Below are 72,089 nucleotides of genomic sequence, written 5' to 3' on the forward strand. Positions count from 1 at the left end.
CCCACAGGTCACTCACCTGCACAGCAGGAACGCTCATTTTCATTTTTCATCTCTTCCATCGCATGATGCTGACAGTTGGTTTTAAGGAAATTGAATCCAAAAAATATCTAGTTCATAGGGCATGTAGGTCAAAATAAAGTTGCATTATGGGTACTGGTGATCCAATTAATTAATATTTATAGCAACAAGTTGCATGTAGATATTATCTGAGTGCAAATTGTATTACTAATGTTTGGTTGGCTTTTTAAAATGATTTCTCTAACAAAGGTAGGAATAAAAGGTGTGGGGAAGATCACCTGTTAATACTATACTTTTTATTTTAGAGAGGATGAACAGTATCTGTGGTGTCTGCATGTGTGGTGGAGGGAGAAGCAGAAAGAGTATTATTGTTGATGGTCTTAAATACCTCCATGTTTCAGCTCATAAAGAACACAGTATCTCCAGTTGTCAGCTCACATTTTTATTTTAAAACTGGAATACTCTTATAATACTGCTACATCAGCTGCCACAGAAATAGACCTGCGCTCTGAGTGTGCTTTGCATGCTAAAGACTCTGCGGGAGCACAGCTCCACCCGATGTGATAATTTATACAAAAATTAAAAGTACCTAGAGAAGGATGCTGATGCTGCCAAAAGGAACATGTATTGAACTAGTATTTTTACAGGACAGGACATTCTTTCACTAATTAAAATAAAGAAAAATATTTGGGATTTAATCACCCTCCTCTGCCTCATGTCTTGGGAGTATGATTAATGTTTAAATTACAAGCTTTGGTTTGCCTTTCTGGAACCACTGCTACTGTTAGTAGCAACAGCTGCTGCATTCTGAAATTGGCATCTGATGTTTTTAAGGTGGATTAACTCTATCCCGTTCGGGGTCAGGAACAAACAGAATGTATGCAGCAGTTTTCTCTAGGTAACAAACATAGAAATTAGTCACTTCATATAGATCACTTACCATTTCAAGTACATCATTAACTTACTTGTAGAAAGCTATTAGGTTTAGTGGAGATGTCATGAAAACCAGAAGTACCAGGATCTGTTGTGAAAAAAGTTCATTTTTAAGGCAGTCTGTTATGTTTCAGCGCTTGCTGTTGCTTGTTTGTTTGGGGTTTGTTGTTTTGGTTTGGTTTTTAAGGGGATATAAAATAACAATATTTTGCTCTTGGGAAATCACAAGTTGTAAATATTCCATTTAACAATTTACAATTTTATAAGCAAAGCTGTGACCAGAGGCTGTAAGCATAATCTGCCAAATCACCAGGCAAAATTTTGATTTGTATGATGAGGGAAATGCATAAATTCTAAGCAAGGATATTTCAAAAATATATCTTTAAAAATACAAACATGGAATATTAAGCCATCTGGGAACTGAATGGCAATACTGTGTAGAGGGCCCTGCCTTGGGTCTTTGTTATGTGAACTGATGTTTCAGTTCAGGAGCCACACTGAAGAAACACTGTACTAAACAGATTGGTTCACACTAGTCTGAAATTTTCTGGGTTTTTTTATTGTGGATTTTCTGCTTGGATAAAGAGATGATCTCCTTTTTCTCCAGCTTATGAGAGTTGTCCATTTGATGCCTCATCTTAAACAAAAATAAATGTGAAGAGAAAGTGCACAGTGACTACAACACTCCTCTGACAAGTGGCATATGTGTGTTCAGCATAAGAGAAGGCTGGCACTCCACAACAGCTCTCTGAGGCAGGGGAAGGGACTTCACCTGTTGACTCCACTTTTGAATTGACAATACACATTCAGAGCATTAGGGATTCAGATGCAAACATTATCTGTTCCTAACCACCACACTTGTGTCATGTAAGGATTCCATACACAGGAGAAACACCTCGGCAGGCAGAGAAAGGGTTCAGAACACCCTGCCCCTTCGGGCACTGGTGTGAGCAGTGGGTCTGTCATGCTGGCTGACTTCCCAAACCAAGCATGTTGCACATTTCAACACTGCAGAGATACTGACACCACCATACTGTTTCCTCGTTCCAGTTGTACTGTGTCTTCTGACTTTCCCCAGCCAGACCTGTTAGTGAAATGCGGCATCAAATCATGCTCTTTTCTGGTGATCTGATTTAAATCTGGAGCTTGTGCAGAAGGTGGAGGGTGGTGTTGCCCACCATAAAGAGTCTCTAAACTTCACAAAAAACCAGTTGCAGCCCTGGCATGGCAGAATCCAGCAAAGCTAGACCTGATAGAGTTGTGATCATAAAACTGTGATCTGCCTGATACTGAACCAGAGCAGGAAACCTGTAACCTCTGCTATCCTTTCTTAGTCTGCAGTGTTCTGCCTCCAGTCTGCATTGGTGCTGGCAGTAGTTGCCAGTGTGCAAAGATTTCCCCCCCCCCCCGCCCCCATCTGTTATATGGTAGCAGCTCTCAGTTTATTCATTTCTAAAGAATCTCTTAAATGTTCTAGGGCTTGATACTGAAAGTGCTAAGCTTCTAATGAGGGTATTCCCCATTCCACAAGCTCAGGCCCTGCCCTGGAGAATGTGTCATCAGCTTTGCCTACGGAGCCAGACTTGAAACCAGACAATGTATTATTGTTACTGGGAAATTGTAGAATAATCCTAGGAGAAGTGTGATACTTACCTCATTGAGAAATTGTTCTGTGGTCCAGTGATAGAAAAGTTCTGTGTAATTAAATTCAAGTTATTCTCAAACAAGCAATGACCCTCTGAGCAAGTCAATAACTACTGGAAAAGCATCCATCCAGGGACTTTTCTATCCTCATAATTTTGTTATCTGTCTCAGATGTCCCTGCTGCTTATCCCAGTCTCTGGAACTCCAGTAATTTGGGCTTACCCTGAAATCAGGCCAGGTTTTCTGGATCTAGCTGAATGTAGCTTCCAAATTGAAAGCCTGCTTTCCACAATGTGGCAGCGGGGGCAAATGCAACCTCGGTGTTGGAAGGAGCTTTGGGAGTTGCTTCTTTCCAAGAAGGAGCTCCCAAAAGAACACCCCTGAAAAGTGCTCATGAGGGAAGGGAAATCTGGAACTTGGGGAATATTATCACTGGTGTTTCATCACTGAGCAGTTATGAATCTCTGCACGTTCCGAACATTGCTTTTCTTTTTAAGCTTTTGAAGGTAAACTAAATGCATCAGCTCAAATGTATTCCTTGAAACAAGATTTACTGGCATTTCAGCCAAGCTTTTGGGCCTTGGGGAAAGTGGGACTTTAATGTGGAATAGACAGTCCACACAAACTCCAGATGTATTTAGGAAACAACCCAAGAAGGACCCTAGAGGTGGTAGACCAAGCTCCAAGAGGACCCAAGATGCTTAAGAACAGGCTTTTGTTAATCCAATTCAGGTATCCTGGTGCTTAAAGAACAGCTCTCAAGAATCATGGCAGGAACCCTGGAAATTACAGAAGTTAAGATATTGCGTAGACACTGGGGTGTTTTGTTGAAAGCCACAATGTGAAACTGCAGCTCAAAACCAATGCCTTGTTTTCTCCTGCTTTTGAAATGAGGGCTAGACTAGATTCACTGGCACCTGCATCCAGTTTAATTTAAATAGTTTTAGGACATGCTAATACAAACCAGTTCCGTGCTCAATGAATATTTCAGCATTCTTTTTTTTAAGGGATGAAATTCCTTCACATCTGACTATCTTCCTGCAGCAGCATTTTAAAAATGTATAAGGTCTGTAGTTCTAGTCTTGAAGAACTTAACAAATGTATTTTCAGAATTTCTCAGAAAGTCTCACTTTATTACTTGGTATAGAATTCTACTTGGAGATTTATTAAGAATTAAATATGTTAATTATAAAATCCTTTCAGTGGCTCCAATTCATCCTGTTCATCTAGCCTTCATTCAGCTTTCATATGGCTCTTCTTGCAGTTATTGGATACTTTGTTTTCCTGTCCCACATTCTCAGCCTGCTTCCTGTTTTGTGTGAACCTCAAAAATATCAGGATACCTTCATACAACTCCAGCCATTGCTTTGAGCTTCTACTTCAGTAGAGTGAAAGATGTGAAGCTATTGATAGTGTTTATTTTTATATTTGAAAGGAGAGTTTTCAATTATCTGCCTAGTAATAGAAATAAACTGAAATAAAGGTGAATACATTTAGACACAGCACCAAGAAGCTTCATAATTTGGTTGTTTGCAGAAATGTTTGTGATTTGTCTCAGGGTGCCCCAAACAACTCTCAGGAAGGAAACCTGAGGAGACCTTTTCAAAAACTAGTTACAAGCATTGTTATGAAGGAGATCACTAGGGAGAAAGGGGGCAAAAAAAGCTTAAGTTCTGCCAGCATTTTTAGCAACCTTCCTTTGCATTCAGGGGGTGTGACCGCCTTTAGAAGAGATGACTTACAGCTGTCTATAATTTCCATGGAGAATGTCAGTGCTAATGGCACCTGTGAAGATTAGCTCTTGAGGCACAGACACATGAATATGGATAAATATATCTCACTTAGGCGACCACCCTGAAAACACTGGTGTTTTAAGTTCATTTTCTTGAGGTAGCAGTTCTAAACATGCTTTGGAAGTCTGCCCTTCACAAGCTGGCATCTTCGTAACTGGCTTTGGCCTAACCTATCTTTTACCATGTGAAAAAAAAAATAAGTAAAATAAATTAAAATGCAATTCCTGAGGCTTATTATAATTTATATTGTTTCCTTACAGGACTAAATTTACCAGGTTGGAGGAGGGAAACAAAAACCTAATGAGGAGGCCGACACCAGGAAGGAACCACGGCCTGTTTCCTTTCTGTCTCTATGGTGGATTTCATTCAAAAGAAAATTGAAGCTGGCAAGACCCTGTTTTTCCCTGCAATTTATTTAAAACCTTGCACGCATTTGGATACCTTGTGATTTCAGAGAACTATGTGAAGATTAAGCTTTTGCTTACTGATACATGGCATGTACTCTTTCAGTCTTTTGTGTTTGATTTTGTTTGATTTTCCACTGCAGTGCTGCATCTTTGTAAGGATTTTTATGCTTTCACCAGCAATGTCTTAAATACTTTCAGACAACACATTTGGTGTTCACACTTCTTCAACAACAACTGTACAGAGAGAGCCAGCAGTGGCATAAGGGACTGTGTGTTTTCATTGAGGGTTGTGCATAGTTTGCAAGCAATGGGAAGACTATTTCTTCCCAGGGCAAGCCCAACTTGTCTGATCAGCTGACAATTACAGCACCTTGCCACTCTTCCTCAAGTGTTGTTGGGTTATTTCTTTTTTCATTATCCCCTCAGACCATTCATATCCATTTAAAAACATGGCAATAATTGCATGTTTACTTCAGTATTCTAAATTTGGTTACTCTGCTTAGGCTATGTAGCATGCCAGTTTTCAAAATAGGCCTGTGAGAAGGACAAAGCAAAAATGATGAGATGTATGCAGCTGACAGATACACAGTGAATTCCTTATGGTTTTATTCCCTTCAAAAATATACCTTTTTTTTATGGATCTTGGCTAACATCTCTATGTTTTTCCTCATGCTAGTTACTTTTTGGAATATTTTCTTGAAAACAGATGATGAAACTGTTCTGTTTGATTGAAGGCAGATACTGAGGTACAGAAATACTTTCTTTGAATGAGCCATTAAATCTATCTGTGTTACTTTGCCACGTACAAAGCAAGGTGGAGAACTCTCCTCATCCCAGACTGTTTGCTGTTCCACACCAAAGCACCTTTTGAGTTATTTTCCTTAGGTATTCTGAGTTGATTGGAGGGCACTACATGACCCTTAGTCTTTAGATAGTTTTTCTGAATGAATCATTCAAATGCAAACTTTGCAAGAAACTAAGTTGTGTGCGTGATTTTAGAAAAGGAAGCCCCTGCTACATTTTGGATGGGGAGAGCATTGTGTTCAGGGGTGTGAAAAAACTGCCCTATCTACAACTTTGCATTCAGAGAGGGCAGGGTATGGTGCAAAAATCACTGTTGAGTTGTAGTCCTGCTTGGACAGAAGCACTTGCTAGGCAATATTATTCTACACATAATTTTGACATCCTTTGCTTGCTGGATGCATTGAATTACATTTTAAGGAAATGTGGTAACGCTTTGGTTAGCTTTCAGTGTTTAAAAGGAGGGGAAAAGGATTTGTGCTACTGCCATCTTATTAAACTCCAGCAGTGTTTAATAAGAAAAAGACACCCAATAAGGCAAATCCTTGAATGCACAAATAGCTACAAAAGGTCTTTTAATGAACTAGGACAGGAGTCTACACTTTCAAAGAACTGAACCATGGAAATATTCTCAATATTTGCACAGCCATTAAAAGACAATTTTCCCCAATGACATCTCTGTTTCAGGATCTGCTAAAAGCCATCTGAAAGCCACTTTCAGTCACAATCCTATTTAGAACTTATTACAGTTCTTCCCCTGTGTTTACAGGGAGAAAAGTGACCACTGAACTTTTGAATTTATCACACACTGAAACTGCCTTAGACGTGGTTTGTTTGGGTTTCATGTTTCTTTTTTTTTGTAAGAGAAAAGTCTTTTATACATTATCTTTGCTACTTAAATTGTGTGCAGTTTGATGATTAAAATTAGCTATTTTTAGAAAAAAAAATTGCTGCAAAATCTGAAGAATTTTTGAAAATGTAACAAAGATTTTGATTAGGAATATAAGGGTAGTTTCATAGATGCTTCTACTTGACAGCTTAAATTTGAAGGCAAGCAATTACACCGCTCAACTAACCATCTGAAGATTTAATATAGAGAGTAATTCCCCAACTGTTCCCACAAGCCTAGCACTTCCAATTACTATCCATAGTGACTCACATACAGTGTTTGCTTAAGGTATGTATGTGTGTGTATGTGTGTGAACACATGTGTGCGTGAGACTATCCTCTCTGCCTCATTCCCACTTTTAAGCAACCACTGAAATAAAGTTGATCCAAAAATACTAAAACTCAATTAATTGCCTGAATGAAAGTTCATAAATATCTAGGTTTCTAAATAGCAACTTCAGCAGTAATGAAATTATCTCATCTGCTGATCATTAAGGAGTGACCAGGGTCTCTTACTTCTGCACCTACTTTCCAGGCACCCCAACTGCCTGAGGTGATTTGGTTTTGCTGCTCTCCCATGGAGGCTCTGGGGGTCCTGGGGATATTCTCCCAGCACCAAGGCAACCTAGGCTTAGCAGGATGGTGCTTTTCACATGAAAATTTTTCACTGCAAATTAATCTGCTGTAACATCAAATCTGCTGGTAAATATCAAGGTTTTTTTGAGATAGTAGAAGCTCTTTTGGCCAGGGAACCAACAGTAACACAACAGCCTTATTTCCCTCTTCTCCCCTCCAGCAGAGCCCTTACCTGCATGGTGTTAGCCCAACACCCATCAATATGGATCCACAGACAGCTGCCCACCTCTCCAGCTGTTTTTACCACAGCTCTTCTCAGTGTTGCAGAATACACTGTTTATCAATGCTCTTGAGACAGCTTCAGCAAAGATCAGTAGTGTTACTCTCTTTTTCTCTCATCCTTCTGAAATCACTTGCCCAAAAAATCCTCAAAGAGACAAGTAGTAGCCCAACCTTCCATACATGCTGTGGGTGCCTGGAATGTGATGTTTCACATTGTCAACATTGTCACATTATTGAAGTCAAAAGTTGGCTTCAGCGACCAATAGTCTTTGGGGCACAGTCCTGGAGAAGCTGTAGAATTTGCTCAGAGTCAATAGCCAGCAGCAGCTTAACTTGCATTTTCCTACCACCTGGCTGAGATCCAGTAGATCTGTCCTGATGATGCTTGAGAGGATGTGGCTTTGCTTCGAGATGGGAGAGCAGCAACAGGGCAGCAGGTAGCAGGCAGATAAAAAGTGGGAGAGTATGTTCTAACTCTGTATGGGATCTAATATTAAGTGAATGAGGAAGATGGTGATATGGTTTGCATGATAGAGAGTCCATACAAGTTCAAGTTCACAGAACCTAAATTTCCAAGTCAACCAGCTGGAGATTGCTCATCTCCTGCTGAGTTCAGATGAACTCTAATCCACACCCAGCAGGCACCACCCCAGACAGGACACTCCAATAGTTCTGACATTACATTACTGTGTGGGGTCCTTTTAATTCTCATTCTTAATCAGAACCATGGCTTAGGACAAGTCATCAGTACAACAGTGAAAATTCAATCTGCAGTAGGCAGAGGCACAGGGGGTTTTGCTTTCTCTTTGGAGCGTAGGGGTTCTGCACTTCAGACTCCTGGGAAGAGAAGGTAAGATAAATAAATAAATACCCTGTGGGCTGGTGGGTTATGCACACCCCTGTGTCAGTGCACACAACCAAATGTGTAGTCAATGCTCTGATATGCTCATATACAAAATACTCATCTCTGAATATTACTGGGTTTGTAATCTTTGTTATATAAAAGGTTTAGGCTGTACAGACTAAGGAGCAAAATGCAGATACCCCATATAAACAAAATTTGGTTGCATTACTGAGCATAACAATACTGTCCCCTACCAGCATTTAGGTGGAGTGACTGTACGTTACTACCTTGCATTTTTCACATAAGCAAAAAAATCTAAAAGTAAAGGATGCACTAATAATTCCCATCCCCCAAAATGCATTTCAATGGTGCTGCATACAAAATTTCTGCTTGCCAGCTTCCATGCGGATTTTTGTATGGTGCACTAAGAGGTGTTCTTTTTTTAACAAATAAAAAAGGGGAGGGCTGGTACATGAAAACAATGTTAATGTAATTAAATATATATATACTTCAGAAGAACAGCATAGTAAGCAGTACAGTAAAATAAATGTCACATTATTTGTTACACCTTGTAATTTGTCTGTATTATGAAAGATGTAATGGTACGTCAGCTGTAACTGTTGTTTCCTTGTAACATCATATTGAATAAAGTGTAGCAGAATCTCTCTTCTCCTTTTTATATATTCCTAACCCAAGGAATAAAGCCTTTCTTTTCCTCTTTGTTCTCCAAAAATCGAACAAGGAAATGCTTGTAAACAAGAGATTTTTAAGGAATGAAAAGTCCTTGGGAGCAGGCAGACACTAGACAGTAATATGTTGAAAAGATTAGCACTGAGTCAATCAAATATGAGCTTCATCAAAACTTCAAGGCAGTGCTACACAGGACAAGATCCTTCACATTTCTGTCTGTAATTGTAAGTTAGTGAATTGGTGTCTCTTTCCATTTTGTTATATATGTGACAAGGGACATCTTTACAGCACACTGGAATTTAACCACAGTACTAGAAAAGCCAGTATTCTGAAAAAAAAGACTCAAAAAACCCCAACAGGTCTGATTTAAATATATCATCTTATAGAGGATGAAGTCTGGCTTATTGCAACTTCTCTTGAAATAGAAAACTGATAATTCCAGTAGAAAATCGGGCAAAACATAAAATCCACATTTTTCACAACTTTGATGTGGAAGCGTGATTTATCCTTGTGATAATGTGATTTATCCTTGTGATTTATTACTTGCTTATGTATTTCAATCGGTGAGCATATGCTGCCTTGACTCTTTGTCTATTTGTGCATCATAGCATTAGATAAGCAAGTGCTTGCTCACACTATATATTATCAATATGTATGTTCAGTATTTTCTCCTTCTCTCCATTGCTTCTAGCTTTTTTGGTACCAGCATCTGGCTAGGACCTATTTTTAGACAATGAATGCTAAATCAATGCAGTTTGCATAGACTTTGTTAGAATTTCTGCCTGAAATGTCAGAATATGTGTTTTAGCAAACACAAGAGTCTATAGGAGTCATTTTGATCTGGGATGGGGGATGGCTGGAGAGCAAGTGCTTGTACTGTGTGGGCTGATGGGGCAGCAGCCCTAGCCTAGAATATGAATAATGGAGGACCTAGATTATATCGGCTCCAGCTGATTAGAAATATTTGAAGATAAAAGGGTCTTCCTTGGAGCTAGCACAATATAAGCTTGAATGTGGGTCTTCAGTGTCTCAAGTTTTATCCAGCAGAATAATATTCTGGCCCTGTTCTGATCACAGAGCACTTCAGGAGAAGAATCCTCATTTTCAGTCTAGAAAGTTGCTGCAGAATGACATCAACTGCACCCAGAGGGCATTGCACAAAAACAAACTAAGAAAACACACACATGTTCATCTATTTATATTTTACCCTCAGTTCTCACTGGCTAGGGCAGGTTTAGGAAGGTGTTGCCTTTTTATAGTCTAGATGAATAATTTGTATTCCTGACTCACTACCTGTATGGCAGCTTTAACCTACAAATCCCTCTGATACAAATGAGGACCAAGAATTATTACCTAAAAAGGTTTGTACGTTTGAACACAGGATACCAGGAAGCATGTTCAGAGTCAGCCTTTAATTATGTAGTATAATCCTTAAAGCTGTCTCCTGACCCCTTTGGCTGCACTCCTAGCCTGTTTAGCCCCAAGGTTTTCTTCCTAAGCTAGCCTGGCTGCTACGGCAAAGCAAGAGATGCATTCAGCTAGAATAGCAGCCACCCCTCCCCCAAGAAAAGAAAAACCAGAGGGAAGTTGGAGCAAACCTGTGCCACTGGGTTGACAAATACATTTTCTCAATAATGCCTCTCCTTGTAAACCTCTGCAAAGTAAACCCTACAGCAGCGGAAGGGCTTGCTGCTACCAGTGGGGGGTGGTGTTATGGACATTAGATTTGAGAGGCTTATATAGCACATGGGCAAGGATAAAGGGATACAAATCAGAGAGAAAAAAAAAAAAAAAACACACAAAAAAAAGCCCACAAAACCCAAAAACCGAAGAGATTTTTTTAAAAAAATCCAGGGCCAAGTATTTACTGTTCATTTCCCTTGCGAGTGGTGTTATATATTGTCTGCAGTGAGTCATGCTGAGAGAAAGCCAGGCACAATAATAGCTGAGAGCAGTCCTGCAGCCCCTTCGTTATTGCTTCTGCCAGCTGATACTGAGTTGGGTGAAAGAAAGTGATTCCAGAAATGTTCCTTTTTATTTTTTTCCTTTTCTCTTGTTTCCCAAAGGACTAAGCAGTGATTGCTGGGGCTGTACTACCTTGAAAGAACTGCTAAATTAAAATCAAACATTTTAAAATTAATTTTTCAAGGACCCATATGGTGATTCACATAAAAGATGTAACAGTTCTAAGTGCTATACCGGATACTGCAGTGATGTATATAACAGTAAAGTCTTGAAGCCTAAGGAGGTTTATATATCATAGAAACATTTCAACCACACCTTTCAACTGGAATTAGAACTACAGTGTAGGTGTCACAAGGGTAGGTGTTAATCTTACAATCCAGCTAATTATACATTTGTCCCCAGCTTTCACCCAAGGAGCTCAGAGATACCCACACATCAAAGAAATGAGCTGTACACACATCTTGGGAATATATCATACAGATGCAAAGATCCATATTTTTGTAGAAGAAAAAGAAAGGAAAACCCACACCCCAACACCCAAGGTACATATTCAGGTTTTTTTAGAACAGTTTCTCACAATGACAAAGTATAACTTCTGTGTTCAAAACAAGTAATGTTTCACAGTACAGATAAAGTACAGGCCAAAGTCTTTTGCTCTAACAGGACTCTGAAGAGTTGTTCGTTGACCAAATGCCCAGCATTGTGTCAGTGTGGAGCAGAAGAAACTGCAGGTACCACCATTCACTGGGAAATACTGTAAACATGAACTGCCACTTGGTTGCACCAGGAGAAACAACTTCCAGAGACCATCTCAGATGTTCTTCTATAGTCTCATTTTTTTTCCATGACACACACTATAGACAGCAAAGGAGAAGTGAGTTTCTGCATGGAAGGTTGTAGTCTACACAGGACACAGGGCATTTTGGAACACAATTGCCTCCTTGGTGGGGATGTGAATCATGGAATCACTTCTGGTCTCCCACATCCACTAGGTTCTCAAACAGAAATGCCTGTTTGCATCTGGGATATGTATGTGTTTTCCCTGCTGGCTGTTCAGTTTGCACTCATGCATGCTGAGTGACTAATCTGGAATAGCAGGAACCTGTAATTTTGGGAGCAGCTCCTTTAGTGGAGGTACCCCACTCTTCTGCCAGTCCAGAGACAGCAGCGAGTGAGCAGAATGAGGGTTTGCTGCTCCATAGCTTCAGCCACTCGTCCAGGCTCTTTGGTTCTTCTTGGATACATCTGTCAGTGCAGCAGGACTGGAGGTGGAGGAAGCAGGAGAGAAGGCATGAGACAGATATGTGGCCATCTGGGGGCAAGGTCTTGAACCTGGCAGTTGTTAGGACTACTTTTATGACCCATACATGAGAAGGGGACATTTGGATATCATTTCCCCAAGCACTCGCGGTTTAGATTTAGGACAACTAATTGATCAAAGGAAAGGGGAGAATCTCAGAGGGTTTCAGATGAGCCCCTACAAGCCCCTAAATATGAGGAAGTGTGCTATACATTCACCACCTGGAATAACACAGAGTTTTGAACACCCCAGTGTGTTTCTGCAGTGTTAGTCAGCAGGGTTCCCTATGACAGTGCTGCTGAAGTAAACAATACCGTTTTTGGGAGAGGATGCTTGTGACAAACCCCAGTTTGGCAGCAGTGCCAGGTGGGCTGAAGGAGTCACCGGTTTAACCAGGGAAACAAAGGAGCCAGGGCCTGGGAATAACATCAGCTCTTACTGAAGGCGTGGTGACAGACTGAAGCTAAAGCAACTTTGTCTCCTGCTCCTTTTTAGTGCTGTGTCTAAAAAACACCAAACCATCAATGGCTCGCTCAGTGGGATCTCCCAGCCCCTCTCGGGGGGGCCCCACGGGGCCGTGTTAGCTCTACAGGAACTTCACGGTGAGAAACCGCAGCACCCTTCCAAACACTGGGCCCGGTGATTCCCGCACCTGCAACTCAGGCTGCTGAGCTGCTTTGCACCCGAAATGTTTTGACTGCAGGAATCTGTCTGGTAGGAGGGAGTGCCAGGAAGGAACAAGGAGCACATTCAGGTGTGCTGGCTGCGCTGACACCGCTGAGGTGCCCGGTGTGTGGAGACAAGCTTTCGCTCCCCACAGGCGCCGCGGCCACGGGCATGGGCAGGCCCGCTGGGAGGGCAGGGCCGCAGCCCGAAGCGCGGTTCGTGGGCAGCCCCACAGGGGTGAAGCTCCGTCCTGCCGGTGCCCGCTTCAGCCCGTGGGCCGAGGGACCGCCAGCGCGGGCCGGGAAGGGCCGGGCTGTGTCTGCGCCCGCTGGGAAACCGGGAACTCTGCCATCAACGTGAGCGAAAAACAGCCCCGGAGTGTCATTCAATGCCGAGCTGGGCATTCAGTGCTGAGCTGGGCAGGGTGCGGCCGCCGCTGGGCTTGGCGCGGCGGAGCAGCCGTGCTGCCATGGGATCAGGGAGGGTCAGGCTTCTGACAGAGATATTCCGAAGGCTGTAGGAAATGCCTCTGTGAATGCGGGGTCTCCTCACCGCTCTCTGCCACGGTTCCAGGCTGTCGGGCAGAGTGGGTGCGGGGTGCTGGGACGAGCCAGGCCCCTCGCTCCCCTCACGGCATCCTGAGCTGCCGTAGCCCGGCCCTCAGCGCTGCTCCCGCCGTCCCTGCGGCCACGGCACACACCAGCCCCGACCTCGCATCCGAACGCGGTCATCTGCAGGGTTTCACGGAATCACAGAATGCCTCGGCTGGAAAGGGCATTGAGATCATCCCCTAGCCGTGGGCAGGGACTTCCACTAGACCAGGTGGGTCAAAGCTCCATCCACCCTGGCCTCGGACACTTTCAGGGATGGAGCAGCTACGAAAACGCTTTGCTACATCCATCAGTTCATGTGCAGCACCTTCAATCTTGTGTACTGTATTGCCTTAAATCCCTAACCTGCCTTCAGATAGATCCATGCAGGAGCTGCTGCAGTAACTGGGCTTTGGACTGGTGTGTGAATACCTGAAGATGGAATTGGAATTGAAATTGTCATCAGTAAAACACTATATCAAACTCATACTTGTCCCAGATGCTGATCTTTTATTAATTTCTTCAATACAGAAAGATAAAAAAAATGCAGCCAAGTTCTTCAAGTTCTTTCCAAGTTCTTTTAAAGATATCTCTCGAGCCTGAGTTAGAGAAATGGCCTTAGGTGGATTTTTTTTCTTGTTTTCATTCTTTAACGTGGACATTTACTACAAAGAGAGAAATAAATTTGTTGTTTAATCTCTCTTGAATCTCCGCCTGGTTTATTTTCCACATATATGATCTCTTTCGTTCTCTGTTAGTAATCACCTGAACAACTGATTAACAGATGATCAGCCTGCACTGTTCCTGTCTGCAGGATGCAATGCAAGGGAAAAATGGGGAAATCCACACTGATTATTTCTCTTTCATAGCTCAGTACTACACTGTCCCAAGACAGAAATTGTGGTTGTAGCAGCACACACACTTCTTTATTTTTGAGGTGTCCCTCAGCTCTTACACAAATCCCCCAGAGCTCTCCCTGCACCTTCTTTTAATTAAATTGCTTTTCTTAACTTAATCTGGGACTGTTTGATTAGAGCTGGTTGGAAGTTTTTCCCAACAAAGCGAGGTTATTCAGCAGCTTTGAAACCCACTGATTTATCAGGAGAGAAAGACTTATCTTTCAATTAACTTCCTTCACCTGTAGAGTGCTAGGAGCTCAGGTTTCTCAGTCCAGTGACAGAATTCCATTTGAATGAATGTGGGGATGGAGACCTCAGGGATTTTTGGGGTTTTGCCACAGAGCCAGGAGCCAATGCAATTCTCCAGTGTGTGCAGCTATGGGACACTGCAGGTGCCAGAAATCATTGACTCCTTTAGTTTCAGACTGCACAGGCTTATGTCATGAAACTCTCCGAACTGCCATCTCCAGATATCTCAATATTTCAGTTTAGATATCATATTTCAATGTTCATGGTTTTGCTTTTAGTTGGGAATGAAGGGTTTCTAGAAAACATTTTCCTATGATGGAATGAATTACTGATCATCATTAGCAATGAAACCTACCAAGAGGGGATAACAAGCTTCACTGGTCAGAGGAGGCACTTGGTCAATTCGGACTACCACTAAGAAAATAATGACTTGATAGCTCATCCTACCATTTAGGCAGGGGAGATATGGTTTTAATATGGTTTGAAATCTGTTGGAATCCTGGAAACCCTTAAATAATCTCTTTTTCTTGTCTTTTTGCATTGCTTTCAGTAGCATTAGGACTTTGTCCAGGATGGCTTGCTAAGATAGACACAGCAGTTTAAACACAGATTGGAGCTGTGTCTAGATTCCACTTTGGGAATATTGATGGCTTATGCAAGTAGGAAGTCAACCTTGATAGCCTTATAATTTGTTAATTATATAAGTTGGTGGTTTGTAACCAGGTTTACCAGTGGAGAAATTTACATTTTGTCCTGTTGTAACATATTTACAAATTTTACTGGTACCATTGTTTCACAGTTCTCTGTTTTTACCTTGAGGTGACGACAGTTTTTTTGTCTGCTATGAATACAAATATATGCATTTCTGGGAAAAAGGAATGTGATTGTCTAAGTACTGCAGTTCAAAAAAAGGAATCCAAACTTTTCTTTACTCTTGGTATTACACCATTTGAAACAGCACACTATCTCAAGATCTTCTGAGGACACAAATTGCATCATAGTAGAACGATTGAAATCTTAACTTTCATTAGCATAAAGGTCCCATTTGTTGTCTTGGCAAAATCAACAGCTACTAGGCTCAAAACCTGTTCTCAAAGAGTAAAGGAGTAAGTGCTATCATGTGCAACTTCAGTACCACAGGAAAAAAATGCCATCTGTAAGAGGTCATTATTTAACAAAAATATATCTCCATTCTATTAATTGTTGTGCTAAGAAACCTTTAATGGCACTGAAGTAGGACATAGAGGTTAAAGTGAAGTCATCCACATTTTATTTTGTTTGTACTCAAAATTGGTTGCAGCCGTTGCTTTCTGCTGTGATTTATCTCTAATCAGCATTCCCACTGTTCTGAAAAATTGATTTGAATTCTAAGTTGATACAGGAGATGCATATAAACAGATCTCCGCTCTCCTCCTGTGAGGGAAATTTATGCAAAATAAGTTTAGGGGCTCTGGGATTTAAAGTTTACTGACTTTTGTCTGTGGGAACTGGAGTGCCACTTTACACATTGTGAACATTGTCTGTGAATTACCTGCCTTAAGGGGGATTGTTAGCACATGAATCAAAAGTGGCTGACTAATGTAGAACATCTCAAACAAAAGGATTAGACAATAGCTGAGATGCACCAAGATGCATTTTAAATCAGCTCAAGTTAAATTAGGTGCTTTTTAGTCTAATACTGCTCTTAAGTATAATGTTGAACACTGTCTGTGAGAATAAGATGATCTCTGTACCTTTGTTTTGCTGCAGAGAAGATGCCATCTATTTATCTTCTCCTTAAAAGCAGTCTTTACCCATGGAAATGGTACTTGCTCAGCTGTATGTTATTCATTCATAAAGGAAGAGCACTCTATTCCTCCCTGCCACGAAGTCCATAGTGATTCTCCTTTGATTATGTGCATAACACTCTGGGGAATGAGACAACTGTGCACACATATTTTCTTGTATTTTTATATTGAAAAGGAGTTGGTTTTTTTTCAGATGCTCCAGAGTTACATTCTGCTCCTACTTAGAAACATTTGCAGCAGCAGCCTCAATATGATGTTTGTCCTTGAGAATCCTGCTACAAGGGCACCCACACCTAAACTCAGATCCAGTCCTCTGGGATGTGAGATATTGCAAATTCTGTGTTGCATCACTTCAAAACTTTGCAGGAAAGTTTAGAGCATCAGTAGACTAAATGCTATTCAGCTTGGTGACAAATGAAAAAGATTGTTTCTGGTGTAAGGAAAAAACCAGGCAGGTCTGGCGGGTGCTACCTGCTGTGGCCTGACCTGGCACACTCATCTCGGTTTGCTGAATTCTCCCTTTGAGTGTAAAGAAGCCTAGCATGCTTTTTGTGTGAGGGCCTAAAGTGCTGCCTACCTCCATCTCCTGGAGTCTGAGAAAGAGAAAATTAAGTGGTTTGGACCTATTCTGATCCTACCGAAATGGGAGCTTGATCAGAATCTGGCCTTCGTAGTGAAGGTACAGTGTTTACTGCAAAGAGGGTGCCCCATGATGCCAGTTGCCCACCACACTCCCCTCCTCAGCAGCACTGGGAGAGGGGAAATTAGATGGAAAAAACTCATGGGTCAAGATAAAGGCAGCTTAATAAAGCAAAAACAAAGGCCATGCACAGAAGCAGAGGAAAAAATTATTTATTCTCTACTTCTCATCAGTGTTCAGACATTTCCCAGGAAGCAGGGCTTCAGTGCCTAGCAGCTCCTCTGGAAGACAAACATCATAATGACAAATATCCACCCTTTCTCTTGGCTTTTGTTGCTGAGCAGATGCCATATGGTATGGAATATCCCTTTGGTCAGTTGGGGTCAGCTGTCCTGACTGTGTCCCTCCCTACTTCTTGCCCACTCTGAGCCCACTCTAGCAGGCAGATTGTTGGAGAGGCAGTGCAGATGCTGTGCAAGTGCTGCTCTGCAGATGCCAAAACACGAGTGTTCATCAACACCTCACTAGCTACTGATACAAAGCACAGCACTATGGGGGCTGCTGTGGGGAAAATGGATTCCATCTCAGCCAGACTCAATACAACTGGGCAACAGTTTTAGTCTGGGAAACAGCTTTTGGAACTAGAAACCAGAATAATGTTCTCAGCAAAGAACTAGAAATACTTCTTATTTTAACTGGACCTGCATGAATGATTGGTCCTATTTGGAGGAAAACTGCGCTGGCAATGTTTTAAAGAAAAGGGGAAAAAATTTTTGGATATACATGAAACCAAAGTTTTTCAGATTGTTTGTCAGATAAGGAAGGTCTTTTTAAAGGCTGAAATTCCATATTGATCTGGGACATCTCTAAAGGGCATGGAAGCAATGTAAAAATAAAGTCATTCAGGATGACTGGAGAAATATTCAGAAAACTGAGGAGACCATATCCCCTGTTTCACCCAGGGGAGCAAACTTTGACTTTTTAGGTAAGACTCCAACTGCTCCATAAGCCCCAGGTTTTCCTCTCAGAAAAAATGTCCTAACTGCCAGGCTCACCAAACCATGCCACACAGGCAGATGAAGTGAAACTTCTGCAATTGATGTTGCCTGAGAAAGTAGCTCTGCTGGATTCAAAGCTGCTGAGCAACCTGTATGTCATGGGATGGGACAGGTAGAACAGCAGAAGTTGTGGTGGTGTGCACTGCCTGTGTCCCTGCTCCACCACCAACCCAGCCCAGCTACCTGTGCTCTGAGAGATGTAGAGCTCTCGGCTACTTGAAGGCATTGGTATTTGTGGTGAAGAAAATTCACAGTGGCTGCAGAGATACAAAGGGAGTCTCTCTTAAATGCTGATGTGTCCAACCTCATGTAACTCATGAATATTCACTAAGAAAATAGGTGATGATTATGGTCTGGGCTGGTGTCTAGTGTACTCATCTGAATTTTCCATTCTCTGCTTCCATGTATCTTCAAAACAAAAAAATTGAACTTGTCCCACTTAGAATCAGAATCATTGTGAAGGAGGTAGGAGGCTTGTGATTGTAAGACCCAGCCTTAAATAAGGTAGGAAAAGGAGTGGATATTTACGTCCAGTCTCACAAGATGTAGTTGGTGTGGCATATGGTACTCTTTTCCCATTTTCTGTTGTTTCAGAAATTGTTTTCAAGACAGTTTGTAGTCTTGCATGAAAAGCCAAAGCAAAAAACTATGGCAAAAACACCCTTCTACATTTTATTTCAGGTGAAACTGCTGAATAAATTTGACTTGATGTTACAAGTGTTTGCATTTTTCTGTGACAGTGATTCCTTGCACAGTCTGTGCTCAGCTCTGGCTTGAGCTCTGCTGTTAGTTCACCCTCCTTGTATTCTGCTTTGGGAGCATTTAAGATATCTGCTCCCTCGCACAGCCACAGGCTGCTCCACAGGGATGTGTGGACATACTAGCCATGCAGTTGCACTGACTTTTCCAGCAAACTGGTTTCCATGACAAACACCTAAGGCTCTAAAGCAATGTGACTTCAGTCTTCCCTTTCCAAAACCCTCATCAAACAGCCGTTGTCTATATCTATGTGTCTCTGGCAAACATTTCATTTTCTGTATAATCTGTGGAAAATGTAGCAATTGATCTCTGAGCAGTGTTACTAAAAGCTGTGGCTACTTTGTTTTCACTTGGAGTGTGTAAATGGCTTTTTGACAGGTTTGACTTCTGGGCAGTTTATGGCTGAAAATGCTGTCATCAGCATTGATTTCCTTCCTGGCCTGTCACAGGCAAGCCATCCTGTGACTGAACAGCAGCCTGCAACTATCAATATCCATTATTGGACATCTTAGCTGCTGTGCACTGCTCCTCAAAATACTGAAAGTAGAGCTGGGCCAGAGGCAGATCTTCATCTACAAAATGTAGGTCTTATGAGTATGCATCTTGGGGATATTTTGAGCCATGAACAATGGAACTGTACTGCTTGCTTGCACCCTGGTGCTCTACACTCACACTGAGATGTCACGTCCTGCTGGAGGATTTTTACATGTAAATCTGGGCTGCTCTGTGGATCCCCATCCTCTTCTCTCCTGCAAACCTGGCTTCTTATTAAAGCTCTCACTGAAAGTGTGAACTCAGCTGGGAGGGGGGTGTCAGTCTGCTTTTCCAACTTGCACATCTCAAAGCACAAGAGAGATGGGTGATTTGGCCCTTGCCCTCTCAACAGCTACAGCTTCAGAGAACCACAGGAGGTGTTTCCAGCTCTGCTGCCTGCACTCCTCATCCAACAAATGAGCAGGTTTTCTGCCTGACTCCTGATGCTGCCACTTTTTCTGAACCAGCCCACATGTGGGCTCTCCTTGTGTCACAGTCTGTTTTTAGCTGTTCCTTTGTCACTGTAGGTTTCTCTGGAAGTGAAGTGGCAGCTTCCTTGTGTGTGGTAGCTTTGCCACATGGAGACCCACAAGTAGGGCAGCTATGCTCCCATGAATGCCCCCAAGAACTCAGCTGCCCACTGCATGGAGGTCTCAAGAGACCAAGCCCATGGCCCACGTGGGTGTGTGGAGCACTCAACACTTTCCAGGGTGTACTATGCACCATGGCTGTCTCCTGCCTCATCAAAATGGCCTTAATTCTCAGCACAAAAACTCTCCAGCCCTGTCAGTATCTGAGGATATGTGAATAAAGAAAGCCCATAGAAATGTCTCCTCTAAGTAGTCTTCTAGCTCTCAACAGTGTCCAACCAAAGTGCATCCTGAGCTGGAGGAGGGAGCCTGTGAGGGGGCAGTGAATGCCTTCTTACTGCCCCATGAGACAGCAGCCTAGGTAAAATGGCCAGGAGGAGCCATAGCAAACCAACAGAGCATGCCTGTCCCTCAGTGCCAAATTCCATACCTAGCCCTGCTGAACACACTGCTTGGCTTGGACACTGGCTCCTTGTCCTTTACATTCAGATATCTGAACTATAGAAGCTGCTTTCTGTAGTGCTGTGCTCTTGAAAGAAACCTGGAACTGAGTTTCATATTAGATCATCTTTAATTGGGGACATCACTGAGAGTTGTTTGTAATTCTCCAACAGCTTCTTTCTGCGTGAACTCTAGTTCCCTGTATTTCCCAGCCGTAGCTCACATGTACCTCTTTATTTAGTGCCATCAGTGGATATACTTAATGAGCAGAATCTTTCTGATGGTTTGTGCTGGATATTTCTAGTTCCCAAAGTCTCTTCTTAGTGGTCTCTAATTAACCATTTTATATGGTCACCCTGTGGATAGCACAAGCCCATATCATAGTGTAGACTAGGGATCAGGCTGGAGATCATGCAAAGACACAAACATGCTGAGAGGAAAATGAGCTGCCACATGTGTATTTGAACTTTAATTCTGTACCTTGTTATTCCCATTGTCTTGTGTTGCAGGTCTTCATGGCAGGGGTATTTCTAAATCCTACCATGGTTCTCTGTTTTTCTCTATCCATTTATAGCAGGAGTATTTTTGCTGTAGTTAACCCCAAGATATATAAATAAAATAAAATTTAAAAAAAAAAGAACCAAGCCTTTAAACACTTTTATATCTTTAATAATAGTGATTTCTGTAGAGTCAAAAATATCTCCTTTTCTATCCATCTACTATGTTAGCTTTTATATCAGTTTATAGGTTGTTTTGCATAACTCTGTTTGAGAGCCTGCTTCAGCAAGGCCCAAATAGTTGTTAATCATTTGTACTTTATTATCAGAAGGTTACCCCACAGTAAAGTATTTTCACTTCATTCTCTTCTGCTTTCCTCACCTCCATTTCTTCAGAAAACCAGGTATCACTATCCTTCCTGCAGTCTCACCTGTAACTCTGGTCACATTTGTGCATGTATGCTGTCTTCTGAAATGTCTGTTTAGAGAAGTCCTTCTCTATCAGCAATACTCACTCACGCTGCACGCTGTATCTCCCCACTGCAAGTATCTTTCCACTCTAAAGCAAGAACAAACCTTCTGAGATGGTTGTTTCTGACTGGCCTTGGGGTTATGGAGATCCTCAGGAACAATAACTAAACCTCTGGTGAATGAGCAAACTGGTTATGTGCCTGGAGTCCATCGGGGACGGCAGGAACACTGAGCTGGTTTTGCAATGTAACCAGCACTGGAACTGACAGCCTGAGGCTGGAAGTGCTCTAGGGAAGGTGCGTGTATTCTCTTCAGGATTTATCACTCAGCTGAGATTTTCAGGAAGATGGATGGGAGGCAAAATCAATTAATCAGCTGTGGAATTCCTACTGAGGATGGAATGTGTTGAATTCCAATCACTGTGGAAATTAAGGAGCTGGAGGTGAGCGTCTGTATATAAACTGTATAAAAAAATACATGACAACCTGTGCAGCACAGCTGATTTCCTGAGAGCCTTTTCAGTCCCAATATCTGACTGAATCTGGGAAAGTTGCTGCTTGTTTAAACTATGCTAAAAGGGATACAGGGAATATTAAGAGGCTCGAGATGTTTCTACTGATGGTTGTGTAAATCACATGCTTTTGTGACTGAACTCAGAAACAAGCTGCATCTTTAAAAATCCAACAAACAAAAAATTTGTCCCGTAAAGTAGGAGCATGGATGATCTGTTCTTAGAGATGAGTCCCAACACTACAGTCTGGTTTCCAAAGAAAAGTACTAGCTTTACTCATCCTTTGCTTGGATATAGATACTGCTCATTAAATTGGAGCTAAAGTCAGCAGCCAAAAAATGTAGCTGCTTGGGCTTAGCATTTTAACTCTAGACTATCACTACTGATTGCTTTTACAGATATTTTATAAATGTTCAGGAAAAGAGGAATAGAATAAAACATACTCTTCCAAACACACACCCCCTTGTTATAGAAGCATGTTATGGGAGTTGTTTCTGCTTAGACATCATTTATCAAAACAAGATTTTGATTGTCACAGACACTTACAGTGTATTTTGTGCTGGTTTGGGTTTATTTTCCTGGTTGCCATTTATTTCATGATATTGCCCGGGACTCCAAGACAGAGCCAGACAGATCTGCTGAACACATGAATACTAAGGAAGTGGTTTCCCTAGTAACAATAACCATGTAACAGTTCTCATAACTTCCTGCCCTTCCTTACGGGATTTGTTTGTGTGTTTCTCACTGGGTTAGATAGAGGAGACACCAAAATTAAGGCTGTCTAAAAGGCATTCAGGATGAGCTTACTGGAAGTGGGGAGAGTAGAAAAAATGACTGCTGCATTTGCAAGTGGTGTCATTATGGAGTCTGGCTTTGATTTGTCTTATGGGAATAATCCCAGGGGCATGCTTTAGCTGTCTCAGATCATGGGCTGAACAGATTCTACTACAACTCGGATTGTTACTTAAGAATGTTTTTTTTACAAATGTAACTATTGTTATAATGGATTAAGTACAGCTTTGAGTCAGTAATCGATTAATGGAAAGCAGAGCAGGGTAACAAATACAGACCTGAAGTATGCAGCTTCAGTGCAAGACTTACGGCTAGCACTTTAGAGAAGGTCAATTAAGCAACGTTTAGGAACATGTACTTCTGGGTTCAGACTGCTAGCAGGGGGTTGTCTGGCAGGCATCCTCTTGCTGTGGAAAAAGAGGGGAGATTCATTCTCTAATATATTGCAAAGTATTCCTCAAAGAAAGTAACTATTGCGTTATTCAGGTGAAGGATTCTGGTAGGCATGTTATGTATGCTCATTAAATCAGGTTGTCTTTTTAGTCTTCTAATCAACCAGCCCATTTATAGCTCACTCTAATCCAGGTGAAGAAATCTGCAGTACTAAACCCAGGTATTAAATCTGCTTCTTCAGACACGGAAAAGCTGAATTCCTGTATTTCATTAGCCATTGTTCATATATGTATATTGAATGTTGTGGCTACTTGTGCATCATTTTTTACATCAAAAATTACTTTTGCTGAGAAATAAAGGTTAGTATTATCTGTCAGTTCTCTGTAAAGCTGTGTCTTAAGATTGATCTGCTCCTGAGCAAGCTGAAATTATTTAGTATGTTGCTAGAAGGAAGAACTGATAAGGACCAAACTGCAATCAGCTGTGAGTCTACTGTTAAGATAATAAACATGAACAGATACTGTGCAGAGATCAGCCATGCTTCCCTTTTTCAAGATATTTGACCACAATGAAATCATGACATTATCTTAAAGCTGACACATGTAACTCCAGTCCTACAGATATTTACAGCTGAAAATGATAAGCTTGATCCTGAGAGATGCTGGGTACACCCATCCTTGCTGCTTTTAATGGCAGTTCCGGGTGTTCAGAGCCTTTGGATCAGATTAAGATCATCTCAACAAATCACTGTGAGGAAGACAGAGAGGAAATGGCTATCAGAAAACCAAAGACAGGCTAAGATTTTATCCTTATCACACGGAGATGAGGTGCCTCAGAGCAATATACTGATTCTCTTCTCAGGCTATATCAAATGGCAGGACTGGGCAATGTTCTTTAATTCAGGGCAGCCATAGAAATAATCATGAGCACGTTTGTAATTAGCACTTACATTCTCCCAGCAGATTGAACTCCCACTATCACAAGACTATCTTCACAGGTACTATATTTCAGACTAGGCGTTTAAAGCACTTTAACTGGGGTCTTCTGTAAACCAGCTGTGTTGGAATTCTTATCACCCAAAATCCACTTCAACTTGTGTGCAGTATGATCTTGGCAGAGAACAATATTGTTTTGTGCTCCCAGGATCACTGACAGTAATGAAGTAATGTTGTCTTCTAAGTTGAACATATGTTAAACGCAGTCATGTAAGACTACATTATGTTCTTAGATAGTAAGAAGGAAAGAGTTAGTAAAATCTACCTTTTGATTTTACAGTTTCTCTGAAGGCAGAGTCTTCCAAATTATTGTACTCTTTTGAGATTTTTTTCTATGTTTCTGTTTGCAAAATAAACTTTGTAATTAATACTGACTAACTAAATAAAACCAGCAGGTTTACGTGTCTAATGGCATGTGCACATCAGCAGCAATCCTATAAACACATATGCAGATGTGTGCATTAATTCAGATGAGTACAGGAGCATGGCTGTATTCAATTCTGAAAATAATAATCCAGCACCTAATTATGCACATGGTTGGCTATGCTGATTTACGGCAGGATATTCATTACGTTTTCTAACTGTACATCAATGGACCTAAAGACTGTAAATTGTCAAAGCTAAATCAGATGTGTAATAGAAAATTTAAAACATTTATCATTTTGTCAAATATCAAAACATTCTTGTTTTCACAGGAGTGTAATATGGACCTTACAGTATAACAAGAGCTATGAATCATTTAAAAATTTATGTCCTTTGCATATCACAGATACTTTTCTCATAAATAAGGAACTTTTCACTTTAAGAAGACTTTTATATGACTCCTGCTTGTTTCTCCGTCTATTTCCAGGCTAAATTTACTGTAAAGAGAGAGGTTTTGCATCTGCCTGTGTCAGTTCTCCAGCGTATTGAGGTCAGCTTCCATTCTCCTTGGCTCTGATGCCTGCCTGTATAAACACAAATTCCATTTCCATCCTATTATTTTTCTAATCAAGGGTTTGTCATGCAAAAGAAGATCTGAGGTGACTATGTTTTCCATTATGCAAAACATTCCATTATGATAATATCTTCAGGATAGTCTTATAAAGGTGCCCTGCCCAAAGACATCACAAATGAGAGCACTGAAATGGTAGACAAATCCTGCATAATTTGCCCTCTCATTTAACATTCAGGCCACAGAGTTCACCCTAATTTGCCATACACATTTCCTCTGACATCCTCGATCTGTACATATGGTAAAAATAAGAATTGGCAGCTTTCACTGAATAGACTTCTGTTAAGTGCTTATCAAAAGAAGAAGAAAGGGGCTGTAAAATGCAGTCATATTTAGTACATCCTTCGATTTCTTTTGCTTTCTCTGCTAAACTCACACTTAGTAAAATCTACAGTCAATGAAATTTACCTTTTGAGCTCAAGTTGTTTCCATTCAGAACAAAGTAAAAAATACGCCAGCAAAGAAAACCTGATATTTCTTAGAAATTCTCTTTTCTTTCTTATGCCAAATCCCAACGGGCAGGGCTCCACAGAAAGGGAGTTTATTTTCTAAATCCTTTGAACACAAAGCTCTTACATTTTCTAGGACAAGATGTTTTCCTAGACAATCTCAATATTGTACCTTTGTATTATTAATATTTTTGTTATAAAGCTGAATACACACATTTATTTTATTCTATATATTTAATTTCCATTAGATATCCTTTCAATTATTCAAATATGAATTGGCTTACAAGCAGACTTCTGTGAAGACTTGTGTCTGAGTCTTGGCAAGCACATCATATTTCTGCAGTTTCTGTGTATTTGATTTATCTGTTCTCTCTTCTTCCTGTGCAGATGTGTGTGTTGTATGTGCACATGTGCTAAATATATAGGTAAGTGAATCTGCATTTACTCATTTGTTAAAAAAACTTCTGAATTTGTGAAGCATTTTTACAAGTTTTTTATGGTGATGATGGTTTATGACTATTTCTGTAGCCAGATGGATAAATTTTAGGGCTGTAGAAAATGTAGGCATTTTAATTACAATCCAAAATGGATAAATGGTCCTCTTCTCTGGTTTTCTAAAGTGTATTTCCTGATCTGGGGAACACTATATTGTTCCACTATTAAACAAAGATTAATTTAATTCAATATATAGTCATGAACTTGATATTAGCTTTTAGCCCTTGAATGCTTTTTTTTTTTTTTTCTTATGCATTCCTATGTCCTGGTGTATCATCATCATCATTATAATCTTTTTAATTAAAGTCAATCCCTTGCCATGATTTCCTGGCCCAGTCTTTTATATTTTAAAATGTTTTCCATTTCTAACTGCAATATTTGATAGAGTTGTCTCCAGTCTTTTTCACAATTTTATCTCATTTACTGGAACTGTTCTTAGTCCATGAAGTAATAATAGATTTGAAAAAAACCCCATATGAATAGTAGATGTATTATCCTTACTGATCCATAATCTCATCACCTACTGTGCAGCATTTTTGACTAAGGTACATGACAGTTTTAATTTATTGTTACTGAACCACTGATGCCAAACTAACTGATGTTGAAGTGGATATAACTACATATAGGAGTAGACTTCTCTGTAACTTCTCTTATGTCACATGTCAGCACAGTAGGTACTCTTTCTTCTCCAAGATGCAGCCATCTCATCTTCTTGGTCTACAAAACCAATTTTCCAACATGGCAAAAAATGCTTTCATTAAATCAGGCCTATTTGCGAGTAATCACATATTCATATTTACTGAAAAGCTTTGCTACAAATCTTTCAAAATTGTGCCCTCCAAGGCATCTCACAGCAACATTCATCTTCATGATTGAAAATGAGTGTGATTCCAAGTCCTCTAGTCCTAAATCAAATTTGGACTTACTCAACTGCTTGACATTTCTAAGTGCACTACAGGAGTCTCAACACGTGCCTTTTATAATTACAGTTACCTGAAACTCCATATATCCACACTTTCTATATTGCATCCACACAAGCCAGTCGTTTTCTCCAAAAGTTTTAACCCATTTTTATTACTCCCCTCCCATCAGCTGCCAAGAGTGATAATTTGATCAATAAACTTTGTGTTTGCCGTGAAGTCACACTGTTTCTGGCCATCTGCTTCCTGTGAAACTGGCATTAAACTGTTGGTAAATATGTTCAGGATTATTTTCTTCTACCAGTGACTAAGGTCTCTCTAGTTAGCTGAATGAGATTCCTTTCCCTGAAGCTGGTTGAGGTATTCCTTTAGCTGCTTACCTACAACCTCCTTGTGTTCCTTTATGTATCTGTTTTGGCCTCTTTGCTGGTACTTGCACTGACAGCTTTCAACAGCTTGACCATGACCCTTTCTGTTCCTGCAGCTATCCCACTTCTGACCACTTTGCTGCTCTCCTTACTTTTCTTTGTTTGCAAATAAGTAGAACCAATAAAGAAAAGGACCAGGACCAGGACCTTTCAAGCCAGTGATGCAAATATATTTTGTACTTTACAAAACACGATCAGGATTATTGGACCAAGGCTTATGACAGCTGTATGCACAGCTAATATAGCCAAATTTGTGCTACTTTTTAAAGTCTGATTTCTTCAAAGTGGTTCCTAAAGCCCAAGTATCTATCTTCATGGGAGAGGACACAACTTCCAAAAAACAACCCATATGCATGAACATGCAATATTATGAAGCCAGATTTAAAATTCGTGGTTGCAGCAGGCAGTTGTATGAAGCTTGAAAGCCAACATCAAGTCTGCTCTGTGGATCTCCATGGTTTAGTAGCAACTGTTTGGATAGGAGCTTGCTGCATATGTTGCCTCTCCTGCCATGGGGACCTCCATAGCTGGTGCTTCTCTCCTTCTGTTGGTGTTCCAAAAAGCAAGCCAGCATGGCACTGGATGTACAGAGTTAAAATGCTCACAGCACAGTCTGCTGTCTCTTCTCCCCAGGGTTCCTAAACTTAATTGAAATTGGATGAAGAAACTGCATGCCCAGATCAGCTACCAGAGAATAACAGGTTGCAGCTTACTGTGCTGCTGCTGATCTGTGATATCTGCTCATTATTTGCTTGAATTTTAGAAAGTGCGAAGGAAACAGGAGTATGAAACTCTAAAACCTTGTGCATTCTACAGGCTGCATCTCTTACTTGTGTTGTAGTCATACACACAAAAAAATGAACTGTCTGCAGTCCCAGGCATACAGCTTCAGGCAGATGCTCACTGCAAGAGCTTTTCAGATATCACCGTATTTTTATTAATTCTCCTTGACTTCTTTTACTTGCTCTCCTTAACTGCCCAAATCCAGTGAAACAACCAGGCTTTCTGAGCCAAACTGTGGCAAAGCTCCGGCACGCTCAGTTTCACGGTACCGCTGTCCCTGCTCAGAACTGGGCATCTTCTGACCAGGCAGTTCAAACTCCAGCTGTTCCCCGTGCATGAGCACAGCAGAACTGTGAGGTGAAGCATAAATGAGAGGACATATTCTACCTCCACTACTGGATGAATGTGGGGCAGCTCTGTAATAGAACAGACTCTGCTCAGTACCAAGGGGATCAAGTTCCACAGTATATTCCCTGGAGGAAATGGTTGCACTTTTTAGCTGAGTGTGTGAACAGGGCTGTGATTTCTGGTTCACTGTCAAGACTATTATCTAGAAGACTGTACATTCCTTTAATTAACTAGCAAAGAATGTGTTTACTTAATTCTACTTTCTACTGCAAAAACATATGATAGTGGAAATTATGGATTCTGGTGTCTGCCAGGTCCCTGATATAAACCCTTATGTTTTAGAATCTAGGCAATTAGAGAATTCATGTGGTAATTCCTCCATTATACTTTTCACATTCATATATTTTCTTATGAATTGTTTAGTCAAATTAATTGCATTGAGCCTTATTTTGGGTATACTTAGCATACTTCTAAAGAGACTTATTAAACTACCAATTTTTATCTTGCTTAAGAATTGCCTTAATAACAACATTCAGAAAGCTGGTTCATGATCTGATAAGCGATAGCTCCAATTTTTATGTGTTGTGTTGTCAGGCTGCTTGTGATATAATAGAAAAGACCTACTCTTGGCTAGGGAGAGATGAGATGTGAAGTTTTCTCTGCTGGAGTGCATATGCCTTCAGACATCAAAGCTTTTAAAATTTCCCATACATCAGAATGGAAACTGGACATTTTATCACCTGGGGTGCTGCCTGCTCCCTACTGCTTTGTCTGCCCAGCAGCTCCCCAGGGCCAGAGCAAAAGCTGTTCACATCAGAGGCCAGAAGTGAAGGCATACTCCTGGCTATAGCTGTGGGCGTCCACTGACAGTAAACAGATGCCAGGACAAAAAAAATATAACCAATCAACCAAAAAAACAAAAACAAAACCCCATGTTTTTCTTGGGAACTTTACTATGACAACAATCATTGTAAAAGCAGTTCTGTCCTGGGCAATTATAAACCAAGCACCTGCAGGAGACATTTCTTCATTCTTTAAAGGCTCTGACCTTCAACTTCAGATCTCTCTTCTCCTCCAGCATGGCATGGAAATAAGCTGTAATTGTGGACACTAAATGTCTGTATTATAATGACTCTTGTTATAAGATAGGATAGATTCTGGTTACAAAACTGGAATGTCCACACACCCAATTTCTTTATCATTAGTCTACAGCAACATAAGAAAGCTAAGCATAAATGAGCTCAGAGGCAGATGCTACATGGGCTGCATAGAATTGGTCAGGGAGCAGCAGTGAGAAAGCCATGGCTGTCTCCTGTGGATGCAAAAGGGGTCTCTGAACAATGTCAGCTATGAGCAATGTCAGATATTAATTTGGTAGGGTGACATTTTTATTTCTTTTTATTGTCTGACTATCCACTTGTGAGAAATACAGGCCAAGAGTTGGGTCTGGGAAAACAAATTATGTCTGGAATTTATCTTGATAAACTATAAAAGCAGATTATGTTCCTTGGGCTAAAAGTTGTTAGCATAAGTATGAGATTGTGAGTTCCTTGGTTCTTTACTGCTTTAAAAAAAGAGAGAAAAAGGATTTTTACAGAAAAAACTGAAGTAGTGAAATAATGACTATATACATGCAGAGAAAATTTGTGGATTAGGCTGGTAGGTACTTCTGCAAGATATTCTTGCTGATTTTAGGTGTCACGTCCATTACTTCAGTCAAAAAATAGTTATCACAAGCGCTGCAGTAAATAACCCTCCCCATGGTTTGTCTTCTTGTTTCTGAAAGATCATCTGAGTCTCTTGCACTGTTAAGGTCTAGAATAATGGGAAAAAAGTGGGAGATAATCCTTTTAAAAGCAAAGCATATGCTGAAGGAAATCTCATTTTCATGTGCAGTTAGAAACAGCCAAAGGGCCATTGTCTATATACAAGCCAAGGAAGAGGAGTTAAAATATCTGGACACATGCTAAAGGCTGTGTATCTATGAAACTTCCACTTCAAATCCCAGCCAAATCTTCTCTGACTGGCTTGAGATAAATAAACATTCAATACTAATCAGCAAAGTTAAAATGCTGGGGTTTTTCAACCTTGTTTTTAATTGAACAATTCCTTATCTATAAGTTCTTGTCCAATAGTTACTTGAAATATTTTGCAACGTAGCTACATTTGAATCCTGAGGATTCAAATTCTCAGCCTACACCTGAGTTTTCATCATTGAAAATTATGAAAATGATGATCACTGAGTGATCATCATTGTTAACCATCTGCCTCTGGTCAAATTTCTTTTATTGAGGCCTCTTTTAATTTATGTATTCATTGAGGATTTGCTGTACAATATGACAAATTCCCATTGACAGTGGCATGTTCTCAACTTCATTGATTAGGCTTGTTGAAAAGCAGTTAGGACTCTCTGCCTCCTAATCACAACATAAAAAGGGCAGAATTTGTATCTCCTCTTGCACCATTTCATGTTTACCAAGGGCTGCTTCTTCTCCCATGAAGAGCTGCTCTACAGTGTGAGTAGTGGCACTGGGAGATCCACTCACAGTAGATGTAGCACAGGTTCTTTAATTAAATTAAGTCCATATGCTCAGTCCAGAGTTTTTCAGTGGCAGGCAGCTGTCTCCTCGCAGCAGCAGAGCGGTACAGCCCCTTCAAAAATGGTGCTCTGCAACCCTCACTGGTAGAGATTATAAGGCTGCTGTGCACCACTGTCCTTGGAGTTTCCCTTCATATTAACTGATAATACTTGAGCTGCTCACATGGTCTGATGTGTAATTTAAATTACTATTGACAATGGCATGCTGAGAGAGACATTAGTTAGAGCATAAAAGGGAGACAGGGAGAAGAAACTGGCAACAAAGCAAGTTAAGTAAATACATAAATATAAACATGCTTAGTCAGAACATTAATCTCTCATCTTGATTGCTTTTCAGGTAAGAGAATAGATATTAAGAAGCTTGCATGCTGCTGTGAGAAGGTTTAACATGATAGCTTGGTCATGGACTAATACTGTGATGTTAAACAAATCTGTTGTCAACCATCCTGCCATTCATAGCGGGGGGGGGGGGAGGTGTTAAATGATGGCCTCAAGTCCTGCTGCCCCTCTATTCAGGGAAAGAATATTCAAGGTGACTCAAGGTCTTTCCTACTCCCAGGTCCCTCAGTTTCCCTTTGCAGTACTGGCAGGAGCAAAACTACAGGGATTTCTCCCTGTATTTGCCATCTCAGCAGCTAGTCTAGCTATGACTAGATTTTTTAATTCCAAGTCAGAATAACTAATGATTAAATTTTCTTTGGAAAGGTGCAGTCCAAGATGCAGTTTCATGACTGCTTCATGCCCATTAAAGCTGGGCTGTTGCTGACAGAAACCATTTCCTCCTCTCCTGTGTTTCAGCTAACACCTTCCTTCCCTTTTCCCTCTGCTGGCACTAGCACCTCTGCAGCCATGCCAAGGGCTGGAAAATGGAATTGCTGCAACTGGAACTACAGTGGGCTTTACTGGTTAGCTTTCAGCTGGACCAGCACATTGCTCTGCTTCTCTCCCTGCCCTGCAGGTGCCTCTGTGGGAGAAACAACAGGAGTGGGTAAGGTGTGGGACCATCTCCCTCAGGGGGCTTAAAACAACTGTGATTCACATCCCCCCAAAGCTTTCCAGGAAAAATAGGCCTCAGGAAAAAAGAATGTGTGTCGCTCTATCAGTAATGGAGAGAAGAATGATACAGACTCTCTTGTGTGTTGAACAGGAGAGCAAAGTTTATTACTTCAGATCTTCTTTTATAGACCGATATGCGAAAGTACAGAAAGGTAAAACTTTTATTGGTTAGTAAACTAACACATCACCATCATTGGTCAGTGGGGTACACCACCCCTCCACCTTCTCTTGCAAGAAAACAAGGAACAGACAAACAGCACCTGCAAGACTGTCTTCTATCTCTGAGGATTGTTTTAATTCCTCCTTATGATTTCCCAGGCCACTTTCTCAGGTGAGACTGAGTAAGTTATGTGGCCTGCTTTTGCACAGGCACTGTGCTCCCTGCTTTTGCTCATAGTTAGCTTCCATAAACGTGTGTGCCAGTTTTAGGTTAAATTCCCTTTCCTATCACAGATTGCTTACCTGACTTTGAACAGGTCATTTTAATCTCTGCCTTAGATTTTCTTCTCCAAAACAAAGACAAAGCAGTACTTTTATCTTTTAGAACAAGCACATTAGATATTTTGAGGTGCTGAGGTGCCCAGGTACCCTGGGAATAGGAGTGCAAAAGGACTTCTGATAGGTCTGCAAATATTTTTAAAGTGCTTCTGCCTCAAGCTTCTATTTTTAATTGCAGTAATTGTAGAGAGTATTTGTACTGCAAAACTATGATCTTTGTAGCTTAACATGTTGTAAGTATCCACACTTTTGGCAAGTCATTGGTATAACTGAATTCCAGATTATAGAATTCAGGGTATAAATCTGAGATATACAACAAAGGATGGAAATGATTTTTTCAGATTTTAAAAATCATTTTCACTGTGTTTCAAGTTTCAGTAACTTTTAGTAGCATGGCTCACCATCAGAGTAAGCAAGCACTCCATGGTGAAAACACTAGCTGTGGTCTATTTTACATGCAGTTACCTTTCCATCAGTCATACCATAGAGTTACTTGCTCCATTTGAACCTGAGCCTGATCTGAGGAGATCAAATAATTTCATCTGACCTGACATTGTCATATTTTTTCTAACAGAGCTTATGTGTGGTTTTGTTTGTGACCAGACCCATCACTTACAGGGCTTCAAACTAATACCCTTGTTTTAGCACAGAGCAAACAGAGTGATTGTTTGGACCACAACCACTTTTCCAGAAATGGGTGACAGTACCATATCAATACTGTCATTGTGGTCCTGTTCCTATCCTAAAAAAGCTCTGTTTGCATCCTAAGATTTGAAATGTTTATCCTTTGAAAATATGTATTTGATGCAGCCATAATAAGTGGTAGAATATCCTTTTTGCCTCAGAATTTGAGATTAGAATGTCTATAGCTAAAGGAGGATACCACTAGAAATAAGTATTTAGTAAGGTGAGGATAAAATTACAAGGGCAGATCTTCATTCAAGAGGAAGTCAGACTTTTATTTACAAAACTCAAATGGGAGATTATAGACTAGTTATTCTTGGATACATCATCCAACACTGGCAATCTGATTCTAAAGGGCTGATTACCAGAAAGCACAGGTACTTCTTATATATAAGGTGCTGAAAGATGCTGGGACCAGGGATATTCAAAATCATTGGTCTCATTCTGACACCGCTTTACCATATACTCTTTCTTTGACCTTGGAAACACATTTCATTTCTCTACATTTAAGTTCCTGCATTTAGAAAATGGGGATTAAGGACATAGATGCAAAGCTGTTCTAAGTTTATTGATATTTGCAGCTTTCAGAGCTTTAATGGGTAGTGCTGTACAAAGGCAAATAGCTCTTTACATTTTACTGAAGTGATTCATTTTTCAGCTGGCCACACTGTTGTACTGCAAATCTTCAATGAGTGAGATCTTGCCAATGTGAAGAAACAACTGATTTAACTAAATGGTTTTTCAAAGGCACATAGATAAATTGGTGCAACCCCATCATGGAGATAAATTTATATCAGGCTGAGTGCCTCATATTGATTAAGCTTATGTCAGCAAGGAATCAACTTGCTAATGCCATGAAAGGCACTTTTAAACTGAAATAAGAGTGTCTACACAAGGGATTAGTTTAATATTGGCATTCTTTTTCCCCAAATAAGACAAGCCTTTAAGTCCCATATCCCTAGTGCTATGCATTGTGAATTAAAAAAAAAAAAAAAGTAATAGAAATGGCATAGCGGACATGGCAAAAACCAATTAGTGCCTGTCCTTGGTACTCAGAGTGCTACATTGGCTCACAATTAGGCTTGCTATGATTTGAAGCATCTTTAAGCCTGCTGCTATTGAACACAATATGTGGGAAGGTTGTTCTATTACATTTTTTGAAATGTTCAAGCAATGCTAACTGACATATCCCAGAGATGTGAGTTCAAGGCTGTGGTTTCATGGCAGCCTAATTCCTATGGCAGGCCAGCTACCACTATGAAGTCACAAATACATTACTTGTGAGAAGGAAGGAAATGTGCCACCCAAACCAGTTTGGTGGATGCTTATGCTTGCTATGGCAGCAGTGTGAACAAAATTTAGGATGAGCTACTCCTAGCCCTTCTCTGCTAAATGGAGGATCTAGACTTTAAATTCTGAATTGCCATCACATATGTACTTGGAAGAATGCAAGTGTAGGCACAGTGAAGACTTTTAAGTAAATATTTAAATCAGTCTGCATTTTTAAGTAGTCATAGTGTATTCAAAGAAGAAGTTGGGGTTTTTTTCAATTTTTACAGCTGTAAAAAAGTATAGAAATAAATAGAAATAGAAATAGAAATAAATAGAAATAGAAATAGAAATAGAAATAGAAATAGAAATAGAAATAGAAATAGAAATAGAAATAGAAATAGAAATAGAAATAGAAATAGAAATAGAAATAGAAATAGAAATAGAAATAGAAATAGAAATAGAAATAGAAATAGAAATAGAAATAGAAATAGAAATAGAAACTGCAATGGCCTTGCAGAAATACTAATAGTTATCCTAATAGCTAGATTATATCTGTCTATAATATATGGTAGAAGAACTAACAATGTCCAAAATAATCACTATCAGCAAAGTACTTCCTGAGTTTTAAGAATGATTTCAACATTAACTAGTATCAATACATAAGAGCCAGAAGCTAGATACCCTGATATCTGAAGTTGCAATGCAAGATGTAACCAAAAGTATTCTATGTATTCTATTACCATCGGTTAAAACCAGGTGGGGCAGTGTTCTTTATCTCTTCCATGACCCATCCTCCCTCCAGAGGGATCTCTTCTGTTAATGGGCCATTGAGGCTCACTGCATGACTGATAAAATGACATCATCCCATGGTGAGATGCTCCACCCAGGTGGAGGAGCCAAATATTCCTACCTGGATATAATCTGAGACTTGGAACACCACAGGCAGCCTTTCTCCACTGGATTCCCACAGGAAGACCAGACTGTTCTACATTCCCACTGGACTTTCAGAGGAAAACTACACCCTTCTACAGGATCACTGCTTCAACAGAACCACGTCTGTCACTCCAGGAGGACTGCAGCCACCATTTAATCAGACTGCTACCAACACCCTGACCAACAGGGTGTCAGGTTCTTTCTGACTCTCAGTGTTTTTTTATACTACTGCATTTTATTTCAATTTTCCTATTAAGTTGTAGTTTTTTTTTTTAATTTATACATACTAGTAAATAACTGTTATTCCTACTCCCATATCTTTGCCTAAGAGGCCCTTAATTTCAAAATTATAATAATTCAGAGGGACAGGGTTTACATTTTCCATTTCAAAAGAAGCTCCTGCCTTCCTTAGCAGACACCTGTCTTTTCAAACCAAGACACCCGTCTTTTCCCTATCCTTTCTTAATGCTTTCTATTCAGTGTTCATATTTTATGCATATCCATCTTCATGGATTAAAGAGCAATGAAAAATGAAGAATAATCATGAAGTCTCTCTCACCTTCCAGGCAGAATATGTAAGGACGGGCATGACTGAACCTTGTTTGCAATGGTGTGACTACCACTGAGAGTTGAAGTGGGAAAATGGGGTGTTTTCATCTGAAAATACAGAAGTACATAAGCATGCTAGAATCTTCTGGATGTTACAGATTCAGTCAGCCAGATGTTGCAGTAGCTGTATCTCCTGGATATGGGCTCATTCCCTCTGAGCAAGCTCGAGGCTGAGGTGTTACTGCAGTGGGATGCTGCTGTAGTGGGCTGTGGCTGCTGAGACCAGCAATCCCTGACCTGACTGGGATAAGTATAACACTTTGAGATAGGGAAGCAAATTTTTATAGGCTCTGTATTCAGCATGTAGACAGCTGAGGGGAACAGAAGACCTGGGACACTGAGGTGATATGGTTTATCCTCCTGGACTTTAGTGCTGGGAACACGCAGATACTTTTCTTAATGCCAACAATACCATATGAAAGTATACAGAATTACAGTAATTATCCCTGGAGATGGCAAATGTGTGGATTTCCATAGATAAGTCCAAATCCGATAAAAATAATGCAATCTTATTAGTCACTCATAAAAACAGAGATGTCACAAGATCCAGAAGCAAGGAGTCCAGATACACCTACTGTTATGGGATAGGTTAATGTTCTGATAGAGATACTAGGGAAGGAGAGACTTGAATATATTTGCAGTTGGTCAAAACATTGTGGTTGCATATTTAAGCAATACAGATTGACAGCCTATGACAATAGGAAATTAAATTCCATTGTCCTGAAGGTAGCATTCCCTACTGTGAACTTTGAGATTTTTATGAAGTGCTCCTTTTTCTCCTCCTTGAAGACTGTGGGATCAGACTAAGGATGGTTTAAAAGGAACCCATGTGGGATATCAGAGTGCTGCAGTGTTGAACAGTTGCTGTGCAGCCAGGGTCAAAGAGTAGGGGAAATGCTAACTAGAAAAGTCAGCTGCAGAATTGGAGGAGAGTCTAGAACATTACTCCTGTCTATCCACAAGATAATTCCTTTCACACAAACAGCCTAAAATTTCCAAAAACTATTTCTTCCAAAGTACAGCTGACCTCTCCTGTATGATAAAGAATGTATTTTGGGAAGTGCTTACAAGCAGATCCTTGTGGTACATTCCTTTCAGTCTTGCTGGGCATTCTGCCTCTGTTTTCACTGGTTAAATATTTAAAGCTATCTTTACAAAGGAAAACGAAAGCTCAAAAATTTATTCTGAAGAGCAACTCAGGATTGTCCTTTAACATGTACCAAGCTGCATTCCACTGAAAAAAGGCAGATGCAGGCTGAGAATTACTCCTCATCCTGCTCACTCTCTAAATAGCATTCATGGAAAATATACACACACCTAAAAGACATAGAAAAACAGCTTTCCTCTATCTCCCAACCTTATACACACACATCTTTTCAATTTGTGTATCTTGAAAGAGTAATGCAGCAAATATGATCTGAATCTCATTTACATCAGTGGAAATGGGGAGTCATTTCTTTAAAAAGAATGTACTTGAAACACTGCAAAAGCAGGGTGAAGCCAGAAGTAAGAGCTCATCATATAATTTCTCCTTGCATCACAGACTTATGAAGCTCTACTCCGTTCCCTTGTATCTATGAAATCAGCAGGTCTACTCCTGGGAGTAAGGATTGCCGTCTTGGGCCCTTAAATCAGCCTCTCTGTGTTTGAAGAACAAGAGACAGTCTGTGTTTTCAGGCACTGTACATAACTGTAGAAGAACTTGCTCAAGAAAGGGAACTAAAAAGAAAGTAAAAATGTACTCATTCTCTGAACAAAATGAGCTGTGATCTGCAATTGCCCTTTTAAGAGTTGTGACTTTTTCTTGTTCTCCGGAAAACTTCTGGCAGCAGCAGCCAGGCTGCAACCCCTGCGCCGCTCACCCCGGTGCAGAACATGTCAAGGAAGGCAGGCAACATACGGCTTTAATTTGCAAGGGATCATCTACATTTCTTCTGAACAGAAAAGAAAACCAAATCAACTCTCCACATACTCCATCTATCTTGAATAAACAGCATTAAAGAAAAAATGTTGTTGGTATTGGGAGGAAGAGACTCTTTGTAGTTTGCTTTGACTGTGCATACTGCTTCTCCTCATGCCTCTTTAAAACGTATAAAATCCTTGCAATGGGGGCCTGACTTACACCAATGCTGACCAAAAATTGCTCTTTATTCCTAGCCCATGCCACCTGGTAGAACATTCACGTTACAATAGGTATCACTCAACAGGAATAAATTCTATTTCTCTTGTTCCCACAACCCCCAAATACAAATAAAAGTACAATTTTTAACCCGAACTGACAGTTGCAAACTAATATAGCCAATTAATAAAAGGCATATAGAAAGGCAAGTGGAATGAAATTGAGGGTAAGCTGACCTGGGCCATCCTGTGGTGAGAGAATTACTTGGTGTCTTGTCAAATGCTTGTTAATAACAACTGCCTCTGCACTGAGGTGACTTTCTGAGCACTTGGCTGTACAGCCTTGAGGCCCTTTGCTGCAGAAAACATTCTTGCTGCTGACTGCACCATCGCTAAGGTTTGTGTTCAGCTCCTACTGATTTTCTTTGCCGATCACTGCATGTGTTTGTTATTTCTGTCAGCACAGGCATACTTCCAAGAGTCTTCTAGATGTTCCAAGAGATGTTGAAGGCAGGCTTTTAAATTTTAAGAATTTTGTTCTTCTGGCAAGACTAGGTCTGTGAGACACTATGCCCATGGCCCTGAGGCAGATGGCTATGTCATTGGCATCTTGCAAACTGAAAAGTATCTTACCATGCAACTGTAAAAGCTGCTTGGAGACTTGTCCAGGTACTTTCCGGAATTTTGGTTTGTAGACCTCAATGTCAACTTCCAGGGTCAAACACCTTACTTTAAGGAGTGTGTACTATCTGGATTAAGGATTTTATCATCTAAAATATATGGTAGTTTTAATATGGCAATATAAGGGTGTACCTTATTTCATCTTATAATTTGGGATGTGTGACACTGTAATCATCTCTCCTTTATTTCACTGCATTTAGAATCTTTGTACTGATTCTCCTTCATTTCACTGCTTTTACAATCTTTGTACTGATTTTTCAGCAAGTGTTCCTGTCTGTGCATTGTGAGGACTTGATGCGATGTGTACTGCCAGTACTCAGAGCTGAAATGAGACACACCTGAGATGTGAATCTGTACTGTCTCATTTGGAAACTCCCAAGAAACTTCATTAATTTATTATACACATTGTTGCCCATCACAGATTACGTTTTAATCCTTCTCTCTACCCAAATCTCAAAAATCCTTTCTTTCCATACAGAACTAATTGCTCTGCGTACAAAAAATATTAACTGTTCTTATCAGCCAAGATTCATGCTCTTCATGAGACAAAAATCAACTTTTAACTTATCCCACTGAATTACAAAGACATTACTTTTAACCCTTTATTTGACATCTAAATAATGAAACCTTGAATAAACCAAAAACCTAATTATTTAAGCATAACTTTTGCTTTAATTTTATGGACAAACATAATCTATGTTATCATCTCGGTTTACATTTTATTCATCTGGGTGCTCACTAGCCTCCCTACACAAACATTTGTGCTTATATTGGGATTCTCTGTATGTAATATAGGGTCTGTGAGATAAAGCTGAATAATTTCCTATAGGGAAATAAGTTTTCCTTAAGTACTGTGGAATGGAAGCATTCACTCTATCCTATTTCTGCCAGTCACACAGAGGAAATCAAGAAAATCCTGTGATGACTTTTTGCTTTGTTTCTTTCCAAAATTAAAGATTTACATAACTACTTTTTTTTTTTTTCCAGACAATCCCCCATCTCCCATAACAAGTAAAGCATGCACAAACCAGCACCCGAAGGATAGTATTGGTGCATATACAATGTAAGAGGACAAATCTCATACTCTGCCTACCCACCAGAGTCCTAAGTTCCCCTAATGGCTACTAAAGCTAGTAACATCTGCATATTGTTTTGAAGCAAAAGCTGAAATTCCTTTTTATTATTATTTAATGCCCAAATTTTTGTTTCTTTTAGAATGGAAGATTGTCTTTCCGTGGCAAGGGGAAGAGTGCCTGTGCTTTAAGAAATACAGTGTGTCTTCATAAGAACATGATTACTGTCATATTGACCCAAGCAAAGGTGGCAGCCAGTCCAGTCTCCTCTCTCCAGCTCTCACCTAGGATGGACACCTAAGGAATCATTAAAATAACAAGGGAGACACACAGGAATAATTTCCTGTGGATATGATGTGCAGTACTGGACTTGCGTGAAGTCGTATATTTTGTTAGACCAAGACATATGCATGGAAAAGACAGACAGACTTTTGGCCACACTTTTCTATGGGTTAGAATCACCTTTCAGTTAAGAGCAATTGCTTACCATTTCCTAAGATATTTATTAATTAAGCCAGATCTGAAAAGAAGGAGATGGTAGCTTTAGACTAGAGAGGATATTGCTGATGTTAAGGAAGGGAAAAATAGCATTTATTAGCTAACCGAAAAGGACAGACAATTACTTTACAGTCTGTTGATTTGGAGAGGGGTAAGTGGGAGGGGGCAGTGTTGAATGTTGTAGTAGAAGGAGATTATAATGTACTATCAGACCAGCATCTCTACTAAGCCCACAGTTTTGGGTAGAGTTAGGAAACCTAGTTCCCATGTGCACTTCTGTGGGACAAGTTTGTAGTTTCCCTTAAGGATCAGGTCTGAAAGGAGAGGAAGAATGTCTGTTTTCTGAGAAAGACTCCCTCACAAACAGCACAGTGGTTTATTTGGTCTATGAAGATGGCCTCCAGGAGCTCATGCTCATGCTGAGTGGTCGTTTTCAGCAGTAGAACTACAAGGAATGCAGCTGTGCACTGGATGAAGTACAGCCCTGGAACATCAAATATAAGACCTGGGTATGCTGATGATTTGATGGCAGGGGGTGTTCATTGCTGTAATAGTGGATGGGCATCAAAACACATCTTACATTTCTTGCTCAGGCACGGTTTACACTGATCTGGTGATCTGGGCCACAAAGGATTATGCTCTAATGATGAGTTTTGTGGTTTGGGGTGTTTGAAATGTAGGACAAGTGCTTCTGGGAAGATTCTTTCCACACAGGATTTTCTTCTGTAATGTGAAAAATCATTAAACAGTTAAAATGAACAAGAAACTTTTCTGAACTTAACAGCTCTCAACCCTTGTTCTTCTCCCACAAAACTACCTCTATCCCATTTCCACTATTTCTTTCTGAGATGGTCTTACTGATACATGTGCACTTGAAGTAGTTTTTCTCGAGCTGCATTTAACTTTTAGCTAATTACTGCATTTAAATAGTTACTGCTTCAGAACAACAACAACAAAAAAAAAAAGCAAAAAAAAGCTTGTAAATCCAAAAATTTCAACCAAATGATGATGCACTCAGGCATCTTAATTACCTCTCCTGGATTGTGTGATGTGTCCCCAGGTCTAAAGAGGACAGGCAGAAAGCCGAGGAGACTTCCCAAGACTAGTCAGAAATTCACACTCATTGTCTGTGAGAAAGAGCATGGATAATACCTATTCCAATCTAAAGCAAGTGTTCAGTGTTTTTAGGATGAACAGAGAAACAATACTGCTATTTAGGGCTCAATATAAATACATTTTTACTAGAAAGAAGTCAGTAATTTTAATTACTGATGTAGATCTGAAGAGAAAAATCTGTAGCTTCAAACTATAAATACAATATTTAAGGAATCAAACTGTTCAGCAGAAGATGGAGAAAGGTATTTGTGCATGTAATTTTTGAACTATGGTCCTCTGAGAAGAGAGTTCTTGACAGAACTCAATGAACCTCAGTAAACGAGGACATCAGCAATCGACATTTTTAAGGATGTGCAATTTCTAAACATGATCCCATTCCTGCAGTCGTTACACAGCATAGATTTTGCTATTAATTAGTTTGAATGTGGGACAGTACTGCTGGGAGAAAGAGAGTGGCCTAAATAGCATGGTCCAAATTTTATCTGTAGCTATCCAAGAAATACGGATGTCTTTTATTAACCCTTGCCACCTCTGACAGCTAGAAATAAATGCTGGAGCTATCTTACTACTAATGGATTTTTGGAGCTCAATTAACATGTAAGGCGGAAAGGGTGGGAGCATGCTGCAGAGAAGGAAGACAGCTGGCGGGAGAAGTTCCATGCCTGGTTCAGCTCCGAATGGCAGAATTAACCTTTGGACAAATATGAGAACATTTTCACAGACGACAGAGAGCCTTAATTACTGAGTGCCTGGAGAACAGGGCAGGGTTCTTCTCTCCAGGAGCACACTTTATTATTCTTATTCAATTCCAATGAGTACAGTAAATCCCCTATTCAGCCTTCATCGTTTTTCTGGACTATGCATTTCAGGAGAGCCAACAGGACCTCCATTCTGTTTGTGCAATGGGGCTTCAGGCATGCAAAAATGGCCACTGCTGGCGGTCACTGTATGCCCATTCACCCCCTCCCCAGAATATAGCAAGAATTTCAAAAACCTGACGGGAGGTATTGCAAGTCACAGAGCATTCGTCTTGAGTCACACTGGAATAGCTGCCCACTAAGCAGAGGGAGGAAGGGAAATGGGAAAGTCCTGTTGGGATTGTTTTCCTATGTAGGGCTGCAGCTGTGGCCACGATAGGAGGAAGGCGCAGATAACACACCGGCAATAGCTCGGTAGCGAGTTACCTAAAGCGTCTCTGGGGTGAGGGGAGTTTTAGCCACCTCAACACCACCGTGAATGCGATGTGCCACATCGCGGTCTGTGCCTTCACGCTGCTGCGGCTCCTGCCCGCACCTCAAGTGACCGCAGTGTGTCTCCCACATTTCAGACCTGCAGAGAGCGATAGCCCGACTGCGCACCGCTCCCCGCAGCAAAGTCCTGGCAGTGCCACAGATCCCTCCTCCAATCGTGCCCTTTGCTATGTGCCAAACATCGCTTCCCCCGCCCGGGATTAGCCCGACTGCCCGCACGGCGCGGGGCACCGAGGGTGCCGAGCCCCGGCCCGGTCCGGGTGCGCCGCTCAACATCTCCAGCAATCGTCATCACCGGGGAATCCAAAAACACCCCCGGCACAGCCGGGGCGGGCGCGCTGCCGATCGCCACGGCTCAGCCCCGTCCCCCGACCGCCCCTCCCGCCGCGGGGCCCCTTCCCCAGCGCCGCCCCCGCCGCCTTTGTGCGCGGCGCGGGGCAGCCCCGCTCCCGCCTGCGCCCGCCCCCGGGTGAGGCGTTGGGAGACGGTCCCTTACGCAGGAAAGTTCGGCGTCGGTTTCAAGGCTCCTCCCTCCGGTGAAGCAGACTGCGGGGCGCCTGGAAACCGGTCGGAGGGAGCGCGGCGCGGCGAGGCGAGGGGCGCGGGCTCGAGGGGCCGGCACAAATGGTCAGGCGGCGGCGGCGGAGGCGGCGGCGGCGGCGGTAGTTGGAGGCGCGGCGGACGCTGCCGCCGGTGCGGGCAGAGGTGCGCGCTGCGCTCCGCGGCCCCGTGAGTGGCGACCGGGGCTGCCCCGTCCCCTGCCCGCCGCTCCCTTCATGAGTCGCAAGTTCGGGCCGGGAGGAGCAGCGGCGGCGGCGGCGGCGGCGGCAGGGCGGCGGGAGCCCGGCAGGGCAGGCGGCACCGACTGAGCATGGCCGGGCGGCGCGGGCCGGCGGTGAGCGGCGGCGGGGAAGTTGGCAGCGGCCGGTGCCCGCGGCTGCCGCTGCTGCTGGTGCTGCTGTGGGCGGCGGCGCTGCCGGCCGGGGGGCAGCTGCCGGCGTCTCAGTACAACGGCGAGCGGGGCATCTCCATCCCTGACCACGGCTACTGCCAGCCCATCTCCATCCCTCTCTGCACTGACATCGCCTACAACCAGACCATCATGCCCAACCTGCTGGGCCACACCAACCAGGAGGACGCGGGGCTGGAGGTGCACCAGTTCTACCCGCTGGTGAAGGTGCAGTGCTCGGCCGAGCTCAAGTTCTTCCTCTGCTCCATGTACGCGCCGGTGTGCACCGTGCTGGAGCAGGCCCTGCCGCCCTGCCGCTCCCTCTGCGAGCGGGCCCGCCAGGGCTGCGAGGCCCTCATGAACAAGTTCGGCTTCCAGTGGCCCGACACGCTGCGCTGCGAAAAGTTCCCAGTGCACGGGGCTGGCGAGCTCTGCGTGGGGCAGAACGCCTCCGAGCGCGGCACCCCCACGCCCGCCCTGCGCCCCGAGAGCTGGACCAGCAACCCGCACCGCGGGGGCAGCGGCGGCGGCCCCGGGGGCCCGGGGCCCGGCGAGCCCCGCGGGCGCTTCACCTGCCCGCGGGCGCTGAAGGTGCCCTCCTACCTGAACTACCGCTTCCTGGGCGAGAAGGACTGCGGGGCGCCCTGCGAGCCCGGCCGCCTCTACGGGCTCATGTACTTCGGGCCCGAGGAGCTCCGCTTCTCCCGCACCTGGATCGGCATCTGGTCCGTGCTCTGCTGTGCTTCCACCCTCTTCACCGTCCTCACATACTTGGTGGACATGAAGCGCTTCAGCTACCCCGAGCGGCCCATCATCTTCCTCTCGGGCTGCTACACGGCGGTGGCCGTGGCCTACATCGCCGGCTTCCTCCTGGAGGAGAGGGTGGTCTGCAACGAGCGCTTTGCCGAGGACGGTTCCCGCACCGTGGCGCAGGGCACGAAGCGGGAGGGCTGCACCATCCTCTTCATGATGCTCTACTTCTTTGGCATGGCCAGCTCCATCTGGTGGGTCATCCTCTCCCTTACCTGGTTCCTTGCTGCTGGCATGAAGTGGGGCCATGAGGCCATTGAGGCCAACTCCCAGTACTTTCATCTGGCCGCCTGGGCCGTGCCGGCCATCAAGACCATCACCATCCTTGCCCTGGGACAAGTGGATGGGGACGTCCTCAGCGGCGTTTGCTTTGTGGGCATCAACAACGTGGATGCCCTGAGGGGCTTCGTGCTGGCCCCCTTGTTCGTCTACCTGTTCATCGGCACCTCTTTCCTGCTGGCTGGCTTTGTGTCCCTCTTCAGGATCCGGACCATCATGAAGCATGACGGCACCAAGACAGAAAAGCTGGAGAAGCTCATGGTGAGGATAGGCATCTTCAGCGTCCTCTACACGGTGCCGGCCACCATCGTCATTGCCTGCTATTTTTACGAGCAAGCTTTTAGGGAACAGTGGGAGAGGAGCTGGGTCACGCAGAGCTGTAAGAGCTATGCCATTCCCTGCCCCAACAACCATAGCGGCCACCACCCGCCCATGAGCCCCGACTTCACTGTCTTCATGATCAAGTATCTCATGACCTTAATCGTGGGCATCACCTCGGGCTTCTGGATCTGGTCTGGGAAAACCCTGAACTCCTGGAGGAAGTTTTACACCAGGCTCACCAACAGTAAACAGGGCGAGACCACGGTCTGAGACCCCTGCTTGCCAGGCTAGGGAGATGCGGGACGACTGAGGCTCTGCCTCGGGAAGCAGCTCCGTATCCAGCTCGGGCAAACTTTTGTGACTGCGAGAGGCTTCCGCAGGCGGCGGGGAGCGGAGGACGAGCCAGGGGAACCCCGGTGCCTGGGATCTCTGGGCTCTGCCCTCCCCATGCCGCTCGGGCTGTCTCCTGTAGGAGCTGAACGCACTGTCAGGTTGGGGGAGAGGGATGTAAATAGCCTCTGTAAGATTTTGTAAGTATATTTGTATTTAAATTACAAAAAAACTCACTTTTTTTAATTATTTAGGACACTTCTAACCCGTTTGCAGATTTTGCTTCCTCGCTTCCCCTCCTTCCCCCTTTTTTTTTTTTAATTTAAAAAAAGAAATGGCTTTGGATTTTTATTTCGTAGGGCAGGATGGGAAAAGCTGCCGGTAAGAGAATCGAAAACAAACCCCCTTCTTCTCCCCCACACAGGTTTAGTAATGGCTTTGCTTGGAATTTCAGCTGCATGAGCAGGAGGGCCCAGAGCGGGGCTGCGGCCGGGGACTCCTCCTGGCCCGGGCTGGGTCCCGGTCCTGGTCTCGGCCTCGGCCCGCCCGCGGTTCCGTGGAGGTGGGGATGGGGAGGAGCGGCGCCTCCCGCCCCGGCGCCGTCCGGGGAGCTCGGACCTCCGCCCGGTCCCGTACGGGGAGGACGGAGAACCGCCCGGGCATGGCGCAGGGACGGCGCTGCACCGAGCCCCGGCCCCGCTGACCCCCGCCGGGCCTTTCTGGGGGTACAAACAGCAGCCCTGCTCGGGGCCGGCCGCTCTGAGGAGGGAGAGCCCCTCGCCGTGCCCGCGGCGGGCTTGCAGGGTCCGGCCGTGCCACGCGTGGCTCAGGAGGAGTTGGCCCGGTTCGGTGTACGAGTTGGGGTTCACACCGCCTGCACCTGTAGCACCTCCGGAGGCTCGGGAGGTGGATGGCGACAGAGATACACGGAAATTCCTTCCTGCTGGGTTTTTTTCTAAGCCCACTTTGCAGTCCGGGGGCGCCCCGCGGGTGCTCCTACCGCCGCCTGCCCCGGTCCCTCCCCGCCGGGCTGCTGCCGGCTGGGGTCAGCAGGATCAGGAAATACGGGCTCGGTGGAAAGGGCTTCTAAGGAATAAAACGCAGCATTCAGTTTGGGGCTTTTGTTTGTTTCCTCCCTGCCCCCTAGTTATATTCATACACCGGCTCTTCGTATGGGAAGCATAGGAGCTGTTACCATTCCTCTGAATTCTAATTCATTGAGATTTAAATCATTACACATAATGAAGGTGTGATGATTTTTGCCCGTAGTAAAAACAATAGAAAGGAAAACAGAAGAGCAGAATGCTTAAGCACTCTGGTGAGATGTGAGACCTGAAAGCCTCTGCTGTCTTTTTCCCCCTCTTTTTTCGGTACAGAAATAACATTGCATACTGCAAGGATAAGATACCTTGTGTGCAGTGTTTCTACTACCTTGTATGCTCCTGGGTGTGTGGGATTGTGCTTCTAATACATTAAGAAAGTTAAAGACAAAATTGTAACTTTCAACAGATGCATTTGAATATGTAGACCTCTGTATGAAAAACAGCAGAATGCTACTCTCCCGATTGTATTGTTTTAAACTTTTTTATATTACAAATGCCTGTATTTAGGTTCATAAACATTATCTATGGCTACCATACCCTGAAATGCAAAATTATTTTAATTTGGTATGCATTTATTTCTGTTCATTATCACAAGATCATCTATATTTATAGAGGAATAGAAATTTATATATATTAAATACCATATTTTTAATTTCTCTGAAATAAATTGAGGTTTTGTACAAAAGTATCTTGTCCCTTTACGTATTCCTCTAATTCATACTGTGTGAAAGCAGTGTATATACTACAAGATGTGGGGGATTCCTTTTTTCTTTTCTCGAGTTCACAGTAACAAGCTGGAATTCAGTGTAGGAATTCATTGTGCATTTTGGTTTTTATCTCTGGGCCAGTCTAGATTAATCCTTCAAAAGAAGTAATGTAAACTGTTCAAGATCTCTGACAGGGTATGGTCAGTAGTGTGAAATCCAAGAAGAGATCTGCTATATGGCAGAAGAAAGAAGCTCACCAGTTCTTTTTTTGTTGGGTTTGGTGGGTGTTTTTTGTTTGTGTGTTATTTTTTGTTTGGTTTGGTTTTTTGTGGGGTTTTTTGTGGTTTTGTTTTTTTTTTTTTTGGTTGCAGAAAAGGGTTCTTTCAACATAGCTTTTCTTCTCATTTTCCTTTGTATTAAAAATAAAAAAATTCTTGGTACTTAAAATGACACTCAAATTATGTTTCAATATTGTCAGAATGTTTTAATGAGTAAAATAGTTTTAGTTTCATTAATTTAGACTGTTTGGTTAATCCAGAATTAAATGTTCATGGCAGCATTTCAGCTTTATGGAAAGTACACACTTTCTTTAACCTTTCAACACAACATATTTTTTAATTTTTTTTTTTTCTGTAATTCATTGTTTGAAGTGCCATTTGGTAAATGTGGGTTTATTAGGAAAGACTGGTTAATTATCAAAATTGATTTTTGATTTTTAGTGTTATAAGCTAGTAAAGTATTTCATTCTGTAGATGAGGAGATTTGTATCTGGAGGCAGATAAAAATGATTTTTGGCTTGTTTACTCTTTCAAATCATGATGCATAAACAGCCATAGAGAAGTAAGGGAAGCTTAACAGAATTTCTCTAAGGTGAGACAAGGGGGCAGGATTTTCTCATTATTTTAAAATTTGTTCTACACAGATATAGTTCCTGCCTTCTCAGATATTTGCACATTTTTCTCAAGGTTTTGGGGTTTTTTTCCTCCTTTTTGGGGGCCTTTTTTAGCATTTAAAATTGCGCTGGTCAGAACTCTGCTAATGACCTGAAGTACAAGGCATTCACTTTCAGTTAGGATGGAATTCTTTTTGGTCAGTGTATAATTACATTTCAGCCGTTTTGGCTGATACATTTTCTTGCAACAATGTATGTGATTTATTTATGGGTGGGACAACACGTTTGTTTGTAACAAAGATGTTCTATTTACGGTAAAGTTGGGAAGGCCAATTCTTAAAAGTTCTTCTTAGAAATGAAGAATGGACTTTTTTCTTCAAGAAGTAAAATGTCAGTATTTACAGTTCATGATTTGCAGCAGATATGAATCCCCTTTCGTTCTCTGGGTTTTTTTTGTTGTTTTTTTTTTTTTTCTCAGAACCAAAGTTCCATGTTCAATCTTGGTTATTTTAATAAATATACTAGAGAGTGCAATATGTTTGTAAATCTGTTGAAAGAGCACCCCCTGCTTTTTTGTTTGCCAACTTTTGTGACCCTTCACAGGGCAGTAATTTGCAAGGGTCACAGTCATCACTGACTGCTGTGGTGCTATCTGTGTGGCTCATCCACCTTTTTATATTTTATTTCTCAACGTATAATGGTATTTCAGATGCTTTATTAATAAGACACAAAGATATCTTTTGCATGGGGCATCAGTAATGATTTCCTGTTAGAAAGAAATCTGTCCATTGCTCCAGTGGGTTTTAGATGGGGATTTTTACAACATAGTCTGGGTAATTGTACCATGGTTACTAGAGAAAGTATCAATATACAGTAAGTAGAAAGTATCAATAAACAAAAAAGCAGTTTTTCCCACTTCTCTTGTCCCTGACACAGTTAATATAAGAACAAAACTGGGATAACAAAGTTTTTTGGGCTGAAGTTCTTGTTTAGGCATTCCATCCATACTCAGCAGCTTTGCTTTCCCTCATGGGAAAATGAGGGAAATTTACACTTATATACTTATATATATACACCCTGAAATGAAGGGATACTCAAAATCACCATTTCCCTGAAGAGGGCTGTAGCCTGAAGAGCTGGGGATGTTGATTTACTGTTCATCCTTCAGTAACAGTAATGCTCTTTAATGCAGTGGCAAATTTGTGGTATTGGAATGAAATTACATGCTGTTTCCATAACAAATCCTATTGGGAAGGAGTAGGATTTCTGGTTTGTTCATATAGTAATGCCCAAAATTTCTGGTATATGCACATATTTGTGTGTGTGTTGTGTTTGGTTTTGTTTTTTTTTCATAGAGGGGCAAGACAAGACTGAAATCTGGTGGGGCTCAATTTGCCCTCTGGATGATGCCCACCCTTCAAAGGATAATAACTAGTTATAGGAAGAGACCGCTGTGTATTTACATGATAAGTATTTTTCAAAATAGGCTATGGGCTAGTATCTCATCAGTCTTTTGCCAATCCCAGTCACAAGAGACAACTTCCAGACTGACTGTAGTCCTTTTTAAAAAATGTGCAACCTGCAGCTGACCAGAGAAAGTAATCATGAGTTTGGCATCTAAGACTTGAAAATTTTTGAGAGTACTCTTGCAAGAAGTTTGAATTTGTGTGACAGTCTTCCAACCTAGTGCTGCGTGGCCTCAGAAAGAGCTTCAGCTAGCAAAACTCAAGACAGACGAAGAGGTGCTAGGTCAAGTGTTTAAATGCTTGCCTATAAAAATAAGGAAACTGAGGCACAGCTCTTTTTTTATCACAAATTTACCCTCTAGTGCTCAGGCACTGAAATTGCATTTTATTTGATAGATGTTTCCAATGACAGCACTATGTGACTGGCAATAATGTGCAAAATCTGAATATCAGCCTCACCCTCCCCCCCCCCCCCCCCCCCCCCCCTTTAATTTTAGATTTTATTGGTTGCTGTTTGCATTGCTGGACCCAGAGCATCATTGCTCTGCATGTTGTGTAAACGTGGAGTCAATGGATTGGATTCTGAATTCAAATGTTGATTCAAAAATGCAAGTCAGTAATCTGCTTGGACCCATTAGAAGAGAGGGTTGCTCTTGTGTCCATAGCTGTAAGAGTTTTTCATATTTGTAAATCTCGTGTCTCTGTTGTTCAGTTGAACTGTAAGTCTTAGACAATGATTTATGCTCATTTGGAGAAAGAGAAATTAATTTTTCTTGCTTTGGACTGACCCCTCTGCTGTTTCTGTGTTTACAGCATAAAAGATAAATGTTTTGTTCTGAAGCTCCTGATCAATTTTGAAATAGCAGTACCATAATTTAAAAATGGTTTGGCAGGTTTAGGAACAAGACTTGTCTTACAGCTGAGGCCTTGGTTTCCACAGTTTAGTTTTTAGAAGCCTACAAACATTTTAAGATGTGAAATAGCTCCTTAAGGACAAACTAAGCATGCCAGGATTAGGTTCCTGGACACATTGCAATCATTATGAGTCCCATATTCATTTGTGAATGGTGTTAAACACCACCCTGTGATGGTGTTAAAGCAGACTAGATAAGCCCTGTAAGAAAAAAAGGAAAAGTATAATTGCATTTACATGCCAGCTTAAATTCATTCAGCACCTTTTGTCATTTGAGATCACTAAATGGAGAAGCAAATGTAATTTCTGTCATATGGGAGGGATTTCAGTGAATTAGCAAAATAGACCTTAATAAACAATATCTAATTGCAAGTGTAACATCTTCCAGATAAAAGCAATACCATTTCGATAGTTCAGTTGTATACAATGCTTCAAAAAATTTAAATACTCCAAAACATGCTGAATTTGTAGGTCATGACAACTGTGTTTCAGATCCCAACTTGTGTTTATTCTAAACTTCCAATGTAACCACTTCAGAGAGTCTTCCAGGCATGAGGTCTTGCCCTTGTTTGCATTCAAATCAGCAACATTAAGTTGCTTATCTTGAAGTTGAGTAAATAAACTTTAGTTTTCTACTCAAACAACACTTAATGAAGACCCAGGCCCACATTCAGCCACCAGCCTCTTGTGAGGTGAGGCCCCCACAAGCCTTGCCTTCTCCTGTATCCTAAGGCTTTATTGCAGTGTGTGAGGAGTGTTGGGCATCACTGAGCTTCACTGAGGTGAAAACTTCACACTAAGCATTAAACTGATGTAAACATGCTGCACTGGGAGGCTTCTGTCAGCCACCGTGTAAAGTATTTTTGATGGGTTGTCTTAGAAATAACTTCTTCAGCAGTGCTGAAGTCATAGACTTTTATTTGCAATTAGCTGTCATTTGCATGGTTGCATTATTAGTGGTCTGCAGCATTTAATAAGGCATTATCCTAGACTAACATAGAATGCTATTCTGTGTCAAAAGTGCAGCACCTGTGGTATCACCAGGATCCCTTTGGGTGAGAGAGAAGGGTATTTTTGTCTAGTTCTAGTATATCTTGGCTAATATTAATTACTCACTGCAACACAAATTTAGAAATTTTTATGGGGTATTAAACAACAAAGACCACTGAGAAGAAAAACTAAAATGTCCTTTATCCCTCAGGTGGGATGTCTTGATGCTGTTTTCTTGCGTAGTTGTTTGTATAATTCAGATCCCATATAGCTTTATGGTTTTATGTTCTGTGACTCAGTGCTAGTCTCACTGGCTGTGTTTAGCTGAGACTTAAAGTATGGCTCAGTGATGCTCTATGACTGGTCATGTCTTGTTCGGGCTAAGTACTATTGCTTTGCTACTGGTAACTTTCTTTGAGCTCCACTACTATGCTCAGAGCACTGCAGAAGGGCAGGGCTGCCAGCCACAGGAGTGTGCAGTCCATTTGAGCAGCACAGGAACGTGCCAGCCCCCACCTGGCACCTTGCCCACCCTGGTCCAATGCCTGTAGCTCCACTGGGTGCTGGTCTGTCACTCTCACTCAGAGGTAGTGTTGGACTTTTCCTGCAAACTCCATCGATATCCTACTGGCAGCAGCACTGCTGAGGCTGTGCTGAATTGGCTCATTTTCCTGGCTGCCCAAGCCATGTGCTGGTTCTTTTGGTTTTCCCCACACCTACCTAGGGAAGAGACTATCCTGGCTGCTCTTAATCCCTGCAATTGATGGAGGGAGTTACGGGCAGTATGTGCCATTACAACATCCCCATCCTACTGTTCTACTGCTCTCTTGCCTGTTATTCTCAGGTGACTCCTCTGGAAGTTTCCTTGCTTCAGCCACTGTCAGAATATAACTTGGTCAGATCTCCATTTATTGTTGAGAACTGACACTGCAGTGTGCCTCACAAAATCATTGCTGTTCCAACAGAGATGTGACTTACTCTCAAGGTGTTTGACAGTTTATTCATGACATTTCACTTTTAAATACAAGCACAAATACTATCCCAGAGGAACTGATCTTGAGTTTATACTGAGAGTACAGAGTGGGCAGGTAAGAATTTTCCAGTTGTTTAAATTAAAATATTACTGCCCATTGTGGTAAATTCACTACATGTGAAATAGAGAAGGAAAGGCTGCAACACACCTTTATGATTGCCTTCAGGAAAATGAATGTTTCATTTATAGCCTACTCATCTACAACTGCATCTAAAGAGGAAATAATAATAAAAAAGCCAACACAAAACCTCAAGGTGGGTTTCTCAAAATATTTCTATACATGAAAAACTGTAGGAAAACCAGCTCATCACAAAGTCAGATTTTGCAATGACTCTTGTTAACTTAGTACTTATTTTTTCTATACCGGTGAAAGCTTCGCTTTTATTTTCTGTGAATGGGGAGGATAATTATTCTTCTCTTGAAATGAAGCTGTCTTTTAAAAGACTGCAAGTAGTTTATTTATTTACTTCTTAATTAAGAAAATAGCTAATCTAATTCTGAGGGAAGTGAAAGAAAATTTTGCAGCCTGCTTAAATGTTTAGCATTTTGTAGGATTGGGCACTCGACTTAACAAAATTAATAGAAGGAAGTGGTGCTCAGTTATAAGAAAATGGATTCTAACCAATTCCAGTAAAGAGCTGCAACTGGGATGACTTAACTTGGTGTCTGAGCACCACCTCCACTTCCTGACACAAAGATTTGCAGTTCTGGAGTGGTGAATCATACCAGCTCTCAGCCCACATGTGACAGCAAATGGGGAGTGCTGTGCTGAGCACTGCTGAGCCTGGAGTCCTTGGTGTTGTGTTGTGTTGGGGCTGTTCTCCCCAGGTGTGAGGACATGGGGAGAGAGATGGAAATCAGGGCCTGGGTAGGCAGCTGACTGTGGTGGGCAGGCAAGGAAAGGCCAGAGAGGCAGGAGAAGGAGGGACTGCAAAGGGGAAAGGCACTAGGAGGTGGTGGTCTGCACAGACCAGGTTTGAGATGCTGGACTGGGAACTTGTGGCAGTGCAGCATTTGTGCCTGTATTGCCAAGGGCAGCTGAAGACCACCGTAACTCAGATGTGGGAAGGGAATGGCATGCAGAAACCATGGCCAGGTCCTCTAGCACATGCCCCAGAGTCACAAAAGGCGGAGGCAGGGAAACACCTTGTCTGGGTGTTTCAGAATCCCAACAAGACAAACCCTCTGTGTTGCCTCACGGAAGAAGGACAAGCAGAGTGGGCTGCAAACCTGGGGCTGAGGCAATGGTGGGATGGGGGCAGGGCAAGACAAGGAGCTCAGCCAGAGCCAGCTCTCTTTTGATGGCAACCACAAGGCTTCCACAGGTTTCCCTGGATCCTGTTTTCCACTCCAAGATTAAAAATCTCCCTACAGGGGAAAATGGAAAGGAAATTGTGTGGTAGGCTTTGCTATGTTTCCAGCTGACTATTTCCATAGAAGTGGGCAGCTGGGTCCAGTGTTTCTTAAGATGTCTTTGCAGTAGGGGTGACATTCCGGCTCTGCTGAAGGCAACAGGCAATTGTGAGCCTCCCGTTGGTCTCCTGAGGGCTGTAATTTCATCTTGGCTTCAAGATGCATTAGGAGATCCTGAAAACAGAAAAAGGGAAAGTCAAAAATAAAGATTTCTCATCCAAGAGTTGTTCATAGTACTTAGCTTCATCAGAATTCAAAATATTTTCAGTGTTTTTCTGACCCTATTTACTAAGGTTATATAGGTACCATCCAGGGGCAGACATTATTTAATGGTAGATCCAGGGGCAGACATTATATAAGCATCTGAGTACTTCAGTACCTCAGTCCTCTGTTTTGTAAAAAAAAAGAGATTAGTTTCTCAAAAATGATCAGTTATCATATACTTGCTTTGATTTTATGGTCCTTAAAAAAAAATAAAGGTAACAATCTCTGTTTGAAATGGGGCTACTTTGACTTCTATGTGTGCTGACAATCTGAATGTCTAGCAGGTATTTCTACTATCGTTTGGTTTTACAATTCTTTGTAAAAGTTACATTTTATGTTTTCTCAGAAGTGTTGTTTCCTTGCAGCAGTTCTGGAAATAGTTTTTCTGTTGCAGCCAGCAAGTGGATGTGTACCATTTGTGAAGGCAGCCTGGAGAGCAGGCACAGGCAAACTGCAAAACAACTTGTGGAATTAACACTCCACGATGACACCCATTAAAAATATTCAAAGATTGACTCAGCCTGCCCATGTTGCACAAATAACATGCTTGGCTCTGAATGATTCAAGATCATATCAGCTCTCAGCACAAGTTCACTGTGGAGGGCCTGATCCTGTTCTCATTAACCTACAAAGGAGTTTTGCTGCACACTTCAAAGAGAATTATGTGAGCGGCATTTGCAATGAAGCACATATGGTTCCTGTATCTTTTCCCTTTTTTCTTTCTATTTTTAAAAAAATTATATTCCAAACAACAGCAAAACAAAACAAAACAAAAAAAGTTGTCTAAGAAGCAGTCAAAATAAAGCTGCTGTCTGTTGAACCATGTTGCTCTGTTTGTTTGGAGTTCTTAAGTGCAAATTGAGAGGAGAAACCAGAAATAGCTGAGAGGGTTTTGGTTAAATTTGTAGCTGAGTACCTTCCATTCCCATCATCTCTGTAATGGGAGCATGGTCCATTTCTTGGCACCTTGCACAAGTATTTGCAGAGATCTGGAGCAGAGCTGGTGTGTGCAGCCACTGGGAATGTATCCATGTAAACAGTGATGCCTCTGGAGGTCACTGCACACAGCCCCTCTAAGCCCTGGGAAGGTAACCATGTTCCTTCTTTGTTTTGCCTGTGCACAGCTTTTGAAAAGGAGGAGACACATATGGAGGAGGGATAGGATAGAGCAGCCATTGAGGATTTTGTCTGGTTTTGTTTCTTCCATGCTGTCATATTAAATAAGTGAATGAATTCACCTTTATTTTGCCCTTATGGGTTTATTGGTTTGTAGAAGAAAAGCCTTGTGGCTCTACAAAGATGCTGGTTCCTTTGACAGAGGGAGCAGCACCCATGTTGCTCAGCCATTCTACACACCTCAAGTGTTCTGAACCCCCTCTTTGTGGTAGAAGGGCATGGCACTCCAAAGACATCACCCACAGTAGTGTACAGCAGTGGTGCAGAGGAACCATCCCTCCTGTGGAGGCCCAGAGAGACTCTTTGTCTCTCCTGTCCCCTTCCTCCATCTCTAGCCCATAACCACATCTTCTGCCTCAGTTCAGATGCTGATCTCTGCTGCCCACATTTGCCCATGAAAAAGCCAAACAAGATCATCATCTGCTGCTACCTGAATAGTAATGAGATGGTGACAAACTCATTATTTATTCCCATTGTTTCCCCAATCCAAACCTTTAGACTTCAGTTTAAAGGGTCTTGCATTCCCGTTTCCTATTCTCCAAAGCTTGCTTGCCTAGTTTCAAAGCTATGAAGTCATCCTCTGTGGGGGATGCTCTGTGCTGTCCTGAGGGAGCAAACATGAATAAGCTTGCTTCTAGTCTTTGAGGGATTTTTCCCCCCTGCCCTACTGTTGCCCTGTTTGATTCTCAGTCAGCCTTGCCAACTCCTCACCATGCCAGAAGATGGTTTCCTTACCCCCACGCTGCAAACACCCTCTTCCCTCCTGGCTGTGGGCAGGCATCCCTCCAAGCTGTTTCCTTCTCACTTTGGCAAGTCTTCCAACAGAAGAATTGAAGCAAATGACATGTGGGGACATGAATCTCTGTTCATTTCTCCACCACAACTACCTCAGTTGCTGGAAACTTTGCTGTTCTCCAGTGGGTCCCAATGAGTGTCACCATCTCAGCCTTTATCACTCTCCACAATTATTTATTGAAACACACTGAGAATCTGTCTGCAGTTCAGGGTTAGCCTGAAAAGTGGACTTAAGTTTTGGGTCCACATGTCTGCTCTAAGGCCAACAGAGTAGGAATAGGACTCAAATTTTCTGTATGTCCCTTGTCCCTTGTCCTGACAATGTGTCCTCTCTTTTTTTCCCAAAGAAACTGCTAAGCATCTGAAGTTTCTCATAAAGTAAGATGGGAAGAAATCTGAAATTGAAAAGTTTCTGGGGACAGGTAGGTGACCTGTTTTCCAAGCCTTAGTAGGTGACCTCTTTTAAGTTCTTGCACTCTGTGTTGTCCTCCTTCTGGTGTCAGGGGAACCCCAAAACCTTTCTTGGATGGTTCTGCTCCGAGTTCCTCTGGTGAGTGTCATCAGGGATGTTTGTGGGGAGGCCCAGAGAGCACCCTACCTACTGGTGTGAGGTCTAGGGGCTGCAGCCCGGCTGTCAGACACCACAGTGTGCAGTAGGTAGTTGGGAATGCTGCAGGGGTGAGCCAAAACGAGCCCTGCCCTGCTGCCTCTCTGCTCCTCCAGATTAAAAAGGATGTAAGGAAGGGCAGCGCACAAACGAGACAATTGCTAGTTAAAAAAACCTTGATGCTCTTCTATGGTGTTCCTAATGGAAAAGAATGATCACAAAAATGTCCTGTGGCAAAAAGCAATCCTACTACCTCTGAGTCTGTTTAGAAGATGACATGCTCTTGGCAAATGCTTCAATAGCCACCAAAATGCCCAACGCATGTTAATGATCTAACCAATAAGTTATAGGTTCCTATTTTTTTTTATTCATTGAAAAACATTGACAAAACTGCAAACATATGTTTCTGCTGCTAAAGCTTAGTCTTATCACAGTTTGAAAATGTGGAAAATCAATTACATGCTTTGAATTGCTCCCTTTATTGCTATAAAAGAATTTCTTCATTCTTTCAGGATAGTGTACACTTGGTAACATCTACTGCTAACAGGCTGTTAGGACTTTCTGCTAAATTAATACACTACAAGTAAACTAAACAGAAGGCCAGTGGAATGCTAAACATCCACTTTCTCCTCTGTTGTGGCTGTGCTGCAGCTTGGGAACCCTCAGCCTTGTTGCTACAACATCTGGACAACATTTGGGGCTGTCTCTCAAGTGCACGGGTGTGCACCTCCAGTGAATTTTAACTTTCAACATCTCTCTGCCTCTAATCTATATTTAATGTTTCATGACTAGTAGTCAAAGAAACTTCAGCTAAATATCAGGTTGGAATGAAAATGATCCTTGGGAAAACACTAATTTTTAGCATTCGCTGGCAAAGTATCTGTGACAGAGACATTCCCTGGAGATTTGTAGCCCATTCTCTCACAGTAATAATAATTAAGACTCGTGATTACTGTGCCCACATAATCAAAGATCGCTTCATAAAATGTACTCCCTAAAGGGACAAATTCCCTGCTCCTAACTGGATGTCAGTCAGAGGGATCAGCACCCCCAGGGATCTGGAGTCTTTGCTTGCCCTTTTCATTACCGTGTTGTTAGCATTGTGTTACTTCATATTCTTCTCAATGCAAATGAGTAGGTAATCATGTGTAAATCGTGCCCTCCAGAAGGCACATGTAGTGAGGTTTTTTTCCCCAAATCTACCACAGGGATTTCTCACATGGAACATAATTACATCTCTGCCATATGGGCTCATTTATATTCTATTACAGGTTAAGCTAATACGACTCAGAAATATGCTAAAAATACCTCAAAGTATTTTGAGCACTGTCAAAACACTTGTCATTTCTTTCTTGCCTGTTTGATTGTGAATGACTTTATATTTATTTAGACATCCACAGTGCCAAGTAACTTCAGAAAAACAAGATCAGACCAGTCTGTGTTGCCCAGTGTCCAAAAAATCTTTTAAATTCTCTCTCCTTACATCCTTCTTCAGTAATGGCAACTAGGTGGGTGAACAATGAGACAGAAAAGCCTCTAACACATATTTACCTGCAGCAACACCTAAGTGGGTTTTAGATTTCCCAGGAGGAAAGGAATGTCCATTTCAGTAATGTAGTTTTATCATCATTAGGCTGGTCTGTGTTTGATGTAATTACATCGTCCTGACAAAGCTATACTTGCACTTCAGCCATTATAAAAGTACAAACCTCTCTGCCCACAGAGGCAGGACTACTGAAGAAATAACTGTTGCCTTAAAAATTTATGGTAATACAGGAATAGGTCACCTTTAAAACTAGAGCCACTGAAAGTTATATGATATTGTTTTCAGAACTGAGGTACTTAATATGAATATGCTATTTTCCAATTTCAGTGTAAATATTTCATTTCACTATATGATTGTATTTGACAAGATTTTTTTAATCATTATTACTTCACTTATTTTTAAAACTAATACCACTAACATCTCTGGATGAAGTCTGAGTCTACTGCAATCAATCTTAATTTTATTCCTTTTATTCATACTTTCAGTATTTTGCCCTTTGAAATTTGATGAGGTTTCCTTTATTCCACTAGCTAAGAAGGAAACATGTAGAAAGTAATATGCAGGTAGGAAGATTAGGGCAGAGGATGGGAGAGGACCTCACTGGACCTGCACATGGTACTTCAGACAATACTTTGCAAAAGCAGTGGCTTTACTTTTGTTCCAAAGAGATGCCTGTAAGAAATTGGATCAGAGTTTTGAAAACAGCAGCTGTATGTATCCTATAACCAGGAGATTAAATTCAGTCCTGGTTTATAAAGTCCTTTGAGGTTTTCAGTGATGGAAAATTCTATGTAGCTATAAAATCCATTCTATAACTATGAAATAAATTGTTGTACCTTTCTAGAATTGAATAATATATTTCAGAGTGTTGCTAGGAAGTGTTTGCTTTTTTTTGCTTTCTGATTTTATTATATGATAGCATAACCTTTTAGATTATTCAAACTTGAATACTAAACTCAACCTTTTCTGAATGCTTTTTGCATGTTTTCAGAGAACAATAATTATTGCTAACACTTTGTACTTGGACTTCTTTGCAACAAAATATGTAAGCAACTAACATTAAGTGTATGAAAATCCCCCTTGAAGTCAGACACTTATGAATTTTTCTGACTCAAAGCCTAGAAGCTACAAGGTCTTTAATTGTGCAATAACATCAGACTCAGAGGAGAGTGTTTCTGTGACGTTTACCTTATTCTTTCAAAATCAGCTGACACAACAGGGTTTTGGTCAGAGCTATGCACCGGTCATTGCTGGATAAGGAAAACAGTCCGACTGTGCCTTTAATGTAGAAGGGGAAAAATTCAGTCCAACTACAAGTTTATTACCCAAGAAAAGTATATTTCCAGCCTTTTCTGAAGCAATGTAAAGGACACTACCGTGATTTCATACGTTGAGGAGGTGTTAAAAAAAGAGTGGTCTCCTGGGTTGCAGAATAAAGAGAAACAAATTTCAAATCTCAAACCCAGCTCCATTAACTAGTATTTTAATTCAGCTGTCATAGATGTTTGATTAAAGAACCTCCTATACAATTTCTTTTGCAAGTTCTATAGCCCTGATTGTGTGAAATCGTCCTGTGCCCTTGGAAAAACAACCTCTCCTTACATGCACAAAAGGGTGTCTCTTCACATGACAGCTCCACAGCTTGCTTCCTTTTTCTTCAGGCAAGGTTTTTCATTTTCATTCCACAAGTTCATTTATTGTAAAGTAACGGCGGTCACTGCACATAGTGCACTGAGATTGCTGCATTCATGTCATGGCTTTGTGCCCATCCCTGGCTGTCCGCCACTGCCCATTGCTGCGGCACAGTTAGAGTGGGGGGACAAAGTGACAGGCATCCTGACATCCCCCTGTCACACCACACCATGAGCAGAGGCAGCTGGGGGGGACCAAAGCAGGTAACAGTATTCTCAAATATTCTGGACAACAACCTTTCCAAGAGAGGGAGTGACTGCTAATGTGCCCTCCTAGAGTTCTCCTTTGTTAACTGCATGCTGGAAGCAGCAACATGGTGATATTTGCATTGCATATTTGTCAGCCATATGTCAGTATTTCCTCCAGAGGGTGGGCAGCCATGGATTTTCAGCAGAGATATCTAGCCGGTGCTGTACGTGTACATGCTCAGTTCCGTGTTCTGGGTAAGGTGTTTATTTGCAGTCAGTACCTGGATGGAAAGTTCTGGCCTGCACTGGAAATAGGTGCATTTCATCACGCATATGGTTTGCAGGAACAGGTAAATCAAGAGCTTTTGTATGAAGCGTTGATTTCTAATATTCACAGTGATGCTTTTAATCAATCATTCCTGGATATATAAAGCATCTCATGATTAAGTTTGGATTTTCTTTGTCATTAGATGGATGAATGTGAATTTCTTTCACTGTCTAATGTGATCTACTGTCTGCTAATATCCAGCTCACTGAAACCCTTTGTAAATCACTATAGTTTGCATCATCTGTTTGGCTAACACATAGTGTCTGCTAACACACAGTGTCTGCTTTCCAAAACTGTGTAGATGATAATCTGTTTTAATACCTGTACAAATCAATTAAATTCATTTTGTGCACTGTTCACTGTCTGCCAAATTGGGTGGAGAATAGAAACACTTAGCAGGGGAATCAGACTCTACATAAATGTGCATTAGATGAGCCTTGCAATCTGAGTGGGGGAGGATGTGAAATTTAGCATTTAATTTCCTCATCTACAAACAGATTTTAAAAAATGGCTTCCAGAAAAAAAATATAGGGCAGAATTGTGGAGCCCTTACTCATGTTGCTGAGCAGATTCCTATTGGATTTGTCCCACTGGAGCTTAATAATATCACCTCCAGGATGGCTGAAAGGATGCAGGATTTCTTGCAAGGCACTTTGATGCTTTGTCTACCGCAGAACGTAGGCAGCATATCTTCAGACCTCCTCATGGGGCCGGACTTCTGACTCCTCTCTGCTGTTTCTGATCACCATTGCTGCAGTGTACTTTAGGATCCCATAAATATCTAAACTGACTGGTGGCAAAACTGATGGGTGTGCTGAAGTACCTGATGGATTCTGCAAGAGGATTTGGGTTCAGTCTTCAATCCTGTTTATCCCTGCTTTCAAGTCTTCATTTTAAACTGTGTGAATTCCATCATTTGCAAAATGAAGCTTTCTTTAAATAAAAATAATCTACCTCTATTTCCCCCTCACACCTAAACTCCTGTAGATAAAATGTTGTTGCAGTGGGAAAATTTAAAGCTGACTGTGACCATAATGCTTTTTACTCACAACTAAAATCCATATTTAAGCACTGACACAGATGGATTCAAGAATAAATTGCTAAACACATTTCAAAATATGGGGTAGGAGGATGGAAATCAGTGCCAAGAAAACTGTTGTGAGGCAAAGTGTCCATCAAGTGAGTGATGCTAAAATTTTGCAGCACCAAACACTACAGAAAAGGTCATTGTCAGAGGGAAGATGTACTGATTCATCCCAGTATTACAGTAGGACTCCTGACTGCAGGTAATTGAGGACAGTTTAAATTTTAGAAAGAAGAGTATAGCTTTTGTTCACTTGGTAACTCACTTGTGAAAAAAGAGAATTTCCCTCCTCACATACATTCATAATCCTTGTTAAAATACTCCATGGTATTGGAGTCTCCTACTCCTTGGGTAGGAGACAATACCAAGCAAAAATTACTAAGTATTTTAGGATTGTTCCTCTCAAAAGGGAGCATTATATGCCCATACTCTTCTAGCTATTTTGGAGAAGAATTTTCTGGACAATGCAGAAAGAGGGCAGGCACATTTTTTATTTAAAGGTAAATGTACCAGAATTCTTTCAATTGACTGGGAATTTTTATTACAGGCATGGTCTGATTTTCCACTAGTTTGTATCCTGCATGACTGTTTGCACCAATGAGAAGAAATTGTTAAGTGATACACATTTTTACTGTGCCCTTGTTTAGCAGAAACACACATAATATGGAAGGTTATGCAGCATTCAAGATGTACATGCATTTACCAGGATAATTATTATTCTCAAATATTAATGTGATTTGAATTTAAACGAGAAGAGGATTGCAGAAGCTATGTCATGTCTTCACCTCCTGGAGAGGAATAAGCATTCTAATGTTGTAGCTCATAGCTCAGAAGCCAATGTCATGTTGACCACAAAGCCCTCAGATGACAATGACCTCCATCACTGCTTGTGTGAACTGGACTCGACCTGGTGACCTAGAGGCTGAAAGGCCACACATTTTCTTTTATTTTGTGTGCCATTCACCAACAGATACTCTTTTAAATTCTAGCTCTTATATGCTACATACCACTGAGGATGAATGCTTTAAATGGAATTTTTCTGAGGGGACAGAAGGTAACAAGACTCAGGTGTTATTTCCAGTTTTCCTTTCTCTTCCTGGACATTTCTGGAAAGTTAGAGACTCTATATTTTATTTTAAAATTTTTTCTTTTTTCTAATGAAAGTGGATTACAGAGCCTGTCAAACACACAGAGCTGTTCAAATGATGTCCACAGCATTCACTCTGCTTCCTGGAAAGGTCTCTGTCTTACATAAAAGACATTTCTTGTTACAGAGAGATCCTTCATGCCAAAGTAATTCAGTAGTCAAGTACATTCCTTGCCTCCACAATTTTTTTAAGCCATTTAACGGGAGCATGAATCTGAAGAGAAGCTCTGTAGGCAGTCAATGTAGTGAGTGGTCAGCCAATGTTTACAAAACAATTCATGTCACTGATGGGAAAGAAGGAGGCTGAAAGTTACACTTTCTGTAGGCTGTCATTTTCTTGATGGATAGACTTGCACTACCATAATTTTTCATATGTGCAATTCATACATAATGACAGGTGTTTTTTACACATCTTTCCTATTTCTCATGCTTGAGTCAAAGTGAGTGCCCAGCTCTGTACATTCATCTACACTGAAGAGAACAGGTTGAACTCAGGTTGGAATTTAGCACTGTTTGTCCTGTCTCCATCAATATAAGGTCAACAGATGAAAGTGTGCACTTTGGCTACTGTTGCACATTTAAAAAAAAAAAACAAAAACAAAGCATGAATTTTAGCTGTGGGATAAATTCACAGAGGAATGAGAATGACCCTTAGGATCTTCTACTGCAAGTGATATTTAAAGGATTCAATGCTAATTAAAGGTCTGTGGTATGGTGACCCCATTTGCATGTAAGTATTCAAAGTGCAGAGACTTTCAGAAAGACATGGGGCATGGATGTCTACAGTCCTTTAAGGCATATGATGTGCAAGTGGAAATATTATGGGGACAACAAGGCAAAAGCCAACACGGTGACCACACTGATTTATGGCTCTCAATACAAGAGCTGGACAAGAAAATTGCACTATGAGTCATCCTGACTGCACTTCAGGGCATGATGTGCTGAACTGACTACTAATGGCATGTTATAATTCTGAGAATTTTGAGTCTGGGTAGTGATGGAAATAACCCAAATAGGGACAGGAGAAAGCTGGAGGTGCGTGGTGCACTGCAACATGGGTGTCCATGTCATTGACACCACATGCCTTGTGGTCCTGTGTTCCTGGTGGGGGAAGCAGCCCCAGTACCATCTGACAGCATGGGTGGTTTAACTGGCTGGAAGTAGTGCCCAGCACTGCCATAGAACAGCAATTCCCACAAGACTGAATTTTCCTATTTACAGAATATATTGCTTTTATCTTCCAGACCAGATTGCTTTCATTTCCTGTAGAAAGGGAACTTAAAAAAAAAACCCAAACAAACAAAACCAAAACAAACAAAGAAAAAAAAAACAAAACAGAAAGTGAAAATCAGATAATTTATAAAGAAGTTGGTCAGCAAAGAGGAGGAAACCATCTTGCTCTAGTACTATTCTGCATCTGCACTGAAACACAAGACAGCAGCTGCCTTGGAGCTGCCTCCACAGCAAGGAAAGACATTCATCTACATTTAAAGATTCAATGCACAGAAAGCAGAATGACGACATCTCTCATTCCCATGCCCAGCAACATGCACTCCAACGCACAGCTATGCTTCTTCTACAGTATCCCTTTATTTTCCTTTGCTTTTCTACCCCCTTCCTTCCTCAAGCCCATCTTTGAGCTTTGTATTTTCTTGTGTTTAATTTGGAATTTATGTTCTTCAGTGAACAAATCCTTCTCCCTTTGTCTCTCATCAGAGCCTTCACTGCTTTACATCCGCTGGGAAGAACTGATCCAGTTATCTCCCAGATTATATTTCAAGAGTCTGCAGGCCTGTCTTCACAGATAAACTGGAGAGCACCCCAATCAGTATAAATACAGGGCATAGCCTTTTCTGCTCCCTTCAGCAGCAGATGATGATTACCCAGTTTTGTTATAACATCAGTTGCTACCAGAGGGAAGAGTATGCCCTGCAATTCCCAATATTCAGTCATTATATGATGATTGTTATTGTCTTTCATTTTACATTAAAGTAGTAATTAGCCCACTCAGACCTTGGTATCTCCTGTTCAAACAGAGAAGGTGGTTTCACTCCCACACTTCTCATGAATTAAATATAAGACTAGAGAAAATAGATAGAAATATAGAAAATATAATATAATAATTAATAAATATAATGAAAATATAATAATAATATATAAAAAATATATGCAGCAAGCAGCTCAGATATAATGGGAAATGGTTATTGATGCAATGAGTCACAGCAATGCCTCGTTATAATTTCTGCAGGCTCCTTTCTGGCTGCAGAATGCAGAAACTTTTCTTGTTGGATTTTGTTTTGTTTGGAGAGTAACAAGGGAGACCTTGGTCAGATCTATACTTTCCTTACACCTCTGCATCTGATTCAAGATCAGTGAATGTAGCAAAGCATCCCTTCCTGGAAGGGAGATACATTCTCCTTAGGCAACAAACAGTGTCTTCAGCAAAATGTTGACTATCTCATTTCCTCTCAGTAGAAGTATTGGAGTAAATATAAAGCAGCCATGTCCCTCGACAGCGGCGTGCTCCACTCAAGCAACACTTCTTCAACAGTTTCTGATATCTCCATTTTACTGTCATCATGAGTTTTGTAGACTGGGACAACACTGCTAGCACCCTAGTAGTCCTGTGAATGTACTTTGGGATAAGCTGCCAAAGAACATCTTACTGCATTAATGTAATGGTGTGTACATTTGCTTTACTTGATCTCACATAATCCATCAAAATCTTCATGACTAGAAAAGGTTGAATCAGCCTTACTGATAGAAAGTACATTCCCACTGTTATCTCCCTGACAAATCAACCACTTCACTGCCGAGGGGTCCATATTCCTTTGATTTACAAGGTGCTTGGTAAAATTGCACTTCCTGGGAAAGTGGATTTTTAAAACCATTGGTCAAAGAAAACATCCAGTCAGAGGATCTGCTTGGTGTTTGCTTTTGGTTTGCTATTCATACAAACCTTCTGCTTTATTAGAGAATGGCAGAAGGACAAAAAAGCAAGGAACATTAAAAGGATGTGAATCTCATCCTCTTTTAAACACACCTTATCAGGGAGGAGATTGTTGTTTATGATTTTCAGTTTTTCAAAAGGAAGATGTTAAAATCTAGAGTACATTCAGTGCCAGGCACTGAAGTGACTGTTTCTCTCCATCAGACAGATAAACTCAGGAACAAAGCTGCGGAATCAAACAGTGGGATCTCTGTAACCAAGCCTCCTAAGGACTGCTCAGACAGACATCAGCCACAATGGGGTTAATATCAGCAGCCTGGCTTTGGATCTGGGGGCTGGACCTCCCCTTGTCCCTTCTGTGGCTACAATTGGGAGAGTTCAATTAATAATGCCCCCTGAATTCCCATGGCTACTTCTGCGTTCCTCACTTTGTGCCTAGCCTTAGAACGCCTGCTGTAATTAACTGTGTGCCACTGACATATTTTATGAAATAGAACAGGAAGTCTTGGTAGTGAGAAAAGTGGTTCCTGCCAACACTGAATTTTTATCAAAATATAATGAAAGCTATTCTATAAATAAATCCCCAGTTGCAGGTTCTGTGAGTGAGGATTTTTCAGTGTGAGATGAGAAGGCTTCAGGGAGCCTCTTGGACAAGGTCAGTGCTTGGACATTGCCTGGCCCTCGGCATCCTCAGCAACCCAGGGCTGGAACATTCCAGCTTAATACTTGCTTCCCCATCTGGGAAGAGCTGTTTGAGAAGAAAATGGTACCAGAAGTCACATGCTCAGGACTGACATCCACATACACACACCCCTAGAAAATATTTGAAACATGCTACCTTAGACTAAGCCCAGAAGTCAGGGTAGGGTAAAGTGCCTTAAATACCCTTTCCTTCTCTTCAGTAAAGAAGCAATAGGAGAGCATATGCTTCATGTATGACATCCACTACCTTTTCTATTGCTTCTTTACTGACCCCATCCATTTCTTGCCTGGGTTTCATGTTTCACCTGGTCTTTGCCAGAAAACCTGGTCTTTGAAGAAAAGCAGGACTACTGTGCCTTTTGGTGCATTTTAGCTAACATATATTCATCACAACTGAACAAAAGTTGTCCTTTTTGGAGTTGAATGATCTTTCATGTCTAACATCCATTTTAATACATTGCAGTTGTGTTTCTCAAAATAATTTTAAAACCACTTAGTATGGCTTCACTGGCAGCTTTTCAAAAAAAGAAAGCTGTTTGAATGTTTAGAGGAAGAGTTACATTTCCTGATCTGATATTTTTTCAGTCCTCATCACAAACTGTCATTTTTCTAACTCAGAAGTCAAGTACTTTAACTATTTAAACAATGTTTAAACTATTAAAACTTTAACTATTTAAACAGTGTTCCCTGGACAGCTGGTATAATAGCATGAATAGAGAACAAAACAAACAGAAATTGATCCAGGTCCTAGTTTTGCGATACATCTCTCATCCACACCTTAGTGTAAGATGCAAAAAGTCCTAAACTGGTCCTCTGGCACCATTTCAAAATAAATAAATGAAATTAGCTCTGTACCTTCTGTATTATTCTTATTTTACTAGTCTGATTTATTGATAACAAAGTTAAAATTTCTCAGAGGAAATGGCTCAGATTAAATTACTACTCAGGAAACCTTTGAGCTACCAGCAGTCTCTTTGTTTGGAGTTCACACAGTGAAATGAAGTCCTGTACCATATCTAGGGGACTTTGAAGCCCAGAGCTATCTCTAGCAAATGTTAGTGTTGTGAATCTGCTCTCTACCACCTGGGCAAAACACTCCTTCCCTGGCTTTCTCACTCTTGTTTTTCTCCTGGCTTATCACAGATAAGCTTTGAGTACCCTGCTGTGTCATGACCTCGATGGTGGGTGATGTTTGCAGGGAGGGCAGCAGCCTCTGGGCAGTGGGCAGTGGTTGCCTTGTTCCTCATCTCTCTGCCTTCCCCTCACTGATTTCCAAAGAAGCCATCGCCTCTTGCCAAACACCATCCTTCAGCTTTTTCATCCAGACCACTTAACAAAATGCCTTCCTGTGGGGAGAAGATTTACATGAGGAATTCTCTGGAGAGGGAATCAGGATAGCCCTTCAACCAGCCCCTCACACCTGCATTTTGTGTTGCTACACCGGGCTGAAGACTTCAAAGCATGCTCAACTCTTTGCCTGTACTCCTTGCCCTGTCTTATTTTTGATCTTTCCCCTGAGAGACAGATCCACTAGTGATGAGAAGATAATTCAGATCATTTGGTCTCTTGGGATTCCCACTAAGGGGAAGAATAACAATTCATCAGCAGCTTTCCTGATCTGCATAGAAAATTCAGGCTCCTTTTTTGCTGACCCTAGTGGCTTGCCACATATGGCTGTAAAACTTTATGCTCTTAATCCAGAAAGACAGCTGGAATTTTCAGCCATAGGCTGTCAAATGCCATATTCATAACACATTGGATGAAATTATAATAGCAGAATAATTCTTTTAATGAGATATTTAAGACATATTGAAATAGAAGCTTTTGTGAAACAAATACATAGGAATTTTACAGCATCAGAGCAGGAGAACAGATTGTTATTGGTAATTCAGCAGTCCTGTTCTAGTAGTGTTACACACACACTCATGACCTCATATTCCAGTGAAAACCACCAGGTCATTCATCTGGAAACTGATGCTGAAAATCTGCCACTTCACAATGCCCTTACAGTGGGACATCACTTACCTTTCTCTCTTTTGCATAGCAGGCTTAGTATACGCAAAAAGTAAAATTACTATGTGAATGTGAACTGAAAAGGACTGTTTAGATCACTAAGCCCAGCTACTTGTTACTGCATTTGACCATTTAATAGATGCTCAGCCACAAAGGAGCCACAAAAATCTTGCCAGCTGCCTGTGACAACTTGCAGATCTATAGCAAAAGGTCTGAATGCACTGTTATACATCATAGAGACAGCTGAGGGGATCAAGATTTTTCACTGCTGATTTCAGTTTTCATTAGCAGTTATGATGCTAGTTATTTGTCAGATGATCCTAACAATTCTACCACATTACCCTGCAGATAAAGGCAGATAATTCAATCACCCCCACCATCTGATTTTGGGGAAAATTCCTTTGCTGCCTCAGATCTGTTAAGTGACAGGTATAACCTTCTGGGTATACCTCAAAGGCACTTGAGATGTTTGTATTTCCTTACAATTACTGATGTATCCTGTCCTGCCTCTAGTTGAGGTCTATCTCTGATACTTCAGATGGGAGCCAAAAAAATCACAGCAGTGAAATTGGTGGGAAGAAAGGAAATAAAAGGTCTTTATAAAGGCCAAGGAAAATGTGAGGCATGAGATTACATAGCTGGGGTGCAAATGAACACAATGAACAAATGCCTCCTTCTTTTGAAGACAAAGGACAAAAGGACTCATCACAAGTTTAAACTTCTCAGCCTACCACTCAGTCTCATTCAAAAAGCTGTAAGACTCCATTTTACAACTGATGAGGGTTTTTGCATCTCTTGGCTGGTCAGGAGTTCAACTTGTCTCTGCTCATCAGCTTGAAAATATGTTCCCATAACCTATGAGTCTCCTTTGCACTTTATTTGTTATACTCTTAAGCAGAAGAAATTCTTTCTTTCTCTCATTATACAGGACAGACACTGTACCACTTTCACGCCTTTAGCAGAGTTTTCTTTCCTTCATCAGGTTTTTTTTTTTCAAAACATGCTCTGTTCCCAAGTAGAAGCACACACCTGGCTGGTTTAATTGCATAGAAGAAGACTGTCACCTGTTTTATTTAGTGATCTGCTTCTATAAAGGTAGACATACTCACTCTGGAGGGCCTTAGAGGCTGCTTAGCTGCTCAGACGTGGCCTGTGCCCATAAGGATGATTGTTAAACAATGTCCAGCTGTTCCCATTCACACACATAATGAACACAGGCGGCTGTGATGCTCAGGACCTTGTCTCTCCCCGTCTTTGAATGAGAACAAGATGTTGGATGACCTTTCCACAAGTGACCTTAGGTTCTTAATCAGGAGGATATCTTCCCTGAAAACACATACAAGCTGAAATAGTCACATTCACTGGCCATAAACATAATAATGATAATTCAAATGTTTCACTTTGATTTCAAGTAAGAAATATGCATATGTAGGTAGTTACAAAGGCCCTGGTTTTGGGCCTTCCTAAAATAGTTCAGAGTTTTAAAAAAATAATAAGCTCTAGCTCAGTTTAATTAACTTGGGTTTTTATGATGTCATGTCTTTAGAAACACTGTAACAATCAATAGAGGAATATATTTTCATTATTTTTTCATAATGCTGTGCATAAGACAAAACGAAATTTGAGCAGTTTTTTCAGTTGCTGTTAATAAGGGATGTAAGAGCCCAGTGTCTATATAATAACTTACAGCTGTTGAGAAGCTATTTTATTCAGTCAGTGCATACACCACGTTTACAGCCTCCAAATAGCTGTGGTCTAGCCACTTACTTCAGCCTGCTGATTATTTAGCTGGAATAATCTCCCCTTAGCTCCTTGTTCAGCCCCCTCCACCCCAACAAGATTCAAATGGAAAACCATTTAAGCAAACCCAGACTCAGCTTCTGGGCACCCTTGTGACCCCAAGCCAGAGCTTCCCCAGAGCTTTGCCCTGTAAATTTGGGCAGGCTGTGGCAGGGGTTGCTGTCACAGTGGGTTCAGACCCACTGGGGCCAAGGGTTAGGGGAAGCGTCACCAGCAAAGTGGTGACTTCTGCTGGGTGGGGAGAGGTGGGACCCCAGTGCTCAGCTGGGTGACCCCAGATAGATCCCAGCATGTAAAATCTGGAGCTCACTCACCCAGCACAGGCAGGAGGAGAGGGAGCAATAGAGGGAGGTAACATATGTTTTATATATAGATTTATTTCTTTGTGGGCAACACAAAATTAATATTTCTTCCCTTTTTTTTTTTTTGTTCCTCTTGCTAAATTAGGGGAAATTTCATATCCTGATATGAATGCAGCCTGGCACTGGATGTTTGATTATTTAAACATAATTTTTTTATTTTACAAAAAAAGTTTTCATTTAATTTGATCATTACCTCTAAAATTATTCCTTGTCTCTAATATCTAAGTTAGTCTCATTCCTATAATGGAGCATATCTTTCTAACAGGCCCCCCAGGTTAATTTATGTGCTTATTTCTACCAGTTATTATTTTATTTTTTTCTGTTTTTTTAAGGGAGCCAGTTCACTATTTGCTTGGTGCAGGATTTCATAAGGCTTTTTTTGAGCCAATTCTTTTAATGAGCATTGGAACCAGTATAGGAAACCATGATAGAAAGTAAATCCCTTTTAAACAAAAAATATTACAGCTGAGTTATCTGCTGCCTCTGCTGAGGTTGGTAGGGTTGTTATGCTTTTGTCTATGAATTGCTTTGGGATAATAATGTTTTCCACCTGCTTATACATTTTTCATCAGACAAATCAGGAAAAAGGTTGTATCATATAGATCTGTAACTGTAGCTGCTTTCCTGTCCTGTAGCTGCAAGGTAAAGATGAGTTATATTTTCATACTCAGAGAAAAAGGGTCAGAGTTAGAGGGGGAAAAAAGAGTATGAAAGTGCAAAGCCTTGGATATAAGTAGCTAGCCCCTAAAGCAGGCGCTAACAAGACTTTCTTGACAACCAGCGAGTTTTGTGCATAGCAGAGGAAAAGTTACAGCTGAAAGAAAAGAAACAGGCAAGGAATAGCATTGTACTGTATCTGACTGGGATTATAGCAGCTGAATGAGTCATTGTTATAAAATATGGGCAGCGGAGCGTCCTTTCAAGTCTCTCAGCACAGACTGAATGCGGTTCTGACCAAGATGACAAAATTCATTTTGATTGAATAGTTGTCCATATTTTTAAATGAAATGCATGTGGGGCCATTAGCTCAGCTCCCCGTCGAAGGCGGCTGCGCCGCAGCCCTGCCATATGTTTGGCAGTGTTTGAAGCACCTGGCATCCTCCAGAACAGACAGTCACATTTGAATGGGGATAAATATTGAACTGTCTCACAGCTTTCTCTTCCAGCTCCAGGGTAGGTATTTTTTACATTAAAAAAAAACCCAAACACATAGCACAATACAAAAGGTTAGGCAAAAATTTATGTACATAAAGTGTTTTATAAAACCAGAAAGGAAGAGTAGGACAGGACTGGCAGGGATCCTGGACTCCTCCTGTGTCTGTGGAGAACAGGATGGGCAGGGACACAGATTTCTTTCTTTGTCTAAAGGCTTAAGGGACTTGAGAGTGCAAAAAATACAAATAATAATTTGT

At 41.6% G+C, this 72,089-nt stretch overlaps 2 protein-coding genes and 1 long non-coding RNA gene across 3 annotated transcripts in view; all 3 read left to right on the plus strand.

Moving 5' to 3' along the window:
- CDK14 (cyclin dependent kinase 14) overlaps window positions 1-8,852 on the plus strand; it is a 316,030-nt gene extending 307,178 nt beyond the window's left edge. Inside the window, exon 15 of the mRNA XM_058833227.1 lies at window positions 4,649-8,852. The gene's annotated coding sequence lies outside the window, so the exon portion shown is untranslated. The remainder of the gene's footprint in view (window positions 1-4,648) is intronic.
- Window positions 8,853-21,620: 12,768 nt separating this feature from the next.
- LOC131576425 (uncharacterized) lies at window positions 21,621-41,187 on the plus strand. Its single transcript, XR_009276973.1, has 5 exons — window positions 21,621-21,764; window positions 24,864-24,926; window positions 25,844-25,881; window positions 27,044-27,142; window positions 40,096-41,187. It is a non-coding gene; the product is annotated as an uncharacterized LOC131576425 (long non-coding RNA).
- A 2,352-nt stretch (window positions 41,188-43,539) lies between these two features.
- On the plus strand, window positions 43,540-47,288 carry FZD1 (frizzled class receptor 1). Its single transcript, XM_058833147.1, has one exon. It carries the CDS (start codon window positions 43,689-43,691, stop codon window positions 45,444-45,446), a length of 1,758 nt encoding a protein of 585 aa, XP_058689130.1. The 5' UTR covers window positions 43,540-43,688; the 3' UTR covers window positions 45,447-47,288.
- The last annotated feature ends 24,801 nt before the right edge of the window (window positions 47,289-72,089 follow it).

Source organism: Poecile atricapillus, chromosome 2 (assembly GCF_030490865.1).
Source record: "Poecile atricapillus isolate bPoeAtr1 chromosome 2, bPoeAtr1.hap1, whole genome shotgun sequence".
Lineage (NCBI taxonomy): Eukaryota > Metazoa > Chordata > Aves > Passeriformes > Paridae > Poecile > Poecile atricapillus.

Excerpts from the sequence above, each read along its gene's own strand:
- FZD1 (XM_058833147.1), top strand. The coding sequence starts at position 43,689 with ATGGCCGGGCGGCGCGGGCCGGCGGTGAGCGGCGGCGGGGAAGTTGGC.